This window comes from Podarcis muralis, unplaced genomic scaffold (genome assembly GCF_964188315.1).
Source record: "Podarcis muralis unplaced genomic scaffold, rPodMur119.hap1.1 HAP1_SCAFFOLD_88, whole genome shotgun sequence".
NCBI lineage: Eukaryota > Metazoa > Chordata > Lepidosauria > Squamata > Lacertidae > Podarcis > Podarcis muralis.
Window position 1 is genome coordinate 1 of NW_027554716.1, and position 59,245 is coordinate 59,245.

Sequence of the window (59,245 nt, forward strand, 5' to 3'; positions counted from 1 at the left end):
TGCACAACATAAATCCCTACATATTTTACATAAACTATACCATTCAGTATTCCATTACAGTGCTTTGTTGTTGTTTAGTCGTTTAGTCGTGTCCGACTCTTCGTGACCCCATGGACCAGAGCACGCCAGGCACTCCTGTCCTCCACTGCCTCCTGCAGTTTGGTCAAACTCATGCTGGTAGCTTTGAGAACACTGTCCAACCGTCTCGTCCTCTGTCATCCCCTTCTCCTTGTGCCCTCCATCTTTGCCAACATCAGGGTCTTTTCCAGGAAGTCTTCTCTTCTCATGAGGTGGCCAAAGTCTTGGAGTCTCAGCTTCACGATCTGTCCTTCCAGTGAGCACTCAGGGCTGATTTCCTGAAGAATGGATCGGTTTGATCTTCTTGCAGTCCATGGGACTCTCAAGAGTCTCCTCCAGCACCAGAATTCAAAAGCATCAATTCTTCAGCGATCAGCCTTCTTCTGATGAAAATAGGGACTCTCTAAAAGGGGGACATTCTGGAATCAAATCAGAAACCAGGGCGGCTTCTGTAGATCCATAAATGCCCCTGGAAAATAGGGACACTTGGATGGTCTTGTTTCAGGCATTGCTTTCTGCTCCTCGGCTGTAAATTGTAGGAACCAACTGCTTTATACCAAGTCTGAACTTTGGTCCCATCTAGCTCAGTATTGCCTGCACTGACTGGCAGCAATGGCTCTCCTAGTCCCAGCCCTACCTGGAGATGCCAGGAATTGAACCCAGGGCCCTTATGGATGCTGAGCAGGCCCTTCTCTACTGCTGAACTGCAGCCCCACAGTAAAAGGTGCTTGAAGGAACTTTGAAAATGTCAAGGAGATGAGTAACTAGACACCTGAAGGCAGCCCCGTATGGAGAAGCTTTTTAATGTTTTATTTTGTCCTCTTTTGTGTGCCTCCTCCTCGAGAGGTCCAGAGGGTGGCAACACGAGAACAGGGCCTTCTCTGCAGTGGCTCCCCGTCTATGGAATGCTCTCCCCAGGGAAGTTTGCCTGGCGCCTTCATTACACACCTTTAGGTGCCAGGCAAAAAAGTTCCTTTTAAACCAAGCCTTTGGTTGATTTGATTTACATCCTATGCCCTTTTAAAAGGTGTGGGGTTTTTGTTTTTTGGAGGGGAGGACTATTGGGTGGTTGTTTTTATTTTTAATTTTGTGGTTTTATATCTTGATTTTTTTCTGTGAATCGCCCTGAGACCCCTGGGTATAGGGCGGTATATAAATTCAATAAATAATAATAATGCTTTTAATATATGTTGGAAGCTGCTCAGAGTGGCTGGGGCAACACAGTCAGATGGGCAGAGTACAGTGGTACCTCGGGTTACAGACGCTTCAGGTTACGGACGCTTCAGGTTACAGACTCCGCTAACCCAGAAATAGTACCTCAGGTTAAGAACTTTGCTTCAGGAGGAGAACAGAAATCGCACGGAGGCAGCGGGAGTCCCCATTAGCTAAAGTGGTACCTCAGGTTAAGAACAGTTTCAGGTTAAGAACGGACCTCCAGAACAAATTAAGTACTTAACCTGAGGTATCACTGTACAAATAAATTATTGTTGTGGTTAACACATGTGTGTGTCTGCTTGAGGTATAACAGGGGGAAGGAATTTTAAAATTTAAGGGGATTTGGAAACATGGGACAAAGCTGTGCATTTGTGTGCACACCCAACCTGCCCTCTCCCCTTTCCAAAATATTGATAGTTTTTCTCTCTTCCCCCCCCCCCCCCATAGGTGACCTGCCTGCCTTGGAACGATGAACCTCTGGCGCCCGAGACCAACCTTATGAAAGAAGAGCTGGCCAAGGTGAACAGGAGAGGGATCCTGACCATCAATTCCCAGCCGAACATCAACGGCAAGCCCTCCACCGACCCGATTGTGGGCTGGGGTCCCGACGGAGGCTACGTCTTCCAAAAGGTAACATGGCTGGGGACATTATGCTCTTCTCTCCTTCCCTTCCATCTCTCAGTCCAAGCAGTTCTGTCCTCTTGCATAAGATCAATTTTTGTGTGAAAGGAAGAACCACACTGCCTTTCGTGGCAAAGCTTTAGGCACTTCCAGGGGTCAGGCTGGATGACCTCTGGGGTCCCTTCCACTCCACAGTTCTGCGATTCCAAGTCGTGTGCTATGGCAAATTAGGAAGGTAGATTTGTTTGACATGTTTATAGGCTGCTGTTCAGGGTCCGGTTTCAGAAAATGGTATACATCGCTCAGTAGGGATAGGAACACAGGAAGTTAGTTGTCTTTTAACATGAAGTCATATAGAGTGGTACCTTGGTTCTCAAACACCTTGGTTCTCAAACGCCGAAAACTTGGAAGTGTTCAGGCGGCTAGTCCTAGTCTTTATAACCCTGTACCTTCTTCCAGAAGGCAGAAGCTGAAAGAGATCATTTCCGGGTAGCGCACTATCCTGCACTCTCTCTGCCGCTTTCTTATGGCACCTGGAAGAATAGAATTGATCCAAGGTGGGAAGAGTGCACCCAATTATTCTCCCCGCAGTCTTTACAACCCTGGACAGCATTGTTTTTCGCCTGACCGTGCAGCTCCCAAACCACACACACAGACCATAATACACTCTCCACAGTGCAATGGTAAAATGTCATCAACAGGTCCTTTCAACCCTTCTCTTTAGACACAGGAACATAGGAAACTGTGTTCTGCTTAGTCAAGCCATTGCTCTGTCCAGCTCGGTCTCATCCATATGGACTGGTAGCAGCTCTCTGACGTTTCAGACCAGACTCTCTCCCAGGCAGACCTGGAAATGTGGAGGGTTCAACCTGGTCCCCGAGGCCTTCTGCATGCCAGGCAGGTGTTCTGCCACTGGGCTGTGGCTCGTCCCCTCGTCCTTTAGCTTGAAAAGTTGATCTGTAGCTGTAACTTGGCCCAAGCAATTCTCAAGTGGCAGGGCGTAGCCAAGGCCGGCTAAATCAAAGAAGGCTGGCCGCTCGGTGCCGGCAGGTGTCAGAAGCAGTAGAGGGAAAGAAAGATTCCCCGCCTCATGTTTTATAGATGGTACCTCTCTCCTACTAAATTGGCAAAGATGTATAAAGTGGATAACAAATGCTGGAAGTGTAAATCAAAAGAAGGGACTTTCTTCCACCAGTGGTGGGAATGTGGTAAGGTTAGAAGCTTTTGGGAGGAGGTATATAACGAGCTGAAAAAGATGCTGAAGTATACCTTTGTGAAAAAACCGGAAACATTCCTATTAGGTATTATAGGGAAGGATGTTAGGAGAAAAGACCAGAAACTCCTCCAGTATGCGGTGACAGCTGCTAGAATCGTGTTAGCTCAGAAATGGAAGTCGGAGGAGATCCCGACGGTAGAGGAGTGGAGAACAAAATTGATAGAATACGCTGAGCTGGATAGACTAACAGGGAAAATTAGACACACTAAAGATCAAAAATTTATTAAAGACTGGGAGAAATTCGTGTGTTATCTGGAAAGCAACTATGGGGTAAAAATAACGCTGGCGGGATTTAAAGAGGCTTTGTAATTAAATACTAAATATTGCCAAACAGAGATTGGGAGGTAGGGAAGAACAATCGGCAATAGGCAAAAAAAAAAAAGGAGTGCGTATCAAAAGGACAGCAACGAATGATGATCAGTAACGCTGAAGGAAGTCTAAAAGGGATATGAGTGGTGATACAACGATGTGTTTTAGAAGCTTGGTTTTGTCTGTATGTTGTATTCTGTATATTATTTCTTTTTTCTTTGTCTTTTCTTTTTTCTATTTTCTATTCTGTTATAAGAAATTTCAATAAAAAATTTATAAAAAAGAAAAAAGAAAAAAAAAGAAAGATTCCCCGCCTCAGAAATATTGACGTGTGGGGACAGGGCGGGGTGTGTGTGTGACAAGCCCCTTACAATGAGCGAGTATATCGTGGGGGGAGCTGTGATCCTCAGCGCCAGCTGGCTACAAAGCAAGCGGTGGGGTGATTAAGCAATGCTAGCAGGGGGCTAGCAGATCTGCCACTTGCGAGACAAAAGGATGCAGGGCTGCGGATTTCAAAAGCTCTCATTATGACCCCATGGGGCGCTGTGTCACCGGCCCCCATTAAACGGGGACCCCCGCTGCGAAATTGCTCCCCTCCCAGTGAGCCCCCAGAGCGCTTGTATTATTTGTCTTGCTTTCGAAAGCAGCCTCTTGATCTTCGCCACACACCCCTTTCCCCCCCTTTTTTAAAACTCTGACCACAATGAGAAACCCAGTCTATCTAGTTCAGTGTTTCCCATCCTTGGGCCTCCAGCTGTTTTTGGACTACAACTCCCATCATCCCTAGCTAGCAAGACCAGTGGTCAGGGATGATGGGAATTGTAGTTCAAAACAGCTCGAGGCCCAAGGTTGGGAAACACTGATCTAGTTTACCTTTCCGTTGAAACAAAAAAAGCATTCCTAATAATATCCAGGTTTTGGATCAACCTCTTCAATTATTATTTTTTTGGGTACCGTCTCCCTTCTCTCTTAATCCAAATAAGATTAAGGTCAAGTGAGACTTTTGCTCAGTGCCCCAAAGCTAATCCCAATGTGAACTGGGGGGTGGGGTGGGGAGGAGGGTCTTTTTCTTCAGAGAGGCAACTGGCGTTGCTGTTTCTAAGCTGCTCTGCTCCACATGGTAGCAGAAACACTGAAGTAGAGCAAAATTGATTTAACACAATCACAGACCAATAAAGGGTCAGCCAAGCAGTACTATTGCAATAGTAAAATTTAAGGTCTTATATATATAAGAAATGTTCATAAATGTACCAACCATTAAGGTCCTATATATATAAGAAATGTTCATAAATGTACCAACCAAGCACATACATAGATCAGCACAGGAAGACCGACCTGAAACCATTTTGACTCCCAAACTGACCAAATGTTTTCTCTGCAAGGAGGGAGGGGTTGAGGGAGCCTTCCCATTGTCTCATGAATTGAGAAATCACCATCTCAAAGGAATGGCCAGACTACCAGGAAAGGCAATCAGATAAGGCATTATCAGATAACCTGGCAGACAGGAAAAACAACAGCATTCAAATTTCTGTTGTAGACCGCCTTTTCTGTGATGTAGGTATGATGTATGGACGGGTAGTCTTGAGTGACAGGGCAGGGAATTTAAAATGTCTATATAAGGCCTTGCGCACCATTGTTCTGGGTTCCCTATTAGGGACTTTGTCTTCTTTCCATCTCTGGGCCAGTAACAACCGGGTGGCTGTCGTCGCATACATAAAAAGTATTTTCTGCTCCCTTGGAATATCGGCACCTACAATTCCTAATAGAAAAACCTCTGCTCCCCCCCCCCAAGTTAATTTAAACATTTAAATTGTGCCATTGCTGGGATTCTTTGGTGTCAACATCTCCTCTCTCGACTCCTTCCAGGCTTACCTGGAGTTCTTCACCTCCAGCGAGAATGTCAGAGCCCTCCAAACAGTGTTGAAGAACTACGGCCAGCGAGTGAATTACCACATTGTCAATGTCAAGGTGCGTCCTGCCTCAGTGCCAGATTACCAAACAGACAGACTGGGCACTGGCCTACGAGCCTAGGGGCCCCTCAACAACGGATCAAAATAATATTGATTTGATCTTGAAAGAAAATTGGGAGATAATTTGTGAGGGGGCCTGCGAGATTCTGACTGCCTAGGAGCCTCCACAGGGTTTAATCTGACACTGGTCCTTCCTCTGGTAGGCTGGCAGTGAAAACGTTTCCGTGGAAACTTGGGATGCTTGGACTGAGAGCGTATGTGGGGAGCAAACCCTCTGCTTGTGATCTCTGGAGAATATTTTGAGAACTGTTCAGCCTCTGCTAGGACAATTGGCATTGGGTTCATGGCTCCTCCTTGTGGCCCAGTTTCAATGCCTCCTGTTTAGCCAGAGAATCTGATCAGCTGAGCATATCGTTCCCTGGAGGAGTTTTCTGGATGCAGGGAGGAATAATAATAATAATAATAATAATAATTTATTATTTATACACCACCCATCTGGCTGGGTTTCCCCAGCCACTCCGGGCGGCTTCCAACAGAACACTAAAATACAATAACCTATTAAACATTAAAAGCTTCCCTAAACAGGGCTGCCTTCAGATGTCTTCTAAAAGTTTGGTAGTTTTTTTCCTCTTTGACATCTGGCGGGAGGGTGTTTCACAGGGAGGGTGCCACTACCGAGAAGGCCCTCTGCCTGGTTCCCTGTAACTTGGCTTCTCATTGCAAGGGAACCGCCAGAAGGCCCTTGGCGCTGGACCTCAGTGTCCAGGCAGAACAATGGAGGTGGAGATGCTCCTTCAGGTATACTGGACCGAGGCCTGTTCAGTTGGGCCTGAGATCTATAAAAAAGAAAAAGAAAAAAGGTAAAGGACCCGTGGATGGTTAAGTCCAGTCAAAGGCGACTATGGGGTTGCGGAGCTCATCTCGCTTTCAGGCCGAGGGAGCCGGTATTTGTCCGCAGACAGCTTTCCGGGTCATGTGGCCTGCAGGACTAAACCGCTACTGGCGCAACGGGACACCGTGACGGAAACCAGAGCGCACAGAAACGCCGTTTACCTTCCCGCCGCAGCAGTACCTATTTATCTACTTGCACTGGGGTGCTTTCGAACTGCTAGGTTGGCAGGAGCTGGGCCCGAGCAACGGGAGCTCACCCCGTGGCGGGGATTCGAACCGCTGACCTTCTGATCGGCAAGCCCAAGAGGCTCAATGGTTTAGACCACAGCGCCACCCGTGTCTTGAGATCTGTACAGGCCTGGCAGCAAGTTAACAGGTGTATACAAAACCGTGATGCAGCTGTTTCCCTCTCTTCCTTCTAAACAACCTCCTGTTTCCCGTCGGTAGGGTGAGAACATCACCAACGCGCATGAAATGCAACCCAATGCTGTAACGTGGGGCATCTTCCCCGGCAGAGAGATCATTCAGCCGACGGTTGTAGACCCGGTTAGCTTCATGTACTGGAAGGTAAGAGGGTTATTGTTCCCTGCCTTCCCCAAACACCCAGGAAACTCTTAGCCTGTTGGTACAGATCTGGGGCTTTGGTACATTTCCGTGGAAAATGTATGTGAACAGAAGTACAAGGTGCCAATTACTATTCCCTAGAACTTGTGGTACCGGGGTACCTCTGCTCCTCTAATAACAACTTGGGGGTAGAACCTCCACTTTTGCCTGCACAGGTTCAGTGAACTCATAGGTCTGTATCAAGTCATAAGAACATAAGAACCCGCTGGATCAGAGCAGTGGCCCATCGATGATGATAGTGGTGGAGGATAGGCAAACTAAGGCCCGGGGGCCGGATCCGGCCCAATTGCCTTCTAAATCTGGCCCATGGATGGTCCAGGAATCAGTGTGTTTTTACATGAGTAGAATGTGTCCTTTTCTTTAAAATGCATCTAGGTTATTTGTGGGGCATAGGAATTCATTCATTCCCCCCCCCCAAAAAAATATAGTCCAGCCCCCCAAAAAGTTTCAGGGACAGTAGACCGGCCCCCTGCTGAAAAAGTTTGCTGACCCCTGATAATGATGATTGATTGATTGATTGAGTTTATATACCGCCCTATACCTGGAGGTCTCAGGGTGGTTCACAGACAAATATAATCAGAATAAAAACAACAACCCAATAATACCCTACTCAGAAAAGAGCCACATTTTAAAAGGGTATAGGATAAGGTTACCAGACGTCCCCGTTTTCCTGTGGACAGTCCCCAGATTTACAAATCAGTCCCCTGACAAAATCGTATCATTCCTATTGAAATTGAAAAGTGTCCCCAGATTCATTGAAAAAAATCTGGTAACCTTAGTATAGGATATTAAACAGATCAGCCAAAGGCCTGGTTAAAAAGGAACATTTTTGCCTGGCACTGGAAGGTGTGTAATGAAGGCGCCAGGCGAACTTCCCTGGGGAGAGCATTCCACAGACAGGGAGCCACTGCAGAGAAGGCCCCGTTCTCGTGTTGCCACCCTCTGGACCTCTCAAGGAGGAGGCGCACAAAGGAGAGCCTCAGAAGATGATCTCAGGGTCAGGGTAGGTTCATATGGTCACATCTAGTCACATTGGCTAAGCAGGGGCCTTTTCTGAATGCTAAGGGCCATAGCTCAGGGGTAGAGCATATGCTTTGGGTGCAGGAGGGGCTCAGGTTCATTTCTCAGCACCTCCAGGTAGAGCTGGCAAATGTCCCTGTTTATGCAACACTGGAGAGCTGCTGCCAGTTAGTAGAGGCAGTGCTGAGCGTGACAGACCAAATAGTCTGGCTCTGTCTAAGGCAGCTTCTTCTGCCTGTAGCTCAGCGCAAGGGGATCTGCTTTGCACGCAGAATGCCCCGAGTTCAGTCTCTGGCATCTCCGGGTAGAACTGGGGGAGAACCCAGCCTGAAGCCCTGGAGAGCCACTGCTGGCCAGAGCAGGCAACACTGAGCGAGTTGCGCCGATAAGTCTGAGTCTGCATAATGCAGCCTCTTCCAGACGCTCATTCCCTGAGATCATCCTCCGAGACCCTCCTTCGTGTGCCTCCTCCTTGAGAGGTCTGGAGGGTCGCAACACGAGAACGGGGCCTTTACTGCAGTGGCTCCCCATCCATGGAATGCTCTCCCCAGGCAAGTTCGCCTGGGGCCTTCATTTTTTTTAAAAAATAAAAATATTAATTTTTCATTTTTGTTCATTACATACATCTCAAATTCTCAAAGACTTCCCCCAACTTTTTTGGTTTGTTTCTATTTTTACCCACTTTGCTATAATTATCCACCTTTAGGTGCCAAGCAGAAACGTTCCTTTTTAGTGCAGGCCTTTGGTTGATCCGATTTGCATCCTAGGCCCTTTTAAAATGTTTCGTTTTTTTATTATGTATTTTGTGATTTTATATCTTGATTTTATTCTGTGGACCAACCTGAGATCCCCGGGTATAGGGCGGTATATAAATTATAAATTCAATAAATAATAATCATAATAATTCGTTTCCCATAGTTCCTCCTGCACTCCCACCCCCACCTCAAATTGTTTTTAAGTGTGACCTGCTTCTCTCTCTCTGCCCCCCTCGGACAGGATGAGGCCTTTGCCCTGTGGATTGAGCAGTGGGCCAAGCTGTACGAAGAGGAGTCCCCCTCTCGCATGATCCTCCAGTACATGCACGACAACTATTACCTGGTCAACTTGGTGGACAACGACTTCCCCCTGGACAGCTGCCTCTGGCAGGTCTTGGAAGACGTGCACACGCTCTTGAACTGTCCGGCGGAACCTTGAAAGTTGAGAAAAGGCACGCAGCCTCCCAGATTTGGCTGGCAGCACAGTCAAAAACCTTAGGGATGCGAGGTTGGAACCACAGTGGCCCAGACACTCCTCTAGGGGGCGCCGTTGGCTGAATTTCCCCCCATTGCCTTCAAAGCGGGAGGCCGGTTAAGACAGGCACATCTCCCTTCTGATCCAAAAGACTCTGAGGATGTTTTTGAGCCCTTCTTGGGTTATTACAATCCCTTTTCCCCTTATACTAATGGCAGCTAGAAATCCTTATCCCCACCCCAACCCCAAATCTCTGTCTGGCCCACCCCCATGTTTCTGGGTTGCACTCTAAAAAAGAAAGCTTTCAGCTGCTGCTTCAGTGCGCACCCTCTGATCAATGGGACTGATGGCTTCACAAGCCTCTAGTTCAGAACGGGTGTTGCAGAAAATCAGGATGAGCACAGCCGCCTGCGACGCAACTGCCCTCCTCTGGGGAGCCGGCTATTTATTTTGTTTTTATTTTATTATAAAGTCGCAGGATCGTGGTCTTCTTCCTGCGTCTTCTCGTTTTCTCTTGCAGGGGAGGGGGAAGTATTTAAAATGCTTGTAAAGGGAAGGAGAGAAGTGAAATCGAAATGAAATAAAATGTAGTTGATGCCTACGTTGACTTGCCTTTTAAAAAAGAACGGGAGGGAGAGCTTGGGACTTACTAGGGACTCACGTTGTAGCAGTGTGGCTGGGGGCACAGCATGGTGAATGCAGGGAGTTATGGTAACATGGTCCCCCCCCAAAAAAAAATCACCCGTGGCTGGTGTCCATTGGGACTTGTGGGGCAGAAACATATGGGCGCCGGGCGCCATTTTGAATCAAGATGGCGGAACAAAGCATGACACCGGCATGACTCTACCCATTTGGGGGCATAGTTTCTTGTGATATTGTTGCCAAACTCTACATTAGGGGTTCCTGGAGGGAGTGGGGGCACACTTTTTTAAGCTGTTGGAAAGCTGGGCAGCATTTTGCAACAAGATGGTGGACAGAAGAATCACTTTTGCATGGCTTAGGCCTGTTCGGGGGCACAGGTTCAGCGGCATCTTGAGATAATACAAGAGTTCCTGAGGATTGACGTCAATGTTTGGGTGCCTTTTTGAACCAACATGCCAGATGGAAACGTGACTTCAGCACGACTTTGCCTGATTTTTGGGTCCATCACGGTGTCCTGTTGCACCAGAAGCAGTTTATCTAGTGCTGTATTCACCACCCTCTGTAGGCACCTCCTATCAGTTGATGTCAAACCAGTGTACCACACTATGTTGCAGTATGAAAGGACAATCAAATGTTGATTGACATTGTTCTTTCGCAATGCACTGAGGAGATGAAGTTGGGCCTTCTTAACCAGCTGGGTTGTATTGATTTTCCAAGTAAGGTCTTCACTGAGATAAACTCCCAGGAATTTAAAGGAAGAGACTCTCTCCATACAGCCCTCCCCTCCCCAATGTACAGCGGGGCTAGTTCTCTCTTCCTCCGAAAGTCCAACACTATCTCCTTTGTCTTGCTTAAGCGCACAAATAAGACCAGGGCACAAGTCCACTTCCTTCCTCTAGTTCCCAGTGACCGGCTTTGAGAAGCATGACTGACTGCCTTTGACCGTGGAAGCAAAGCATTGCCAGAATGGTGGTTAAGTCATCAATAGCTTTCTCCTCCATGTATCTGTCTGGTCCTCTCTTAAAGCCATCCAAGTTGGTGGCCGTCACTGCCTCCTGTGGCAGTGAGTTCCATAGTTTAACGGTTCCACAGCTGTGTGAAAAAGCATTTCTTTATCTCTGCCCTGACTCTTCCCACATTCAGCTTCGCTAGATGACCATGATGTTGTGAGAGGAGGAGAAAAACTTCTCTTTCCACCTCCTCCGAACTGTGCATTGTTTTATAAGCTTCTATCAATGTGGCCTCTCTTCCTCACTTTTCCTCTGAACAAAAAAGTCCCAAAAGCTACCCCAAAAGAATCCCAAAAACAGAAGTTTACCCCACATGCATCTATGATTCCTAGCACCCTTAAACTACTGTTCCCAGAATTTTTGGGGTGAAGCCCATGCTTTAAATGTAGGCTGCCATCACAGCCATGGGTTAAGTATTTAGGTGTATGGGCAACAGCAAACAATATAAATTTGTTTAAAGATAATTATTTGAAAACCTGGGAAGATATTGTTGTTGTTTAGTCATGTCTGACTCTTTGTGACCCCCTGGACCAGAGCACGCCAGGCACTCCTGTCTTCCACTGCCTCCCGCAGCTTGGTCAAACTCATGCTGGTAGCTTTGAGAACACTGTCCAACCATCTCGTCCTCTGTCGTCCCCTTCTCCTTGTGCCCTCCATCTTTCCCAACATCAGGGTCTTTTCGAGAAGATATCAAATTTGCAAATTTGGAGCAGAATGGATCTTTCACTACTAGGTAGTGTCGACTATAAAGATAACTGTATTGCCAAGAATGTTATTCTGTTTCAATTGATTCCGGTGATTGGCTAGACAGATTGTTTCAACACATGGCTAAAATGTATTTCTAAATATATTTGGCAAGGGAAAAAACCGAAAATAAAATATAAACACTCTCTGTAACTATCCAATCACTGAATGTCACTCTCAATCCCATATGTGGACCTGAGTGAAAACTATCTACAGTATCCCCCTGCTGGCCCAGGGTGAGAACTTCAGTACATACATAACCCTTACCATCTGCAATCCCCAGCACCCCTTAGGAAACTACAGTTCCCAGCATTCTTTGGGAGAAGCAATTACCTGTTGCTGGAAACCACAGGAGTCAAGCTGCCTGGGGGCTTCCCACTGTGAAAACAGGGTGCTGGACTAGATGGGCCTCATCCAGGCCACTTTATGTCCTTAAGCTGTCTTCTTCAGCTGCCGCTGGGGATGAATTTATGACACAAAGTTTGGACTAGAATCTTGGGTTATTGACTAGAATCAGTACTCTGGAATCTTGGGGTATCAAAGAAGGACTAGAACATGGGTAGGCAAACTAAGATCCGGGGGCCGGATCCAGCCCAATCGCCTTCTCAATCCGGCCCACGGACGGTCCGGGAACCAGCGTGTTTTTACATGAGTTGAATGTGTCCTTTTATTTAAAATGCATCTCTGGGTTATTTGTGGGGCATAGGAATTCGTTCGTATTTTTTCCCAAAATATAGTCAGGCCCCCCACAAGGTCTGAGGGACAGTGGACTGGCCCCCTTCTGAAAAAGTTTGCTGATCCCTGGACTAGAATTGTGCATACTCCTAATCACGTTCCTTTTTAACCAAGGCTTTGGTTGATCTGATTTGCGTCCTATCCCCTTTTTAAGTGGTTTTTTTCTTTTTGAGGGGGGCTATTGGGTTTTTGTTTTTATTATGTCTTTTATGGTTTTATATCTTGATTTTATTCTGTGAACTCCCCTGAGACCCTGGGGTATAGGGGGGGTATATAAATTCCATTACAGTGGTACCTTGGGTTAAGTACTTAATTCATTCTGGAGGTCCGTTCTTAACCTGAAGCAACCTGGAAAGGTTGGCCGCATGTCCAGCACCACCAACATAAAGGTTGGCTGGGAAATTACACACAGTGCACTGCTAAGTTTTGGTTGTGGAGTTGCTTCAACGCCTCTTACCAAAGCAACACCACATCCTCCGATCTGTATCCATACTTTCCCCAATATACAGTCAACTTCACCGGACAGGGATCCATCTGTTCTGGCTGGCTGATCAAGGACCCCAATCTTTGGTTCTTGTATAATGGACTAACCACTGATTACCACCCTGGTAATTATCAGTGTGTGGGAATGGGTGCCTTTACTTTCCCTGTGACTGTGGAGGCTTTTCTTCCTCTACCCTCTCTTAGAAACAGAAAGAGGAGAGAAGTCCAAGGGGAACAGTGCAGTGATGAGATTTTCCTGGCCCGCTCTGTGGGTGCTGTTGGTGGAGGCTTCGTTAGCATCCTCACCATCGGCATACATCCGGGAGTTGTGGCTGAACAAAATCGTGAAGCACTATTTGCCCTAACATGCAGGTTGGAGAAAGCCATCAATGCCACTACACATATCCTCCCACAGTTGCAGTCCGAGATTGAGGATTTGAACCAGATAGCAGCAGCTAATAGACTTGCTCTTGACTATCTCCTTGCCAAATCAGGAGGTTTTTGTAAAATAGTCCCGGAAGGCAACTGCAGAGTGAAGTTTCATGACCTCAACAACACTATTGAGGACGAGTTGCCAAAATTACAGGCCCTTATAAATGATAACCAACCCAGTCAGAATCCTTGGGAATGGATGTGGTCTTGGGTCCCAGGAGTAGGATGGTTACAGAGCCTTTTGACCGCCATTGCGGTAGGAGGCTTAGTCTTCCTAATACTTCTTTGCATCACCCCTTGCTGCATATCTCTAGTCAGAGGAATGGTGGCCCGAAGCATTAAGAATCTCACTGAAACCCACATCATGGCCATATACCGAGCCCTGCCCCACCCCCCACCCCCCCGGCAGAAGAAGAGCATGAGTATGCTTGACTAATTCATGAAATGCCCCCTGAAGAGATCCCCTTGAGAGACACAGTTGTCTATACCGGGGTTCAACATGAGAGTCAAGCTGGAGAAACAACGGTGACTTGTTTCTAAGCTTGAAAGGGGGGAATGTGGCAAGGCCACCTGGAAGAGTTTTACCTTTACCTTTTATGTATAACCATAAATACTGATAATAATGCTTAAATTGTTAAGGCTAGAAGTGCCTAAAATCTTAAGAATCAAGATTATATGCTTTATGTATAACCATGTATCCTAATAATGCTTAAATTGTTAAGGCTAGAAGAGCCTAAAATCTTAAGAATCAAAATTTTATGCTTGCAACATACGCTTCTGGTTTCTTGTTGAATGATTTTTTTAAAAACCTTAATGATTTCTTCATGAACTTTGTTCCAAAAGCTTTTTATCTCCTTACACCCCACCATATATGGTACATTGTTCCTATCTCGGTGTTACATCTCCAGCACACATTGGTTTTTTGCTTATAGATTTTTGGCGATTCCATGGGGCAGGGGTTAGGTACCACCGGTAGATCATTTTCATTAGATTCTCCCTTGTTGTATAACATGCTGTGAACTTGATGTCAAATTTCCACAGCTAACATTATGTTGTGGCCAAAATCCTGCGCCCACTTTATCATAACGTCCTTTAGCATCTCATCCTTGAGTTCCCATTCCAAAAGTAGATCATACATCCTAGATAGGGTCTTTTTATTCATTTGTACTAATTCCTTTTGTAAGAATGACTTCTTTTCTCCAAAACCAATTTTCTTATCCTGATTAAATATATGCACTATTTGGTGATATTGAATCCAGCCGTTACAATACTGTTTAATTTCTTCATACAATTTGATTTTTAATTAGCCCTGTTCTACCTTTATTAATTGTTGGTAAGTTGCCCAATTTGTGCCCATGTTTGTCTTTTTTACCGTTATCATCTCCACTGGGGATGCCCACCAGGGTATTTTGGGCTCTAATAGTCTGTAGTACTTATCCCAGACCTTGTATAATGAAATTCTTACTACAGTGGTGCCCCGCAAGACGAAATTAATTCGTTCCGCAAGTTTTGTCGTCTAGCGAATTTTTCGTCTTGCGAATCACGAAATCCCATAGGAATGCATTGAAAATCAATTAATGCGTTCCTATGGTCAAAAAAAGTCCAAACAAAGCCAAATTTGGTACAACAACAGTTTATTAACTGCTCTTTAAAGTCACACATACTGTAAAGAGCAGTTCAAAAATTGAAGGGAAAATAAATTAACTTTATAAACATGACAGAAAAACATTTAAAAATCAACAAAGTGTACAGTACATTTTCTAAGACTCTGGGGGACCACTCGAAGAAGGCTCCTCTTCCACTCTTTGCTTCTTGCTCAAGAACCTGTCCATAGTCTGCTGCTTCATCCGCCTTTTCAGCACCTCCCTGAAAGGCGAAATGACCCTCGTATCAAAAAAGTTCCCAACGTCATGTGCCACGTGCACTCCTCCAGAACAGCTGGGCGGTTCTTCACGATCCTGGTGACTCCCTTGGCTGCATCAGTCGCCAGGATCTTCTCCCTCATCTTCAGGATGGTCCCGATGGTTGATGGATTCCTCCCGTACTCCCTGGCGATGTCCGTCACACGCATTCCGCCGTCGTGCTTCCGGATGATCTCCTTCTTCATTTCCAGCGTCACCTTCTCCTTCTTCCTCTCGCCGGCCACCGCAGCAGCAGTCTTCTTGGGTCCCATGGCAGCACAGCTCTTACCTTCGTAAACTCAGAAAAAGAGAAAAAAATCAGTGATGTGCTTCAAATCCAAAAAATTCAAAAGCACCCAGCCACCCACCACACAGAAATTAAAACCCAGAACCAAGGCCTTGAATCCCAAACACCCCAACCCAAAATCCAAAATCCAACCCCCCCAAAAAAAGTTTTAAAAGTTTAACTTGCCAAATGGATGCAAGAGAAGTTCTGGAAAAGCTTCAACAATCAATCACCGAAGTCTTCAGAAACCTCAAATGGCTGCAAAATAAGTTTTGGAAAAGCTTCAAAAATCACCAATGTCTTCAAAAACCTCAACTGCTCCCACAGACACCCACCCACCCACCACACAGAAATTGCAAACCCCTCCCCAACTGCTCCCCCAGCCCCTCCCCTACTGCTGCAAACCCCTCCCCAACTGTTTCCCCACCGAGACAAAAAAAAATTTCAAAAAATAACAACATGGCCCAATGGTCCTAGATTCCTGCAGAAACCTCCCCAACTGTTCTCCCAGCCAGCCAGCACTCAGAAATTCAAACTCAGGAAAAAAAATTTGAAAAAAAAACAACATGGCCCAATGGTCACAGAAAATCATAAAAATTCCAAAAAAAGCCCCACAAGCTCCCAGATTATCGCAAACCCCCCCACAACACCAAGTCCTTGAATCCCAAACACCCCAACCCAAAATCCAAAACCCCCCAAAAAAGTTTTAAAAGTTTAACTTACCAAATGGTAAGTTTTGGAAAAGCTTCAAAAGTGAGCAAAGTCTGAGAAAAGGCTACCAAACCACGTGCTAACAGTTGCTCCTCAAAGTCAAGTCGCAACTGCAGCTGTTCAAGCTAAGCACCCTTTGTTTTAACGGTTTTTAGACAAAGGAAACAAAGTCGCGAGACGTTTTCGTCTTGCGAAGCAAGCCCATAGGAAAAATCGTCTTGCGAGGCAACTCGAAAACGGAAAAACCTTTCGTCTAGCGAGTTTTTTGTCTTGCGAGGCATTCCTCTTGCGAGGTACCACTGTATATGATTTTAAAAGTCCTTATGCACTGCCACTTTGTTGTATGTTAGGTAGGCGTGCCATCCAAACCTCGTATTCCAACCTTCTAAATCTAATATATCAGCCTTCTTCAAGAAGGTGGGGTTGTTTTAAATGGTTGTTAAATGTGTTACGTTGATTTAGATTTTGTATTTGTGGGCTGGAGTGTTGTTTCAGGGCTCTTGTATTGTTTATTAGTGTGCATACATTGGTCTTGTGGCTATTTTTAGTATGTTTTTATTTAATTTATATTATGTTCTGATATTTTTATTATGAATTTTATGCAGTGATTATTCTTATTATTTATTTTGTGCTTCGTATACTTGGTGTTGTGAACCACCCTGAGATTCAAAATCAATAAAATCAACAATCAAAAACAACATCAACAAGAAACACAACAACAAAAAGGTTTCCTACCGCTGTGTACGGAGGGTCGTGAGGGCAGCACCACTCCTCTTGGTCGATCCTGGTGGTGTTGATGTTCCTGGCGCTGGTCCAGACTGGATCCTGCGGAGAGCAGAAGATGGTATCTCTGCAGCACAACTCTGGTGTCCACGTTGCCTTGGCGCTACTCCGGATGTTCTGTCAGGAGGAGAAAGGGGCTCGTTGAGAAACGTCCCATCCAAACAGCCCACCAGATGTCCCAATAGCCCACCAGATGCCTCACTCACCTGGCATGCAGCTCAGGAAGTCCTTCGGGTAAGGTTCCCTGTGAACGCAGTGGAGCAGCCTCCTCAAAAAGCGCTGGACCCTGCCTTTCTTCCGATGTCTATAGGCCCGCTGCATGATGTTCAGGCAGCTCCTCCCTGTCTGCCTAAGCTCTTCTTCCTCGTGCTGCTGCATCTCTTCCAGCCCTGAGTGGCAAGGGAGAAAGGTTGAGCAAGGCAGAGATGCACAGGAAAAGAGCCACCCATCAACAATATGAAAACAGCCGTCAGCTGTGTTTGTGTGTAAGAGAGAGCAGTGAAGTCACATTCCAATTCTCTTTGCATGTTCATCTTGTGGCACCTCTGCCTGAACATACATCTGAGAATTTGCCTTCCCCTGAAGACCTTTCTCAGCAGAAGCATCCCTCCCTGCCCTCCGTACGTCTCACTCACATGTTCCATAGGATGCCATGTCTTGATTGCGGATGAAACTGGCATCCCGGAAAGCCAGATGACCTAGAGAGAGAGAGAGGGCAAGAAAAGGGACGTCATCTGGGTGCAAAGCAAGCGGAGACAGAGGCAGCTCGGCAGGAGGACAAGTATGCTCTAGAGGCCTCCACCCTCACGGAGCACTCAGAGCAAGATCTGGGCACAGATGGAGGCCTACCTAGCAGGTGGCCTGGGGACATGTCCATCCTCCCTGCCATTGTTACCAAGACGTTTCTGTCCCTCCCTACCAGGGAAGAACGTTGCTTGACTTACCCAGAAGCAGAGCTGCCACCCTGGAGACAGCTGGCAGCCTGTTGGCAGACGGCTGCGTACATGATAAGGCAGCACTCCGAAGGATGCCCTTGCTGAAGGTCTTGCTCTGTGGGCAAAGACAAAGGAGAAGTGGCATCAGAGAGGCTTGAGAGCGCAGCAGAAGAGTCTTGCACTCCCAAAGACATGCCTGGGCAAAGCTGCCAACAAAGGCAGAGGGACCTTACCAGATGCTTGGCAGCCTGGTGGAGAGCAAAGTGGAGGCTAAATTTGTTGGAATGAGCCCACCACTTGACTTCTGGGGCTAGATGGGAAAGAGCCTTCCTTGCGGCCTGCAACACAAGAAGAGAAGAGGGTTACAAATTGCGGGACATAGTCTCGGAAGCTCCTGAGAACAATCCCTCCCTCCTACTGCATAAGTCCACCTCTTTGGCCCTCACCTTGGCCACTTCAAGGTCCTCGTCTTCGAGGTGAATGAGGACCACAACCAGTTCGTGAATGGCTTCCTTTTCTGTTGTTGTAATGGGAAGTCTTTGGTCTCTCGCCCAGCCCCGAAGCAGCCCCAGATGTTCGATGGCTGATGCCCGGACGGAGGCTTCCTCCTGTAGGCAGAAAATATCAGAGGTTTTGTTTCTCATCAGATCACTTTCCAGAGGAACACCCTCCTGAAGCCAGAACATCTCCGCTGCATGCCAGTCTAAACCCCACCCTTCCTCTTCCAAAGCATTCCTCCTCCATTGGGTGTGGTGTCATGTTTCCCCTCATACTCACATGGGCAGCCAGGCCGCAGTAGGTTGCCGCCAGCTTCTCCAGGTCTTCCTCTCCCAGCTCCCTGGAATGGTAGGCTTGGTCTACCAGCTCTATCAACTCTGGGAGGACATCAGCTTCTACATAAAAGAGGGAATCCCTCAGGAAGAGCCGCAGAAGCGCAGGGTCCTACACAAAAGAGAGAATCTTTTCAAAGGTCTGAAAGGCCTCATGCCTTTTAGCACAGGCCCTTCAGTATTGTGCCAGGGAAAGAGTGCTGGGCCATGATTAGAATCGAGATCTGTACCCCCCCTTCCTCTGAGCATCACTTGCCATGCCAGAGTCCAGAAGCAGGGATATCCCTCTGACGCTGAGCTTCCGGACTTCCAGGCAGTCGTATTCCAGCCAGGTGAGGAGCTGCTCCAGTGTATCTTCACAGGGATAGACCTCCAGACGGCAGCTGAGCAGCTAAAGAGGCCCAAAGAGAAAGAAACCCTTCAGGGATAAGAGGCTGAGGCAGGTTCTCCTTTTGCCCACCATTTGCAATTCTGCACAGAGCAAGCCCACTGAAGTGAATGGACCAAAGTTTGCCATGTACATCAAATCCAATGGGTCTACTCTGAGGAGCACTAAAACAGGCAACAGTCCTTAGGCTCAAAGTAGCCCAGCACTCGGCAGAAACCAAGCCAGGGCCTCCTTGCTGCACCCATTTCTTCCCGCGTCAGTCCCCCTCACCTCGATGTAGATAGCTGCCGCGACTTGTGGCATCCCGGCAAAATCCTGGTCCTCGAGAGCAGCGATGATGCTTTCCACCATGGGAGGGATCCACCAGCTTCGCTTTCCGACGGCTCTGAAATGGAGAAGGAGAGCTTGGTAAGGAAGGGAAAGACACCGCAGGAAGCAAACGGGCACAGTCCGATCCTGTGCCTTCAGCTCCGTTTGCCAGGCCACTGGGGAAGGTCACCGCGTTCTTCCTCTTACCTCACCATGGCAGACAACCCCTGGCTGAAAGTCTCCCGGCAGAAAAGTTGGTTGACGATGGCCGCCTCTACTTCTTCTCCAGTGGTGCCAAGAAGGAGGTGCAGAACTTCCTTAGCCCCTCTGGAACCAAAGCAAGGCCAGTTTTACCAGGAGGGTCATTGGCACACACTCACATTCCTTCCCCAGCAGCCGCCTGAAGGAGAGCCTCCCTTGGAAAAGCAAGCTGGACTGGAAACCCCCCGAGGCTGAAGGGGAAAGGACTCCATTGGTCCCTTTGCAACACACTACTCACCCGAGGAATTCCTGATAGTAGTGGAAGTTTACAACCATCCCCAGGAGAGCGATCAGCAGCTGTGGGAAGTTCTGGCGCACAGCTGCCTTGTAGTCCTCCATCCTGAGGATGGCGTGCAACAGGCTGCTGAGATGTTGCTGGAAGAGAGAGGGGTGCAAGTCACTTTCTCTGCTTTTCTGCAGAATACAGGAACCCCTCGATATTACCCTGGGAAGAAGGAAGCCAGGAAGCAGGTGGTTGGTCCTTACCACTTGGGTGGCAGATTCCGCCAAGGGGCTTTGGTAAATCTGCTTGGCCATGAGATGGATCAGCTTTTCTGGATCGGCCGATGGTAAAACCTCCTTCCACACTCTCTCGCAGTCTCTGTGAATGCAAAAACAAGAGCAATGGTCAGATTCAAGTCTTCTGCTTGCTGCCATGCTCCAGAGAGAGGAAACGGCAGCAAGGGCTTTCTGAGCAAGCCCTGCAGCTTGCCAACCTCCCCCTTAGCCCAGTAGAACCTGGAGGGCTCCTTACCCGAAGGGAAACTGGAGGAGATATTGCACCACTTGGTCCAGGTGGTGGTGCGCCAAGATGGAGAAAGCGAAGACGGCCATGTTCCTGCCTTGCACTGTCGGCCCCTGGCTGATCCTATAGAAGGCCTCCAGCAGCACCTCCACCTGTCAGAGAAAAGGAGAGGGTTGCTTGGAGAGTACAAGGAAGCGGGGCTGTCTCCATCCCTCATTGAAAGAGGGACCCTTGACCTGTGCCACCACAGCCTCTTCCTTCCAAGGTACCACTCAGGGTCCTGGGGAGTATTGGACCCAGGCAGCTCCAGGGCGCCAGTTCCCCTCTCCATTGTGGGCCAAGAGAAGAAGCTTGCCAGTCTGCTCCCAGAAGGAGGAGGGTTCCCCATCCCTGAACCCATGTTTCTCAGGACCCTTGGCTGAGCTTCTTGTCCTGACGTTGCCAGGCCCCTCTCAACTAACATGTGTCCTGGCCACCCAATGGCATGAGCTTGCCTCCCCTACACCAAAGCGGAGAATCTTCTTCTCTCCTACCTTTCCAGATGCCTTACCTTCACTTTTGTGCCGCCAAACTGCTTGATGAAATTTTGCAGCAGGTGGGAGATGTCCAAGGGGTCGAAGCTGCTCTCAAGAACCAGGTCTCTGGCCAGGAAGCACATGGCCTCCAAGAGCTGCTCCGCAGGGAGAAAGGCGCCAAAGACCTGAAGCGAGAGAGGAAGGTCAGAGATGCCCACAGGGCAGGGCTGGGGAGCAGAAAGCCCAGGTGCTGCCTCTGCAGAACCCAGAACATGTGGCTTGAGAGACAGCGACTTACCATGGCAAGAGAGTAACAGTTATTCACGAACAGCCCAGGAACCGGTCCTCCGGTGGATTCGAGGACCTCCTCAGCTCCGATGATGAGCATTTGGTTCCTTAACGTTCCTGCCAGTGTCTCTGCAAAGGAAAGCCAAAGGGTTAGTTTGGGTCTTGCTCACCCCACCCCATGCTGGGATGCATTCTTCCAGTCTTACCTTCGTTGCACCGCAGGATGGGCAGAAGATGGCAGAGGGCCTCTGCTGCCCGCTGCCTGCTCTCCGGGTCCGGATCCAATGCACAAAGGCAGGAAATCGCCACCAGTTGGCCATAGGAGCATGCATGAATCACTGCCGATGGCTGAGAAGAAACCCAGAGAAGGGACTGATCACCATTTTTCCTATAACATTTTTATTCCAAACATTCCAAAACATTTAGCATCCTAAACCTAAACCCTCTTTTCCTAATCTTTGCTTTTCTTCTTCTTTTCTCAGCCACTTTACTCACTATGGCCCAGCTCTGTTCTCCAAATTGAGTATGTGCTGGGATGCCTGATCGTCCCTTGGGCACCTTGCAGGGTGGGCCTAGAAGCAGCAGCCTGAAGGCCTTGACAGCCCTGCATGGTTGCAATGCTTCCCTTCAGTAAAGCCACTTCTGAGCTGGAGAGGAGGTGGGGTTGCGGGCTTCATGCCCTCCCCCCACGTACTCGGGGCTGGCTTGCAGCCCCCATGAGAGCAGGGAATCCTCGGGCGCGTCATCTCCCTTGCCAGCCAATCGGCTGGCCCGGGAGGTATGGCCAGCGCTATTTAGGGCCGGCGCGGCTGAGGATTTCCCTTTTTCTCCCAGTGCCCCAGCTGCTCCGGTTTTCCCACCCTTTAGGTTTGGCTCTTTGACATTGCTATGGACTTCGGTTGGTCGCCGTCAAGGGGCCCGGCAGGAATTTTTTCCACTTGGCAAATTGGCACCGGCCATTTGGCTTTTTGCCTACCTCATAGCAAATTGTCACAACTTCCTCGGCATTGGCAGTGAGGCATTGGTAAGGGTATTGTTATGCAGATGAGTGGGGGGGGTGGAGGAAGCACCATCGCCTTCCCCCATATCGAAGGGTAGTCCGGTAAAGGATTCCGTGGGGCGTTGCCCTGTCCGAAGCCTATGGAGGTGTGGGCCTAAGGCGTGCCCCCCCGAGCGGTGACCCTGGGGGAGCTCCTAGTTGATGTACATCAGCAGGACTCCCCCTACTGGTGGTTAACCCTTGCCGGTCTTCTAGCAATCAGGCTGAAGCCGGTTAGTCGATAGGACCAATGCCTAAGCCAATACCACTCAATTCCTGTAATCAATAAAGTTGTGGCCTAATTTTGCCCATTAACCTAAAATACTGGTGTCCTGTGTCTTTATTTCCGTGGGGGAGGCGGGAACTCGCCACGCAACTCACATGTTCCTGGATCTTCTGCAGGAAGGCGCAAAGATCTCGGAGCGCCTTCCTTCGGCTCATCCCACTCTTTATTCTTGCGACGAAATCCATAAGTCTGTTGTTCAGCTGGTCCCTGCTGCCGCTTTCAGGAGGAAGATCAGCCGCATCCAGAGAAGCTGTGGTTGGGATGCTGAGGGGAGACAGGAGTAGCACTTTTGTCAAAAGGGTTTATTGCCTCCCATCCTTCAAAGACCCCAAGCACCACCACCATAGAAATGGACCGGGTTGTTTTTTTAAAGCAATTGATTATGGGGGAGGGGATTAGCACAGGATTACCTTGGAGGAAGATCCTCCCCATCTTCCAGGCCGATTTCCGATATTTGATCTTCATCAAAATCAATTCCCTGTCCATGAGAAAAGAGAAACAGGAACATCAGAATGTGAAGAATGGATCAGACCCATTCATGTTTTTGTGCTCATCAGGAAATCACAGATGAGGTAGGTTGGGAAACAAACTGAAAATCTCTGGCCTCCATTTCCTTAGAGACCTTATTCATCCTTCTCTTCATTGAAGCCTTCGGTTAAGAGTTTGGGTGTAATCCTTGACACCTCCCTTTCCATGGAGACGCAGGTTACAACAGCCAAAGTGACATTTTTCCACCTTCGCCTCATCAAGCAGTTGGTCCCTTACCTTTCCCGCCCCGACCTGGCCACAGTGATCCATGCGATAGTCACCTCCAGGCTTGACTACTGTAATTCGCTCTACGTGGGGCTGCCCTTGAATCTGTCCCAGAAACTCCAGCGGGTGCAGAATGCTGCAGCGAGGCTCCTCACGGGGTCTCTGCCATGGGAGCATATTCACCCAGTGCTTTTCCAGCTGCACTGGCTCCCGGTGGAGTACAGGGTCAGATTTAAGGTGCTAATCTTGACCTTTCAAGCCCTTCACAGCCTAGGACCCTCGTACCTATGGGACCGCCTCTCCTGGTATGCCCCACAGAGAGCCTCAAGGTCCATATATAGCAACACTCTAGAGGTCCCAGGCCCTAAGGAAGTTAGATTAGCCTCAACCAGAGCCAGGGCCTTCTCAACACTGGCCTGGTGGAACGCTCTGTCTCATGAGACCAGGGCCCTGCAGGATCTGATTTCTTTCCGCAGGGTCTGTAAGACAGAGTTGTTCCACCTGACCTTTGGCTTAGAATCAGTTTGATTCCCTCCCCCTCTTTCTATTTCCTTTTCCCTCCCGTGAAGAGGCTGCATCCTAATGTTTTAATGTTGTATCTTAATCTTTTAAATTGTATTTTAATCAACGTTTTTTTATTATTGGTTGTTAGCCACCCTGAGCCCAGTCTTGGCTGGGGAGGGCGGGGTATGAATAAATTTTATTATTAGTAGTAGTAAAGGAGCCCCTTTACTACATGGTGGCAGCGGTGGGATGGAACTTCCCTGCAGAAAGGCACTTTGATTTTAAATTGGCACGAATCTTTTGTGTACTAAGGCGTTTTATTTTTGGGGGGGATAGAGATAGTCAGGAATTATGGAAGCCGGGGCTCCCCAGGAATACACTTTGCGAACTGTGGACGAATGGGGTCCGGGTGGAGAAGGCAGTTCCCTTCCTTCGGAGACAACCCCCCCCCCAACCTCCAAGTCCCAGAGTGGAATCCGCCTCCTGGTTTTCGGGAGATCCCGAGTCGGAGAGAGAGCTGGTGGATGCCAGCGAATTAAGAACTGTTTGGAAGGGTGGGCAAGAGTCCTGCAACTTGGAGAGAGAGAGGGGCGCGCCAGTTAACCACCCCTTGTCACCTTGTGAGGAAGTGGAAGCTGGGATGGCCTCCACACGTCCTAGAGGGAACTATCTTGTTTATGCAGAGCCTAAAGAGATGGAGTTTTCAGAGGGCAATGCGGTTGAGTGGGTGCAAAACCATTCTTATGGGGCAGAGAGTCAGCCGGATGGCTTATGAGTATCAAGATCTGCCGCAGCAGCTGCAAGAAGTGTCTGTGGGAGACTACCGTCGAGAGTGTCCATCGTGCGACATTCGCAGAACGGTGAGACGGCGTTCCCCCACCCCAGGACGGGTCTACTCGCCAGTAAGAGCTTGGGAAACTTGTGGAGCGGTGCGATGGTACGCGGCGGAGAAGGAGGAGGAATTTCTCCCTGGACCCTCGCGTGTATACGCAGCGGCGGAACACCTGCGTCCGGAGGGATGAGCGTCTCGACATCCTGTTCCAAGGTATGACTACAATCACGAGGAGCCACGAGGAGAAAATGGCAGACAGTCTCCTCCGGGGCTAACTTTGAGCAACCTTAACTGGGGGGCATTTCCGAAATATCAGCCCCCCACTGATGTTCTGAGTTATCTGACTCTTTGAAGTAACCTGCCGAGATATGGGGGTGTCCCTGAAAATGTACATGCCAATTTTGCGCTCCCTAATTTGTGGAGACCTAGCCGAATTGATGGGCCATCTCCCCTCATCCCAAATCCATGACTATGAGCGCTTTAAAAAATTAGTCATGCAAAGGCATGGACTTCATCCTGAGAACTATCGGAGGGCTTTCTGAAAAGGGGATAAGTCTTGTCCCTCAGACAGCATTGCTGTGTATTCTGCGAAAATGGCCCAGAACTTTGAACTTTGGCTTTCAGCCGAAGGTGTGTGTGGCTTTGAAGAACTTAATAATAATAATAATAATAATAATAATAACAAATTTTTATTTATATCCCGCCCTCCCCAGCCAAAGCTGGGCTCAGGGCGGCTAACAACAAACAGAATAATCCAACATTCTAAAAACATTCATTATAAAATTAATTAAAATCAAATTGATGGCAACCATTAAGCAAAATTCTGTGCAGATTGCCAGAGGAGGGGGTCAGGCTGCGCCCTGACCAAAGGCCTGGTGGAACAGCTCTGTCTTGCAGGCCCTGCGGAAAGATGTCAGGTCCTGCAGGGCCCTAGTCTCTTGTGACAGAGCGGTCCACCAGATCGGGGCCACAGCCGAGAAAGCCCTGGCTCTAATTGAGGCCAGCCTAACCTCTCTGTGGCCTGGGATCTTCAGGATGTTTTTATTTGCAGACCGTAAATTTCTCGGTGGGACATACCAGGAGAGGCGGTCCCGTAGGCACGAGGGTCCTAGGCCATATAGGGCTTTAAAGGTTAAAATCAGCACCTTAAACCTGATCCTGTACTCCACCGGGAGCCAGTGCAGCTGGTATAGTACCGGATCCGTGCTTCAAAAGCACGTTTTTTGGCCATGGTATGACCAGGAACCCATGGATCCGAGTTTTTTGCGGTGCAAGCTATGCCCCTGGGCATGATGTGTGATTTGACGGTGAGTTTGGGCTGATCTAGTGCAAAAAGCATGAGGATCCATGAGGATCCGTGCTTCGAAACCATGTTTTTGAGCTACGGTGTCGCCAGGAAGCCGTGGATCCGTGATTTTTGTGGTGCAGGCTGTGCCCCTCGACATGATATGTGATTTGACAGTGAGTTTGGGTTGGCCCAATGCAAAATGTGTGAGGATCCATGAGGATCCGTGCTTCAAAACCACATTTTTGGGCCGTGTTATGACCAGAAAGCTGTGGATCCTAGTTTTTTGTGGTGCAAGTTGTATCCCTGGACACGATGTGTGATTTGACAGTGAGTTTGGGCTGGCCCAATGCAAAAAGTGTGAGGATCCATGAGGATCCATGCTTCAAAACCACGTTTTTGGTCCACGGTATGGCCAGGAAGCCGTGGATCCGTGATTTTTGTGGTGGATGCTGTGCCCATGGCCATGATGTTTGATCTGATGGTGACTTTGGGCTGATCTAGTGCAAAAAAAAAAAAAAAATAGGGACACGGGTGGCGCTGTGGGTAAAAGCATCAGCGCCTAGGGCTTGCCGATCGAAAGGTCGGCGGTTCGAATCCCCGTGGCGGGGTGCGCTCCCACTGCTCGGTCCCAGCGCCTGCCAACCTAGCAGTTCGAAAGCACCCCCGGGTGCAAGTAGATAAATAGGGACCGCTTTCTAGCGGGAAGGTAAACGGCGTTCCGTGTGCTGCGCTGGCTCGCCAGATGCAGCTTGTCACGCTGGCCACGTGACCCGGAAGTGTCTCCGGACAGCACTGGCCCCCGGCCTCTTGAGTGAGATGGGCGCACAACCCCAGAGTCTGTCAAGACTGGCCCTACGGGCAGGGGTACCTTTACCTTTACCTTAGTGCAAAAATAATGAGGATCCATGAGGATCCGTGCTTCGAAACCATGTTCTTGGGCCATGGCGTTGCCAGATAACCGTGGATCCAAGTTTTTTGTTGTGTAGTCTGTGCCCCTGGGTATGATATGTGATTTGCCGTTGAGTTTTGGTTGGCCCAATGAAAAAAGCGTTAGGATCCGTGAGGATCCGACCTTCAAAACCACGTTTTTGGTCCATGGTGTTGCCAGGGAGCCGTGGATCTGAGTTTTTTGTGGTGCAGGCTGTGCCCCTGGATATGATGTGTGATTTGACAGTGAGTTTGGGTTGGCCCAATGCAAAAAGCGTGAGGATCCGTGCTTCGAAACCACGTTTTTGGGCCACGGTATGGCCAGGAAGCCGTGGATCTCAATTTTTTGTGTTGCAGGCTGTGCCCCTGGCCATGATGTGTGATTTGACAGTGAGTTTGGGTTGGCCCAATGCAAAAAGCGTGAGGATCCGTGCTTCGAAACCACGTTTTTGGGCCACGGTATGGCCAGGAAGCCGTGGATCTCAATTTTTTGTGTTGCAGGCTGTGCCCCTGGCCATGATGTGTGATTTGACAGTGAGTTTGGGGTGGCCCAATGTAAAAAGCGTGAAGATCCATGAGGATCCGTGGTTCAGAACCACGTTTTTGGGCCATGGAGTGGCCAGGAAGCCATGGATCCGTAATTTTTGTGGTGGATGCTGTGCCCATGCCCAAGATGTTTGATCTGATGGTGACTTTGGGCTGATCCAGTGCAAAAATCATGAGGATCCATGAGGATCCATGCTTCGGTACCACGTTTTTGGGCCACAGTATGGCCAGGCAGGTGTGGATCCGAGTTTTTTGTGGTGCAGGCTGTGAACCTGGCTATGATATGTGATTTGACAGTGAGTTTTGGTTGGCCCTATGCAAAAAGAGTGAGGATCCATGAGGATCTGTGATTCAAAACCACGTTTTTGGGCCATGGAGTGGCCAGGAAGCCGTAGATCTCAGTTTTTTGTGGTGGATGCTGTGCCCCTGGCCATGATGTGTGATTTGACAGTGATTTAGGTGTGGCCTAATGCAAAAAGCGTGAGGATCCATGAGGATCCGTGCTTCGAAACCACGTTTTTGGGCCACGATATGGCCAGGAAGCCGTGGATCAGTGATTTTTGTGGTAGATGCTGTGCCCCTGGTCATGATGTTTGATCTGATAGTGACTTTGGGCTGGTCTTTTGCAAAAATCATGAGGATCCATGGTTCGGAACCACGTTTTTGGGCCACGGTATGGCCAGGCAGGCGTGGATCCGAGTTTTTTGTGGTGTTGGCTGTGCCCCTGGCTATGATATGTGATTTGACAGTGAGTTTGGGTTGGCCCAATGCAAAAAGTGTGAGGATCCATGAAGATCCATGCTTCAAAACCACGTTTTTAGTCCACGGTATGGCCAGGAAGCCGTGGATCCGTGATTTTTGTGGTGCAGGCTATGCCCCTGGACATGATATGTAATTTGACGGTGAGTTTGGGCTGATCTAGTGCAAAAATCATATGAATTCATGAGGATCCGTGCCTCAGATCCATGTTTTTGTGGTGTTGGATCCATGTTTTTTATAGTCCAGTTTGTAGGCGTGCCTTCTAGGTGTGATTTGACACTGCGTTTGTTGGAGTTATTTTTTAAAAAAGTGGAGGATCCATGAGGATCCATGTAGATCCGCCTTTTACCCAGACCCCTAATAGAGCAACTTATGCGCCACCTGTCTCCAGAAATTGCGAGTTTGGTTGCTGACCAAAGTCCATGATCTTTAGAGGAGGCCACAGAATTCGCAGAATCTTTTAGACTAAATCATTCTCATCTGGTAAACAGGGGACCGGCCGGTGGGTACAGACTGGCAGCCTCAGCTTCTGGCGGGAGGTCCGGCCCTCCCGTTAAAGATCAAAGCAGGGGTCCCCCTACTCCTGCAAAAGACTCCTCTACAGCAGGTGGGGAACGTGCTAAATTGTCTCCGAGTTCCAGACTGTGCTTTTATTGTAAGAAACCGGGGCATATAAAAGCAGTTTGCCCCCAATTAAGTGAAAAGAAGCCTCCAGTTTTGACTTCGACTCCTGCGGTGCGCATGCTCCAGCAACCGGAGGAAGATTGGGAAGCGGAACAGCAAAAATCAGGAACTAGGGAAAGCCCGGTCCCAGAGGGGAAGGGTGGGGCAGCTCCTGACGCTATAGCTGTATCCACTTCAAGTGCAGTTATTGTGGGACCTGTGAGTCCTGGTGCTGCTCCAAGTGTGCCTGATGTGAAGTGGGCTAATTCAAAGTTTACAGCCCCCATTGAGATCAACGGAATTGCTGTGAACTCTTTCCGAGACACTGGGTCTGACATTACCAGTGTGCCCAGAGATTTGGTTTTGCCCATACAGATGCAGGCTAACCCCTTAAAGATTAGCCCCTATGGTGTGAATGAGATTTTTCAACCTACTGCCATTGTTCCAGTATCGTATAAGGGGTACTATGGAAACCACCTAACTATAGTACATGATCCTGAAGTGTGCAAAAGTCCTGTCCTGGTGGGGAACGATTGGGGATTTAAGGTTTACCAACAACAACTTGCGGTGAACTTTTTTCCATCAAGGTCTTACCCACCCAGGTACAGGGGATGGGAAACTGGGGAACAACACCTCAAGGTTTGAGGGCTGAGGGAAGCCTTATCCCGGATGGGAGGGGTGAAGGTTGGGCGCCTGATGCTATAACTCCCAAAACCACTGGAACTGCTGTGACTGCTGTTCCTGAGAAATCGGTTGGGAAGAGGGTTGGCTTAATACGTACTGCCACCCCTGGTGTTAACTGGCCCACCTCAGCATCTAGCACACCTCCCAGCGTTCACCTTCATCGAATTGTTGTGCCTTCCTTTCGAAGCATAGACTCTGATATTGTGACTGCCAAAAGACTTAGTTTTGTCCCAGCTGAACCAGTCCGATTTTCGGAAGAGTAATCCTAGTGGTGGAAATTTAATTCCCCAATCTGCAACTATTGATTCAGTTCCCTCCCAGGATTTTATGGGGGATCCCTTTGTTCCAGTCCCTGAACCCCAAGTTTGTGCAAACCTTACTTTGGGGGAAGGGGTTTTGAAATCTACAGTTCCTTTCCAGCATCTTGCAGCGACCCCCCTAGCGACGCAGACTGTGAAAGATGCAAGCGTGTCCTGTCAGCCAAAAGCTGAGAGGCAAGAAGAGAAAGGGGGGCCAGCTCAGCCCAGCCAAGCTGCTGTGGAGAGTTTTGAGTCCTCTGCCATGGTGGGAGATTTGGCCGCGTTTGAAGTAAAGCAGAGATTTGGTCACTCTCTCCTAGGTCATTTAGAAACTGCGGAAAAGTCTCTTTGCACAATAGAGTTTACCCCTTTTGTGCCTGAAAAAGAGTTTTTCTATCCACAGCTCAAGGACTTTAAAGACCCAGTCGATATGTTTATTGTTTTTCAAAAAAGGTTTTGTAATGCAAATGTTTCTGTGGAGAAGAAATGGGATTTGGTGGGTCTTTTACAGAACTTTAGTCCTAGGAAACAGTGTGGTTATGTTATGAGTAAAAGTGTTTTTAGGTTTGATTGGGATTCCATCCTACCCCACCTCTGTGTTCAAAATCTGTTAGGAATTTTGGTTGAGATTTACTCAAGGAGCCCAGAGTTTGTGTCAGACCAGCCAGCTGTTGGCAAGCTCCTAGAAAATCCTTTGTCCATGCTCAGAGGGAGATGGGAGGGATTGGAAGAAGTTGAGTTAATTTTTTCTAAGTCATGGCCAGAACACCTTAAGCATGTGCAGAGAGCTTTGGCCCAATTGCAAGATGCAAACCTGACCATTAAAATGTATAAATGTCAGTTTGCTCAAGGAGAAGTGAGTGATTTCGGATTTAGATTGGGCTTGGGAAACATCAAATCCCTGGGAGCAGAAATCCAGTGTGTACTGGAATGGCTCTTACACCAATTCAAGCAAGCCGCTGAGTTGTTAACACAAGCCCTTGTAAGTTTGTGGGTGATTCTAGCCCCTGACCAGCAACCTCCTTTTGAAATGCAAACCAATGCCAGTCAAATAGGATTAGGAGAAGCTTTGTTCCAAGGGGACAATGAGAGAAGTTGGCAACCTGTGGTGCACCTGAGCAAAGACATGACCCCAGAATTGGCCCTACTAAACATCTTCCAAGACAACAATGCCCATTTACACCACAAAGAACTCATAACCCACCTACTTTCAGCAGCCAGAAACACCATGACCAGACACTGGAGAGACCTGTCAGGAGTAAGCATGGACCAATGGTACCAAATAGTATGGGAAACAGCCCTAGTAGAAAAATTAACTAAGAAACAAACTGACACGGGGACAAACAGAAGAAGACACCTTCACCCCGGTATGGCTCCCCTTTATCACATACACAGCCCAACAGAGCAATGACAATAATCCACCAACAGCATACAAATCAATATGGCTAATCTGATCCAAAACACCCACCCACCTCACTCACACACGAAAACAAAGATCACCACAGCCAATCACAAGCAAACAATCACACCCTAGGCCAACCTCAACCTCTCTCACCACCAAAGGAACACAAGTGAACAACACAAGCACGCTGACACCAGACAAATCTAGAAATATCTCTCTGCCACTTCTTGAAACAATCCAGTATTTTAATATTCTTTTGGAAGCCGCCCAGAGTGGCTAGGGAAGCCCAGCCAGATGGGCGGGGTATAAATTATTATTATTATATATTATCATTATTATTTGCTGTGCAAATATGGTTAAAACAGACAATTAAAACAATGCAAAACAATAAATTTAGAAACAAGGTTGTAGTAAAGGGGCTCCGGCCACTCTCCCCTCCCTCACCTGCCCTTACCCTCCATGTGGGTCAGGTTTCTGGAACGGAGGCCAGCAGCCATTTACTTTTTGACAAAACAAAACGCCACAGAAATGGTAATGCTGCCACCACTCCGTCTCAGGGCACCCGGAGGCACAGTCCAAGGGAAAAGACTATGCTCCTTTGTTACCGGTTGCCCCACTCTGCAAGCTGCTTCCACAAACTTGCAGGCAGAAATTCATCAGGTATAGCGTAACCAAGTAGTCAGGCGTTGGACTTCGAATTTCCCTCAGATTGGCACATAAGACAAAAGATTCTATTTTAAAAATTTATTAAAAAAAACACAAAGTTAACATGCTTAAAAAGCAGGCACATCTTTTGTATCTTGCAGGCAGATAAAATAAAGAGATTGTTTAATATAGCTAACTAAGATACTCACTTCTAAGAACAAAGACAGAGATAGGATAGTTTCAACGTCTTTCAGTAGTCAGCAGGAATCTCCCTTACAAAGAGACACAGGACGGCTGCCAGCAAGGTGGTCCGCTAACAGCCGGGCGAATGGCAGGTTGCAGAGGGCGCTTTCTCAGCCATTCTTAGGATCTTTATTCACAAATCTCACGTGGAACCAGAACCCAGACCTAATCACAATTCTTGATTACATTCAAATTCACCAGTGACCAACTTATGGGCTAATAATTTTAACTTGTGACAGCTGAGCTCATTAAGTTCCCAGAACCTGGATCAAAGGGCTCACCCCTTTCCTGGGATGTTTCACAGATGCACATTCCCAGGTAATTAAAAGACTGATAACAACACTAGGTGGGTGTGAATAGCTGGAGCCCCAGGTGTCAAGACCCCCAATCAAACTAGAGAACAATTTACACATTGGGAGACTGTCGCGTAGTGTTGTTATCAGTCTTTTAATAAAAATTACAAAAAGATAAAATCAAACAAATTCCCAGGCCCAATAAACATCCATCCCACCCCACCCCACATACAAAAAATTCAAAAGAAAATTTTTAAAACATTTTAAAAGCACTCTGCACCCCTCCAGCAGTAACAGCAACTGTCCTAGTGAGGCCCGTCAGGCCCTGCCCTGGGCAAGGTGGTAAGTGGCAGGAAGGAGCAGGGCCCCCAGACACTCACACAGGAGAGTCCTCCTGGGCAGCAGAGCGCAGCAGTCCTTATGAGGCTTCAGGCCCCGCCCCGGGCCAGGTAGATGGTAAGCGGCAAGAGCAGGGCCCTCACTCACACAGGAGAGTCCTCCTGGGCAGCAGAGCGCAGCAGTCCCTGTGATGCTTCAGGCCTGAGCCAGGTAGGTGGTAAGCGGCAAGAGCAGGGCCCTCACTCACACAGGAGAGTCCTCCTGGGCAGCAGAGTGCAGCTGTCCTTATGAGGCTTCAGGCCCCGCCCCGGGCCAGGTAGATGGTAAGCGGCAAGAGCAGGGCCCTCACTCACACAGGAGAGTCCTCCTGGGCAGCAGAGCGCAGCAGTCCTTATGAGGCTTCAGGCCCCGCCCCGGGCCAGGTACATGGTAAGCGGCAAGAGCAGAGTCCTCCTGGGCAGCAGAGCGCAGCAGTCCCTGTGATGCTTCAGGCCTGGGCCAGGTAGATGGTAAGCGGCAAGAGCAGGGCCCTCAGACACTCACACAGGAGAGTCCTCCTGGGCAGCAGAGCACAGCAGTCCTTATGAGGCTTCAGGCCCCGCCCCGGGCCAGGTAGATGGTAAGCGGCAAGAGCAGAGTCCTCCTGGGCAGCAGAGTGCAGCAGTCCCTGTGATGCTTCAGGCCTGAGCCAGGTAGGTGGTAAGCGGCAAGAGCAGGGCCCTCAGACACTCACACAGGAGAGTCCTCCTGGGCAGCAGAGCGCAGCAGTCCCTGTGAGGCTTCAGGCCTGTGCCAGGTAGGTGGTAAGCGGCAAGAGCAGGGCCCTCACTCACACAGGAGAGTCCTCCTGGGCAGCAGAGCGCAGCAGTCCTTATGAGGCTTCAGGCCCCGCCCCGGGCCAGGTAGATGGTAAGCGGCAAGAGCAGAGTCCTCCTGGGCAGCAGAGCGCAGCAGTCCCTGTGAGGCTTCAGGCCTGGGCCAGGTAGGTGGTAAGCGGCAAGAGCAGGGCCCTCACTCACACAGGAGAGTCCTCCTGGGCAGCAGAGCGCAGCAGTCCTTATGAGGCTTCAGGCCCCGCCCCGGGCCAGGTAGATGGTAAGCGGCAAGAGCAGAGTCCTCCTGGGCAGCAGAGCGCAGCAGTCCTTATGAGGCTTCAGGCCCCGCCCCGGGCCAGGTAGATGGTAAGCGGCAAGAGCAGGGCCCTCAGACACTCACACAGGAAAGTCCTCCTGGGCAGCAGAGCGCAGCAGTCCCTGTGAGGCTTCAGGCCTGGGCCAAGTAGGTGGTAAGCGGCAAGAGCAGGGCCCTCACTCAAACAGGAGAGTCCTCCTGGGCAGCAGAGCGCAGCAGTCCCTGTGATGCTTCAGGCCTGGGCCAGGTAGGTGGTAAGCGGCAAGAGCAGGGCCCTCACTCACACAGGAGAGTCCTCCTGGGCAGCAGAGCGCAGCAGTCCTTATGAGGCTTCAGGCCCCGCCCCGGGCCAGGTAGATGGTAAGCGGCAAGAGCAGGGCCCTCAGACACTCACACAGGAGAGTCCTCCTGGGCAGCAGAGCGCAGCAGTCCCTGTGATGCTTCAGGCCTGGGCCAGGTAGGTGGTAAGTGGCAAGAGCAGGGCCCTCACTCACACAGGAGAGTCCTCCTGGGCAGCAGAGCGCAGCAGTCCTTATGAGGCTTCAGGCCCCGCCCCGGGCCAGGTAGATGGTAAGCGGCAAGAGCAGAGTCCTCCTGGGCAGCAGAGTGCAGCAGTCCCTGTGATGCTTCAGGCCTGGGCCAGGTAGGTGGTAAGCGGCAAGAGCAGGGCCCTCACTCACACAGGAGAGTCCTCCTGGGCAGCAGAGCGCAGCAGTCCTTATGAGGCTTCAGGCCCCGCCCCGGGCCAGGTAGATGGTAAGCGGCAAGAGCAGAGTCCTCCTGGGCAGCAGAGCGCAGCAGTCCCTGTGAGGCTTCAGGCCTGGGCCAGGTAGGTGGTAAGCGGCAAGAGCAGGGCCCTCACTCACACAGGAGAGTCCTCCTGGGCAGCAGAGCGCAGCAGTCCTTATGAGGCTTCAGGCCCCGCCCCGGGCCAGGTAGATGGTAAGCGGCAAGAGCAGAGTCCTCCTGGGCAGCAGAGCGCAGCAGTCCCTGTGAGGCTTCAGGCCTGGGCCAGGTAGGTGGTAAGCGGCAAGAGCAGGGCCCTCACTCACACAGGAGAGTCCTCCTGGGCAGCAGAGCACAGCAGTCCTTATGAGGCTTCAGGCCCCCCCCCGGGCCAGGTAGATGGTAAGCGGCAAGAGCAGGGCCCTCACTCACACAGGAGAGTCCTCCTGGGCAGCAGAGCGCAGCAGTCCTTATGAGGCTTCAGGCCCCGCCCCGGGCCAGGTAGATGGTAAGCGGCAAGAGCAGAGTCCTCCTGGGCAGCAGAGTGCAGCAGTCCCTGTGATGCTTCAGACCTGGGCCAGGTAGATGGTAAGCGGCAAGAGCAGGGCCCTCAGACAGAGAGTTTTTAGAGGAGGAAAACATGAAAAAAAAATATTCTGAATAAAATGTTGTACTAAACTATTCAGACACTCACACAGGAGAGTCCTCCTGGGCAGAGGAGACAGAAGACAGAGAGTTTTCAGAGGAGGAAAACATGAAAAAAAATATTCTGAATAAAATGTTGTACTAAACTATTCAGACACTCACACAGGAGAGTCCTCCTGGGCAGAGGAGACAGAAGACAGAGAGTTTTCAGAGGAGGAAAACATGAAAAAAAATATTCTGAAATAAATGTTGTACTAAACTATTTAAAGCAGAAAAGCGGGTGGCTCCTGTCCGCTTTGCTGCTTTAAAGCGAGCCTCAGAGGAGGGAAGGAAGGGGAACCATGGCTTATCTAAGTCCAGTTAATAATGCTGAGCCTGATTTTATATGCATCTCAAAGCCCTTGACATATATACATTATTAAGCCCGGGAGGAGGGAATCCGCTGCAGCCTCGAGCAGCAAAGAGGATCCATGGGTCCCCTCCTTCCCTCCTCCGTGGTTGCTTTGAAGCAGGAAAGTGGGAGAGGAGCTGCTTACACGGGTGTAAGCGGCTTCCCTCCCACTTTGCTGCTTCAAAGCGAGCCACGGAGGAGGGAGGGACCAACGGAATCCCCTTCCCTCCCTCCTCCCCGCCTCAGCTCAGCAGCCGCGGCTCTTGCTGGCTTTACAATGAGCCGGAAGGAGGGACAGACCCGCCTCCCTGTAAAGCCAGCCAGAGCCGCAGGCACACTCTACACAGCTCTTGCTTTAAAGGGAGAGCTGCACAGAGCTTGTCGGCAGCAGCGGCTCTTGCTGGCTTCGCTCCATAAGACGCCCAGACATTTCCCCTTACTTTTTAAGGGGGGGAAAGTGCGTCCAATGGAGCGAAAAATACGGTACTATACCCAATTGCTGACACAGCTTGATTAACACAACTCAGCAGAGCCTGCTATGTTTCACAGCTGTAAGAGTGGGTTTCGTTACTTGCCCTGGCCCTTAAAGACATACACAACTTGTGAAGCAACAATGAACCTTCACATTTTAAAGTGACCATTAAACAGTTTTATCCTATGCCTGTTTCTTTGTCCTCATTTGCTCTAACAGTTATCGGTTAAAAATAAATAAATCCTAACTGCTACTTTATTTATATGCTCTTTCTTTCTTTTTATCCTGGTCTGTGACCATAATAAAGTTCATACAAGTAGGTTCCAGGGTTAGGTCCCCTGGCCATGGCAACCTAGACTTACCTCCAGGAGTCTTTGGTACGCCATTTGTTGTTGTTGTTGTCCGACTCTTCGTGACGCTATACTCAAGTCTTTAAACTTGTCCTGGCTCCTCACCTCCGTGCAACGTGAGAAACTCTGTCGCAACAGGTTGGCACACCTCTGCCCACCTCAGGATGCTGAGGAACTGAGGAACCTCAAACGGTCCCAAGCTCCGTTGCTAGGCAACGGCAGTTGGGAACATGGAATTCCCGGCCTCAGTGCCAAGGTTCTAGGAGAGTCCATGTGGCCTAGTGGTTAGAAAATGTTAATGCCATGCAACACTAGGGTGATATATATATATATTCTTTGAAATGTACAGTTTAATACTTTTTCTATTATTTGTATCCTGCTTTGCAGACTCTTGTTGTCTCCTAAAGAAGCTGACAGGATTGAACCCCTGTACTTACTTATGTGTTTGCCGTGTACATTTATGAACGTTTATTTTATATTTGGGACCTTTGAATTCTGAACTCTGAACTCTGGATTAATAACATTTTAGGAATCTTCCAGAACAGCTAATTCTATTGCTGGGAAGGACTCAGTGACAGACTGGGGTTTTACGAGAGAGGGTGGTATGGGGTTGGGGGCAGGTGAGATGGAGGTGCTTGGCAGTGGGTGTGTCGTATGCAGAAAGCATACTCTTCAATTCCCATGAACCACCTCCTCTCAGTTACTGGTTTCTTGGGCTTGGGGCTAAATCCATGATCGGTCAGAGAAAAATGAGCGGCGGCAGGAACCAGTCAAAGCAAGGCAGATCTTAATTTTACTGTTGCGACAGAGTTTCTCACCTTACATGTTGCATGGAGGTGAGGAGCCAAGACAAGTGTGTGTAACAACTTTTAAAGACTTGAGAAAATGCCAATAATTATAATAATAACTTACTTTTTATCCCCCCCCCCCAATCTGGCTGGGTTTCCCTTAGCCCAGAGGTTTTGGACTTTCTTGAGTCCACGGCTCCCTTGACCAACTACATTCTTTCTGTGAGGCTCAGGAGCCCAGCTACGTCACCCCTTGCCAGCAGAGCTGGCAGCCTCTCGTCCTTTTTCTGACTCCTTTCCTTGTGGAGGGTTCCCTCTTCTCCTCTCCCCTCTCCTTCGGAGTCCTCTGGACAGCCGCAGGTGTTGCCCCTTCCCTAAAGAGAGCTGCCTCCTCACGCTGCCCCACAGGGGCCTGGGAAGCACCCCCTGGCCAGCTCCAGAGGCACCGTTCGCCTGGGGAGCTTATAGCCAGGGGTGCTGCAACAAACAGCTGCACAAGCCTTTGGGAGGCAGAGATGCAAGAAGGGATGGGGGGGAGAAAGAGGGACAGAGGCCAGTGTTACTCACGGCACCCTTGACCATCATTCAAGGCACCAAAGGGTGCCACAGAAACCGGGGCATATAAAAGCAGTTTGCCCCCAATTGAGTGAAAAGAAGCCTCCAGTTTTGACTTTGATTCCTGCGGTGCGCATGATCTAGCAACCGGAGGAAGATTGGGAAGCGGAACAGCAAAAATCAGGAACTAGGGAAAGCCCGGTCCCGGAGGGGAAGGGTGGGGCAGCTCCTGACGCTATAGCTTCCAAACCAGCTGTAGCCACTTCAAGTGCAGTTATTGTGGGACCTGTGAGTCCTGGTGCTGCTCCAAGTGTGCCTGATGTGAAGTGGGCTAATTCAAAGTTTACAGCCCCCATTGAGATCAACGGAATTGCTGTGAACTCTTTCCGAGACACTGGGTCTGACATTACCAGTGTGCCCAGAGATTTGGTTTTGCCCATACAGATGCAGGCTAACCCCTTAAAGATTAGCCCCTATGGTGTGAATGAGATTTTTCAACCTACTGCCATTGTTCCAGTATCGTATAAGGGGTACTATGGAAACCACCTAACTATAGTACATGATCCTGAAGTGTGCAAAAGTCCTGTCCTGGTGGGGAACGATTGGGGATTTAAGGTTTACCAACAACAACTTGCGGTGAACTCTTTTTCCATCAAGGTCTTACCCACCCAGGTACAGGGGATGGGAAACTGGGGAACAACACCTCAAGGTTTGAGGGCTGAGGGAATGTTGGGCACCTGATGCTATAACTCCCAAAACCACTGGAACTGCTGTTCCTGAGAAATCGGTTGGGAAGAGGATGCCTTAATACGCACTCCCACCCCTGGTGTTAACTGGCCCACCTCAGCATCTAGCACACCTCCCAGTGTTCACCTTCATCGAATTGTTGTGCCTTCCTTTCGAAGCATATACTCTGATATTGTGACCATCAAATGACTTAGTTTTGTCCCAGCTGAACCAGTCCGATTTTCGGAAGAGTAATCCTAGTGGTGGAAATTTAATTCCCCAATCTGCAACTATTGATTCAGTTCCCTCCCAGGATTTTATGGGGGATCCCTTTGTTCCAGTCCCTGAACCCCAAGTTTGTGCAAACCTGACTTTGGGGGAAGGGGTTTTGAAATCTACAGTTCCTTTCCAGCAGCTTGCAGCGACCCCCCTAGCGATGCAGACTGTGAAAGATGCAAGCGTGTCCTGTCAGCCAAAAGCTGAGAGGCAAGAAGAGAAAGGGGGGCCAGCTCAGCCCAGCCAAGCTGCTGTGGAGAGTTTTGAGTCCTCTGCCATGGTGGGAGATTTGGCCGCGTTTGAAGCAAAGCGGAGATTTGGTCACTCTCTCCTAGGTCATTTAGAAACTGCGGAAAAGTCTCTTTGCACAATAGAGTTTACCCCTTTTGTGCCTGAAAAAGAGTTTTTCTATCCACAGCTCAAGGACTTTAAAGACCCAGTCGATATGTTTATTATTTTTCAAAAAAGGTTTTGTAATGCAAATGTTTGTGTGGAGAAGAAATGGGATTTGGTGGGTCTTTTACAGAACTTTAGTCCTAGGAAACAGTGTGGTTATGTTATGAGTAAAAGTGTTTTTAGGTTTGATTGGGATTCCATCCTACCCCACCTCTGTGTTCGAAATCTGTTAGGAATTTTGGTTGAGATTTACTCAAGGAGCCCAGAGTTTGTGTCAGACCCGCCAGCTTTTGGCAAGCTCCTATAAAATCCTTTGTCCATGCTCAGAGGGAGATGGGAGGGATTGGAAGAAGTTGAGTTAATTTTTTCTAAGTCATGGCCAGAACACCTTAAGCATGTGCAGAGAGCTTTGGCCCAATTGCAAGATGCAAACCTGACCGTTAAAATGTATAAATGTCGGTTTGCTCAAGGAGAAGTGAGTGATTTCGGATTTGGATTGGGCTTGGGAGCAGAAATCCAGTGTGTACTGGAATGGCTCTTACACCAATTCAAGCAAGCCGCTGAGTTGTTAACACAAGCCCTTGTAAGTTTGTGGGTGATTCTAGCCCCTGACCAGCAACGTCCTTTTGAAATGCAAACCAATGCCAGTCAAATGGGATTAGGAGAAGCTTTGTTCCAACGGGACAATGAGAGAAGTTGGCAACCTGTGGTGCACCTGAGCAAAGACATGACCCCAGAATTGGCCCTACTAAACATCTTCCAAGACAACAATGCCCATTTACACCACAAAGAACTCATAACCCACCTGCTCTCAGCAGCCAGAAACACCATAACCAGACACTGGAGAGACCTGTCAGGAGTAAGCATGGACCAATGGTACCAAATAGTATGGGAAACAGCCCTACTAGAAAAATTAACTAATAAACTGAAACTGACACGGGAACAGAAGAAGCCACCTTCACCCCGGTATGGCTCCCCTTTATCACATACACAGCCCAACAGGACAGTGACAATAATCCACCAACAGCATACAAATCAATATGGCTAACCTGATCCAAAACACCCACCCACCTCACTCACACACGAAAACAAAGATCACCACAGCCAATCACAAACAAACAATCACAACCTAGGCCAACCCCAACCTCTCTCACCACCAAAGGAACACAAGTGAACAACACAAGCACGCTGACACCAGACAAATCTAGAAATATCTCTCTGCCACTTCTTGAAACAATCCAGTATTTTAATATTCTTTTGGAAGCCGCCCAGAGTGGCTAGGGTAGCCCAGCCAGATGGGCGGGGTATAAATTATTATTATTATATATTATTATTATCATTATTATTATTATAAACTGCTGTGCAAATATTGTTAAAACAGACAATTAAAATAATGCAAAACAATAAATTTAGAAACAATGTTGTAGTAAAGGGGCTCCGTCCACTCTCCCCTCCCTCACCTGCCCTTACCCTCCATGTGGGTCAGGTTTCTGGAACGGAGGCCAGCAGCCATTTACTTTTTGACAAAACAAAACGCCACAGAAATGGTAATGCTGCCACCACTCCGTCTCAGGGCACCCGGAGGCACAGTCCAAGGGAGAAGACTATGCTCCTTTGTGCCCCACTCTGCAAGCTGCTTCCACAGACTTGCAGGCAGAAATTCATCAGGTATAGCGTAACCAAGTAGTCAGGCGTTGGACCAATAAACATCCATCCCACCCCACCCCACCTACAAAAAATTCAAAAGAAAATTTTCAAGACATTTTAAAAGCACTCTGCACCCCTCCAGCAGTAACAGCAACTGTCCTAGTGAGGCCCGTCAGGCCCTGCCCTGGGCCAGGTGGTAAGTGGCAGGAAGGAGCACGGCCCCCAGACCCTCACACAGGAGAGTCCTCCTGGGCAGAGGAGACAGAAGACAGAGAGTTTTTAGAGGAGGAAAACATGAAAAAAAATATTCTGAATCAAATGTTGGACTCAACTATTTAAAGCAGCAAAGCGGGTGGCTCCTGTCCACTTTGCTGCTTTAAAGCGAGCCTCAGAGGAGGGAAGGAAGGGGAACCATGGCTTATCCAAGTCCAGTTAATAATGCTGAGCCTGATTTTATATGCATCTCAAAGCCCTTGACATATATACATTATTAAGCCCGGGAGGAGGGAATCCGCTGCAGCCTCGAGCAGCGAAGAGGATCCATGGGTCCCCTTCTTCCCTCCTCCGTGGCTGCTTTGAAGCAGGAAAGTGGGAGAGGAGCTGCTTACACGGGTGTAAGCGGCTTCCCTCCCACTTTGCTGCTTCAAAGGGAGCCACGGAGGAGGGAGGGACCAACGGAATCCCCTTCCCTCCCTCCTCCCCGCCTCAGCTCAGCAGCCGCGGCTCTTGCTGGCTTTACAATGAGCCGGAAGGAGGGACAGACGGCAGTCCCTGTAAAGCCAGCCAGAGCCGCAGGCACACTCTACACAGCTCTTGCTTTAAAGGGAGAGCTGCGCAGAGCTTGTCGGCAGCAGCGGCTCTTGCTGGCTTCGCTCCATAAGACGCCCAGACATTTCCCCTTACTTTTTAAGGGGGGGAAAGTGCGTCCAATGGAGCGAAAAATACGGTACTATACCCAATTGCTGACACAGCTTGATTAACACAACTCAGCAGAACCTGCTATGTTTCACAGCTGTAAGAGTGGGTTTCGTTACTTGCCCTGGCCCTTAAAGACATACACAACTTGTGAAGCAACAATGAACCTTCACATTTTAAAGTGACCATTAAACAGTTTTATCCTATGCCTGTTTCTTTGTCCTCATTTGCTCTAACAGTTATCGGTTAAAAATAAATAAATCCTAACTGCTACTTTATTTATATGCTCTTTCTTTTTTTTTTATCCTGGTCTGTGACCATAATAAAGTTCATACAAGTAGGTTCCAGGGTTAGGTCCCCTGGCCATGGCAACCTAGACTTACCTCCATTTGTTGTTGCTGTCTAGTCGTCTCCGACTCTTCGTGACGCTATACTCAAGTCTTTAAACTTGTCCTGGCTCCTCACCTCCGTGCAACGTGAGAAACTCTGTCGCAACAGGTTGGCACACCTCTGCCCACCTCAGGATGCTGAGGAACTGAGGAACCTCAAACGGTCCCAAGCTCCGTTGCTAGGCAACGGCAGTTGGGAACATGGAATTCCCGGCCTCAGTGCCAAGGTTCTAGGAGAGTCCGTGTGGCCTAGTGGTTAGAAAATGTTAATGCCATGCAACACTAGGGTGATATATATATATATTCTTTGAAATGTACAGTTTAATACTTTTTCTATTATTTGTATCCTGCTTTGCAGACTCTTGTTGTCTCCTAAAGAAGCTGACAGGATTGAAGCCCTGTACTTACTTATGTGTTTGCCGTGTACATTTATGAACGTTTATTTTATATTTGGGACCTTTGAATTCTGAACTCTGAACTCTGGATTAATAACATTTTAGGAATCTTCCAGAACAGCTAATTCTATTGCTGGGAAGGACTCAGTGACAGACTGGGGTTTTAGGAGAGAGGGTGGTATGGGGTTGGGGGCAGGTGAGATGGAGGTTCTTGGCAGTGGGTGTGTCGTATGCAGAAAGCATACTCTTCAATTCCCATGAACCACCTCCTTTCAGTTACTGGTTTCTTGGGCTTGGGGCTAAATCCATGATCGGTCAGAGAAAAATGAGCGGTGGCAGGAACCAGTCAAAGCAAGGCAGATCTTAATTTTACTGTTGCAACAGAGTTTCTCACCTTACATGTTGCATAGAGGTGAGGAGCCAAGACAAGTGTGTGTAACAACTTTTAAAGACTTGAGAAAATGCCAATAATTATAATAATAACTTACTTTTTATACCCCCCCCCCCAATCTGGCTGGGTTTCCCTTAGCCCAGAGGTTTTGGACTTTTTTGAGTCCACGGCTCCCTTGACCAACTACATTCTTTCTGTGAGGCTCAGGAGCCCAGCTACGTCACCCCTTGCCAGCAGAGCTGGCAGCCTCTCGTCCTTTTTCTGACTCCTTTCCTTGTGGAGTGTTCCCTCTTCTCCTCTCCCCTCTCCTTCGGAGTCCTCTGGACAGCCGCAGGTGTCGCCCCTTCCCTAAAGAGAGCTGCCTCCTCACGCTGCCCCACAGGGGCCTGGGAAGCACCCCCAGGCCAGCTCCAGAGGCACCGTTCGCCTGGGGAGCTTATAGCCAGGGGTGCTGCAACAAACAGCTGCACAAGCCTTTGGGAGGCAGAGATGCCAGAAGGGATGGGGGGGGAGAGAAAGAGGGACAGAGGCCAGTGTTACTCACGGCACCCTTGACCATCATTCAAGGCACCAAAGGGTGCCACAGAAACCGGGGCATATAAAAGCAGTTTGCCCCCAATTAAATGAAAAGAAGCCTCCAGTTTTGACTTCGATTCCTGCGGTGCGCATGATCCAGCAACCGGAGGAAGATTGGGAAGCGGAACAGCAAAAATCAGGAACTAGGGAAAGCCCGGTCCCAGAGGGGAAGGGTGGGGCAGCTCCTGACGCTATAGCTTCCAAACCAGCTGTAGCCACTTCAAGTGCAGTTATTGTGGGACCTGTGAGTCCTGGTGCTGCTCCAAGTATGCCTGATGTGAAGTGGGCTAATTCAAAGTTTACAGCCCCCATTGAGATCAACGGAATTGCTGTGAACTCTTTCCGAGACACTGGGTCTGACATTACCAGTGTGCCCAGAGATTTGGTTTTGCCCATACAGATGCAGGCTAACCCCTTAAAGATTAGCCCCTATGGTGTGAATGAGATTTTTCAACCTACTGCCCTTGTTCCAGTATCGTATAAGGGGTACTATGGAAACCACCTAACTATAGTACATGATCCTGAAGTGTGCAAAAGTCCTGTCCTGGTGGGGAACGATTGGGGATTTAAGGTTTACCAACAACAACTTGCAGTGAACTTTTTTCCATCAAGGTCTTACCCACCCAGGTACAGGGGATGGGAAACTGGGGAACAACACCTCAAGGATTGAGGGCTGAGGGAAGCCTTATCCCGGATGGGAGGGGTGAAGGTTGGGCGCCTGATGCTATAACTCCCAAAACCACTGGAACTGCTGTGACTGCTGTTCCTGAGAAATCGGTTGGGAAGAGGGTTGGCTTAATATGTACTGCCACCCCTGGTGTTAACTGGCCCACCTCAGCGTCTAGCACACCTCCCAGCGTTCACCTTCATCGAATTGTTGTGCCTTCCTTTCGAAGCATATACTCTGATATTGTGACCATCAAATGACTTAGTTTTGTCCCAGCTGAACCAGTCCGATTTTCGGAAGAGTAATCCTAGTGGTGGAAATTTAATTCCCCAATCTGCAACTATTGATTCAGTTCCCTCCCAGGATTTTATGGGGGATCCCTTTGTTCCAGTCCCTGAACCCCAAGTTTGTGCAAACCTTACTTTGGGGGAAGGGGTTTTGAAATCTACAGTTCCTTTCCAGCAGCTTGCAGCGACCCCCCTAGCGACGCAGACTGTGAAAGATGCAAGCGTGTCCTGTCAGCCAAAAGCTGAGAGGCAAGAAGAGAAAGGGGGGCCAGCTCAGCCCAGCCAAGCCGCTGTGGAGAGTTTAGAGTCCTCTGCCATGGTGGGAGATTTGGCTGCGTTTGAAGCAAAGCGGAGATTTGGTCACTCTCTCCTAGGTCATTTAGAAACTGCGGAAAAGTCTCTTTGCACAATAGAGTTTACCCCTTTTGTGCCTGAAAGAGTTTTTCTATCCACAGCTCAAGGACTTTAAAGACCCAGTCGATATGTTTATTATTTTTCAAAAAAGGTTTTGTAATGCAAATGTTTGTGTGGAGAAGAAATGGGATTTGGTGGGTCTTTTACAGAACTTTAGTCCTAGGAAACAGTGTGGTTATGTTATGAGTAAAAGTGTTTTTAGGTTTGATTGGGATTCCATCCTACCCCACCTCTGTGTTCGAAATATGTTAGGAATTTTGGTTGAGATTTACTCAAGGAACCCAGAGTTTGTGTCAGACCAGCCAGCTTTTGGCAAGCTCCTAGAAAATCCTTTGTCCATGCTCAGAGGGAGATGGGAGGGATTGGAAGAAGTTGAGTTAATTTTTTCTAAGTCATGGCCAGAACACCTTAAGCATGTGCAGAGAGCTTTGGCCCAATTGCAAGATGCAAACCTGACCCTTAAAATGTATAAATGTCGGTTTGCTCAAGGAGAAGTGAGTGATTTCGGATTTAGATTGGGCTTGGGAAACATCAAATCCCTGGGAGCAGAAATCCAGTGTGTACTGGAATGGCTCTTACACCAATTCAAGCAAGCCGCTGAGTTGTTAACACAAGCCCTTGTAAGTTTGTGGGTGATTCTAGCCCCTGACCAGCAACCTCCTTTTGAAATGCAAACCAATGCCAGTCAAATAGGATTAGGAGAAGCTTTGTTCCAAGGGGACAATGAGAGAAGTTGGCAACCTGTGGTGCACCTGAGCAAAGACATGACCCCAGAATTGGCCCTACTAAACATCTTCCAAGACAACAATGCCCATTTACACCACAAAGAACTCATAACCCACCTGCTCTCAGCAGCCAGAAACACCATAACCAGACACTGGAGAGACCTGTCAGGAGTAAGCATGGACCAATGGTACCAAATAGTATGGGAAACAGCCCTACTAGAAAAATTAACTAATAAACTGAAACTGACACGGGGGAAAACAGAAGAAGCCACCTTCACCCCGGTATGGCTCCCCTTTATCACATACACAGCCCAACAGGACAATGACAATAATCCACCAACAGCATACAAATCAATATGGCTAACCTGATCCAAAACACCCACCCACCTCACTCACACACGAAAACAAAGGCCACCACAGCCAGCCACAAATGAATAACCACACCCTAGGCCAACCTCAACCTCTCTCACCACCAAAGGAACACAAGTGAACAACACAAGCACGCTGACACCAGACAAATCTAGAAAGATCTCTCTGCCACTTCTTGAAACAATCCAGTATTTTAATATTCTTTTGGAAGCCGCCCAGAGTGGCTAGGGAAGCCCAGCCAGATGGGCGGGGTATAAATTATTATTATTATATATTATTATCATCATTATTATTATTATTATAAACTGCTGTGCAAATATTGTTAAAACAGACAATTAAAACAATGCAAAACAATAAATTTAGAAACTATGTTGTAGTAAAGGGGCTCCGGCCACTCTCCCCTCCCTCACCTGCCCTTACCCTCCATGTGGGTCAGGTTTCTGGAACGGAGGCCAGCAGCCATTTACTTTTTGACAAAACAAAACGCCACAGAAATGGTAATGCTGCCACCACTCCGTCTCAGGGCACCCGGAGGCACAGTCCAAGGGAGAAGACTATGCTCCTTTGTGCCCCACTCTGCAAGCTGCTTCCACAGACTTGCAGGCAGAAATTCATCAGGTATAGCGTAACCAAGTAGTCAGGCGTTGGACCAATAAGCATCCATCCCACCCCACCCCACCTACAAAAAATTCAAAAGAAAATTTTTAAGATATTTTAAAAGCACTCTGCACCCCTCCAGCAGTAACAGCAACTGTCCTAGTGAGGCCCGTCTGGCCCTGCCCTGGGCCAGGTGGTAAGTGGCAGGAAGGAGCAGGGCCCCCAGGCACTCACACGGGAGAGTCCTCCTGGGCAGAGGAGACAGAAGACAGAGAGTTTTTAGAGGAGGAAAACATGAAAAAAAATATTCTGAATCAAATGTTGGACTCAACTATTTAAAGCAGCAAAGCGGGTGGCTCCTGTCCACTTTGCTGCTTTAAAGCGAGCCTCAGAGGAGGGAAGGAAGGGGAACCATGGCTTATCTAAGTCCAGTTAATAATGCTGAGCCTGATTTTATATGCATCTCAAAGCCCTTGACATATATACATTATTAAGCCCGGGAGGAGGGAATCCGCTGCAGCCTCGAGCAGCGAAGAGGATCCATGGGTCCTCTCCTTCCCTCCTCCGTGGTTGCTTTGAAGCAGGAAAGTGGGAGAGGAGCTGCTTACACGGGTGTAAGCGGCTTCCCTCCCACTTTGCTGCTTCAAAGCGAGCCACGGAGGAGGGAGGGACCAACGGAATCCCCTTCCCTCCCTCCTCCCCGCCTCAGCTCAGCAGCCGCGGCTCTTGCTGGCTTTACAATGAGCCGGAAGGAGGGACAGACGGCAGTCCCTGTAAAGCCAGCCAGAGCCGCAGGCACACTCTACACAGCTCTTGCTTTAAAGGGAGAGCTGCGCAGAGCTTGTCGGCAGCAGCGGCTCTTGCTGGCTTCGCTCCATAAGACGCACAGACATTTCCCCTTACTTTTTAAGGGGGGGGGGAAGTGCGTCCAATGGAGCGAAAAATACGGTACTATACCCAATTGCTGACACAGCTTGATTAACACAACTCAGCAGAACCTGCTATGTTTCACAGCTGTAAGAGTGGGTTTCGTTACTTGCCCTGGCCCTTAAAGACATACACAACTTGTGAAGCAACAATGAACCTTCACATTTTAAAGTGACCATTAAACAGTTTTATCCTATGCCTGTTTCTTTGTCCTCATTTGCTCTAACAGTTATCGGTTAAAAATAAATAAATCCTAACTGCTACTTTATTTATATGCTCTTTCTTTCTTTTTATCCTGGTCTGTGACCATAATAAAGTTCATACAAGTAGGTTCCAGGGTTAGGTCCCCTGGCCATGGCAACCTAGACTTACCTCCAGGAGTCTTTGGGACGCCATTTGTTGTTGTTGTTGTCCGACTCTTCGTGACGCTATACTCAAGTCTTTAAACTTGTCCTGGCTCCTCACCTCCGTGCAACGTGAGAAACTCTGTCGCAACAGGTTGGCACACCTCTGCCCACCTCAGGATGCTGAGGAACTGAGGAACCTCAAACGGTCCCAAGCTCCGTTGCTAGGCAACGGCAGTTGGGAACATGGAATTCCCGGCCTCAGTGCCAAGGTTCTAGGAGAGTCCATGTGGCCTAGTGGTTAGAAAATGTTAATGCCATGCAACACTAGGGTGATATATATATATATTCTTTGAAATGTACAGTTTAATACTTTTTCTATTATTTGTATCCTGCTTTGCAGACTCTTGTTGTCTCCTAAAGAAGCTGACAGGATTGAACCCCTGTACTTACTTATGTGTTTGCCGTGTACATTTATGAACGTTTATTTTATATTTGGGACCTTTGAATTCTGAATTCTGAACTCTGGATTAATAACAACTTAGGAATCTTCCAGAACGGCTAATTCTATTGCTGGGAAGGACTCAGTGACAGACTGGGGTTTTAGGAGAGGGGTGGTATGGGGTTGGGGGCAGGTGAGATGGAGGTGCTTGGCAGTGGGTGTGTCGTATGCAGAAAGCATACTCTTCAATTCCCATGAACCACCTCCTTTCAGTTACTGGTTTCTTGGGGTTGGGGCTAAATCCATGATCGGTCAGAGAAAAATGAGCGGTGGCAGGAACCAGTCAAAGCAAGGCAGATCTTAATTTTACTGTTGCGACAGAGTTTCTCACCTTACGTGTTGCATGGAGGTGAGCAGCCAAGACAAGTGTGTGTAACAACTTTTAAAGACTTGAGAAAATGCCAATAATTATAATAATAACTTACTTTTTATACCCCCCCCAATCTGGCTGGGTTTCCCTTAGCCCAGAGGTTTTGGACTTTCTTGAGTCCACGGCTCCCTTGACCAACTACATTCTTTCTGTGAGGCTCAGGAGCCCAGCTACGTCACCCCTTGCCAGCAGAGCTGGCAGCCTCTCATCCTTTTTCTGACTCCTTTCCTTGTGGAGTGTTCCCTCTTCTGGGAACTTGTGTGCCCATCTCACTCAAGAGGCCGGGGGCCAGCGCTGTCCGGAGGCACTTCCGGGTCACGTGGCCAGCGTGACAAAGCTGCATCTGGCGAGCCAGCGCAGCTCTTTCCTCCTCTGGTTCCGCCTGTCCGCTGGGGTCTTGCCCTTCCTAGACTCTTCTGACGCTGAGTCCCCTGAGTCTTCCCCCTGCCTCCGGCGGGCTTTAGGACCTGGTTCCCAATCCGGGTTTTCTGCTGTCCCGCGCGCCTGTACATTCGAACTTGGCGCGTGCGCCCAGCCGGCAACCTTCCTCCTGACCGTTACACTGCTCCTGTCACTGCTTCCCCCTTCGGGGAGGCTAGCTGGACCTGACCTCCCCTCCGTTCCCCCACTCTCCGATAGAGGCGTGGTCAGCCCTGACTCATCTTCTCTCCCTGCTGGAGGAGACGCTGGCCCTGACACATGGGACTCTTCCCCCCCACTACGCTCTGGTGGGGAAGCTGGTCCTGATCTCCCGCTGCTGCTTTGGGAGTCCCCGCTGGCCCCTTGTTTCTGGTGCGTACCCCCTGGGACCCCCCTTGCCCTGACCATTGGCACCCCCTTCTGGGAATCTTCTGATTCGCTGGAGAAGCTCATGGAATCTCTCGGGTCACTGTCATACTCCCCTACGCTGCCCTCAGATTCTTCCCCTTCGCTCTCCATTTCCTCTCTCCCCTGTGCCTCTGCTCCTGAGCCCCTGACAAATATGATAGTAGTTTAAACAGGCATGACTTCCCCCAAAGAATTCTGGGAGCTGTAGTTTAAGGGTCTGGAGAGTTGTTATGACCTAGCACTGAGATGATGCAAACTCTTAAAGCACCATTAAAAAACCTTAAGAAGAGAGTGTTTTTAAGGCCCATTTCAAAGACTACAGTCGTACCTTGGATCTTGACCGCCTTGTGAGTCGAATGTTTTGGCTCCCAAATGCCACAAACCCGGAAGTGAATGTTCCAGTTTGCAAACATTATTTGAAATCTGAACATCCTCCACGGCTTCTGATTGGCTGCAGGAGCTTCCTGCAGCCAATCAAAAGCCACGCCTTGGTTTCCAGACATTTTGGGAGTTGAATGGACTTCCGGAACGGATTCCATCTGACTTCTGAGGTACCACTGTAGTAACTTTGGTGTTCAATTTGCAGCTTTGCTTGGGAGGGAAGTGTGGCAAGTCTTGCATACCCTCTAAGTCTGAGTGTTGGGAACAAGGGCAGCGGCAATTGGCTCCTCTTTCCACCTCCTTCTCTCATTTTTATTATACATTTTTATTGGGGGGTTTTAAACATATCATTTCCAACAATCATTTAACATAACTTCTTATCTTATACAATATTTTTGACTTACGTCAACATCTGAAGATTTTCCGTTTCTATCACTTGTTCTGCATTTCTTAATTTCTCTATTACTTTTAATTATCCTTAACTAATAATTCTCATCATAGTCTTTCTTGCAATATTTCAAATAGTCCTCCTTACAGAACTTCTTACAGTCCTACTAGCGTAATCTGATTATTACAATTGCTTTTCAAATAGTTCAAATATTTACTCCAGTCTTCTAAGAATCTCTGATCCCACAGATTTCAAATCCTTCCAGTTAATTTATCTAATTCTGCATTGTCCACTTCCCACATCCTTCTCGCCAGCTTTCCAGCAGCATTTTTTGAAGCCCTGCTAAATGGACAGTTTGGTCTATCCAGCTCAGCAATGCTAATGAATTAAAGCTAACCCCTTACCCTGTTCGCCACTTCTGTTACAATTGCAGTCCATGCATTTAGAAGCAGTTTGGGTCATGATGCCACCACCTGAAATTAGATCCGCATTTTGGGAATGAGAAACAGGATCTGGGTGTCTCCTCAGCAGAGCTGCTGCTCACATAACCCTTTCAGAGCTGGTTTCTGCTCCAGTTGTAATTGCTCTTGGCACCAGTGCTATTTTCTTCTCCAGAGTGGCTGCCAGCTGGAGAGAGTCCCAGTCAAGGAGCCAGGATCAGGCTCCCTCCTTAGCAAACTTTGATCCGTATCAAAAAAACCAACAACCCTAACTTTGATCCATACCCACAGTCATAACTCCAGCAGGAATGCACTAGGGGTTAGTTGAGGTGACGGGAGCAAGTGAGTTTCTCTCTCTCTCTCTCTCTCTCTCTCTCACGTCCAAACAGCAGAGGTGAAGCTCAGGTGATAAAGATGACTAAAGCAGTGAATGTGTGTCTGTGACAAAGATGTTTGTGCAGTTTGGACTCAGAACCTACTTGCTATCCTTCCCGCTGCTAAGCAAATCAGTCCCTTAAGCCAAGAAATTGTATTCTCTATGAAATTGAATATCAATATACGTATCAAGGCTTTGAGATTAGACCACTGAAGAAGCCCGGAAAACCACCTTGGGAGTGTGCTACCTGCAAGCCCCAGTAAAAGGGCCCCATCGGGGGCGAACAGCGGCCTCTTGATTACTTAGACTGCCAGGGCGAAACAGGTGCAAAATGCCGGCACCCTGTCTACAACTTCATTAACATCCATCTACAACTTGTCAGCGGTTCGAATCCCCGTGACGGGGTGAGCTCCCGTTGCTCAGTCCCTACTCCTGCCAACCTAGCAGTTCGAAAGCACGTCAAAGTGCAAGAAGATAAATAGGTACCGCTCTGGCGGGAAGGTAAACGGTGTTTCCGTGCGCTGCTCTGGTTCGCCAGAAGCGGCTTAGTCATGCTGGCCACATGACCCGGAAGCTGTACGCCGGCTCCCTCGGCCAATAAAGCGAGATGAGTGCCGCAACCCCAGAGTCAGTCACGACTGGACCTAATGGTCAGGGGTCCCTTTACCTTTACCTTTACAACTTCACTAGCATCTCTCGGTATTGTGAACAACACCGGACTTACCTTTTGTTGGTATCACTTTGAGAAGCCAAGTTACAGGGAACCAGGCAGAGGGCCTTCTCGGTAGTGGTGCCTGCCCTGTGAAACGCCCTCCCACCAGATGTCAAAGAGAAGAACAACGACCAGACTTTTAGAAGACATCTGAAGGCAGCCCTATTTAGGGAAGCTTTTAATGTTTAACAGACCACTGTATTTTAATACTTTGTTGGAAGCCACCCAGGGTGGCTGGGGAGACCCAGTCAGATGGGCAGGGTATAAATAATAAATTATTATTATTATTATTATTATTATTATTATTATTATTATTATTATTATTATTTCTTCATGAACTTACCTAAAAAGATAAATAAAACAAAAGACGTGAGTTAAGCATTAAAAAAATCTATTGAAATCAGACATTGTAAGTTCATCTTAGACTGGGCAGTTTGCAAGTTTCTGTGGCTTTGCACAAGGTTTTGTATTTTTCTCAGAAGATTGATAAAGAATGTGTAATTATTTTGGTAATTATTGTGTGTATATTAGTTGCCAATGTGTTGCAAGAGTCGTACTACATCCTTCCCACTGTAGTATTTTGGTTAGCCACTGTGAGAACAGGATACTGCCCTTAGAGGGCAATCGTTCTCCTGATCCTGCAGGCTCTCCTTAGGACTCCAGCCCTGGCACTGACTATTGGGTATTGATTTAGAAGGGGGCGTGGGTGGCGCTGTGAGTTAAACCACAGAGCCTAGGGCTTGCCGATCAGAAGGTTGGCAGTTCGAATCCCCGCGACGGGGTGAGCTCCCGTTGTTCGGTCCCTGCTCCTGCCAACCTAGCAGTTCAAAAGCACGTCAAAGTGCAAGTAGATAGATAGGTACCACTCCGGCGGGAAGGTAAACAGCGTTTCCGTGTGCTGCTCTGGTTCGCCAGAAGCGGCTTAGCCATGCTGGCCACATGACCCGGAAGCTGCACACCGGCTCCCTCGGCCAGTAAAGTGAGATGAGCGCCACAACCCCAGAGTCGGCCACGACAGGGTTCCCTTTACCTTTGTTGATTTGGAAATGTTCCTGGCCTTCCAAGATCCACCTGCTTCTAAAATGAATGCCAGCATTCTGACTTGGAGGTTGCTGGGGGCAGCAGCTGGCTGTGTTCCTAAGATGTGGGGCGAGTGGAAAAAAGAAGCCCTAGCAACCAGCAACACGGAAATTTTCATCCTGTGCTAAATCCTCTGCAGAACCAATTGGTTAGAATTTGCAAACATTCCCCCCCCCCCCGCCCCAGCTCACCTTAGATGGCTTTTGTTGCTTGGAAGAAGGTGTGAGGGTTGAGGAGGTACTTGGCAGTAAGTACCAGTTAGCTCAGCCAGCCAGGGCATTCCTGGAAAGACCTTGAATCTTTGCTTCTCTTGTTTTCTTCGAGATTGGAGAAGGCTAATCTGCTGCCTTGGGCTACACCTCCCATCAGCCACAGCCGGTCCAGAGGCACCCTCTGTAAACTCCTTTGGAAGGCTTATGCCCAGGCCCAGGCAGCGGGGGGTCACATGGGCCACTTGGCCTGAGCCTCCGATTCCAAATGGGGCCTCGGTCAGCATATTCACAATCGCAGGGGATGCACTGGGGCAGAGGCGCAAAGGCGATGGGCAGAGGAGTGGGATGAGTTTCAATATATTAAAACGAATTAAGTCTTTCTTTCAAGCAACAATAGCTCAAGAACGCCTACATGGTTTAGCAATGATAAACATAAACCACAATAAGGCGAAGTTGCTTGATTTTTCCTGCGTAATTCAAGAATTCGCAGAAAAGAAAGCTAGGAAGGCATTTTTAAATGTAAATACTTAAAATAATCCTTTTCCCTGTGTATTTTTAAAAAGCACTATGGTATATCTATATTTTCCATTTTGCCTTTATATGCAGATACGGTTCAAGCCTTGAAATAAAATTATTTGTCAGCATATCTTTTGTGAAAATTATTTATATACTTATTTATAAGACTTCAGTTATCCAAAGGGGGGGGCACATTATTTACCTGGCCCCGGCCTCTGCCTGGCTCTGTGAGGCCCTGCTTATGCCATAACAAATAAGCCAGCCCAGGGATGTCTTAGCCCAAGGGGGCCCTTATTCCCATCAGGGCCACATGCCTGTGGTGGGTTGGGGCCAGAGGTAAAAGTGGGGGGGGGGGGAGGCAATATAAATTTTATCTTTGCTGCTAGCAACAATCGCTTTGCTCTGCCTCCACAGCTGGAGGCAGTAAGTCGTCTGCATCCCAGTTGCTGGAAACTTCAGGAGGGGAGAGGGCTCTCGAACTCAAGTCCTGCTTGTGGGCTTCCTATTGGGGCTTCTGGGTGGCCGCTGTGAGAACAGGATGCTGGAGTAGGCCGATTTTTGCATGCTTACACGCCACCCCCCCTCATCCAGACGAGCAAAATGCATTACAGTTGTACCTCAAGTTACAAACGCCTCAGGTTACAAACGCTTCAGGTTACAAACTCCGCCAACCTGGAAGAGTTACCTCAAGTTGAGAACGTTGCCTCAGGATGAGAACGGAAATCATGTGCCGGTGGCGCAGCGCCTCTAGTTAAGAACAGTTTCAGGTTAAGAACAGACTTCCGGAACAAATTAAGTTCATAACTAGAGGTACCACTGTATTGGGGTTCAAAGACAACATTCCAGTCAGGTCAAGGAAAAAACGGTGTGTGGAGAAGCAAGGAAGGCCAGTGATGGGTGTGGTCTGCAGAGAGTTTGAGGGCCAGGCAGAGAGGTGCAGGGGCCACATTTGTTCTCTGGGAGCCTGAGGTTCCCCACCCCAAGTTAGCCTTTTGGGTGCCACAAAGTTCCTTGCCGGTTTTGTGGCTGTGTGATGGTTTCCTTCCTTCCTTCCTTCCTTCCTCCCTCCCTCCCTCCCTTCCTTCCTTCCTTCCTTCCTTCCTTCCCTCCCTCCCTTTTTTTATTAAAAATGCCGTAAAATGGCTACATACAAATTCAATAAAACCAAGAATACAGCACAAAGTGATACATAGTTTAGCAATTTCAGTTCCAGAGCCACAATGTGTTGATTAAAACCTGAGAAAATAAAATTGTTTTCTGACCACCTGCCTATATTATACGAAGCAGGTGCCAGGCAAATGTCATTTTACATGGTCTTCAAACAGTCCGTATAGGTTCTCCACGGATGGGTTTGTCAGGCTGGCAGGAGAACTTTCCTTTCCTCTTCTCTTAAGTATGAAGAGAAGGGAGATCCTGTGCGGTTCTTACGCATAACAAAAGTACCTTTTCGGTGGCAGTGTCTTTACTGTAAAAAGGAGGAGGGTCCCTCATTTTGATTCCTTTTGAGGGGGTCAGCAGGGAATATATGGCTCTGCTCTCGGAACGTAAAACATTTTGCACAACGGCCCTTGTACAAACAACAGGGCATTCAGACCAGACAATCAAAGGGAGCGTTTATGCTTGACAAACAGAAGGGTGTCTCTAGAGCAGTGTTTCCCAACCTTTTTTGGGAAAGGCACACTTGTTTCGTGAAAAAAATCTCAAGGCACACCACCATTAGAAAATGTTTAAAAAATTAACTCTGTGCCTATATTGACTATATATAAAGTAACTCTCTTTAATAGGAATCAAATAAACACAAAGATAGTATTTTATAATTACTTTATTATGAAATAGTAAGTAAACACAAATATGAAAAATTATAAAATACTTTATTCAGTGCGCAACCTGGGCCTGTTTGGCTGAAAGTAATGCAAAATGGATTAATCCATTCCAGACATTTAAAAACAACCCCTAAAACAGCAATTTAACATGAATTTTACTATCGATAAAGACCATTGATCCATAAAATGAAAGCAATAAACAATGTACTGCAGTCACACAATCAGTCAATCAATCAGTCACAAAAACAAAACAAAAAAGTCAGAAAGACAAAAATGCAAAATAAACAGCAAAAGCAGACAGACCGCAAAACAGAAGCATGGCACGCAAAATGGAGCACGTTTGGCTTCTGAAAAATGTTCGCAAACCAGAACACCTGTGGCTTAGCCCACCGCCTTCCATAACCAGTCTTCAGCTTCCTTGCCTATAGCGGGGGGGGGGGGGGAGAATTAGTTTCGGTCACTAAAGACTGGAATCGAGCTGCGTGGCTGCTTTGCTTGCAATTCCCAACCGCACTCCTTGCAAAGAGGTGGGCCAGCCATGCAATTTAAAGGAGATGGAATCCCAGCCCGCGCCCCTGCCCCGCGCAGTCCAGTCTCGAGGCGCACCCACCTGCCCGCCGGCAGCGAAGCAGCGAGCGGGCCTCCTGCGCCATCCGCCTGCGGCTCAGGCGCTCCTCCAACAGCGGGTGCCAGTAACGTTTCGAGAAGTGGTGCTTCGCCACAGTTGGCCGGCCTAGGAAGAGGCCCCGGTAGACCCGGGCTTCGGCTCCCTGCTGGACCATCTCCAGCCCCGCCATGGGCGGAACAGCCGCTGCCTCGGACTCGGCGCCGCCCGCGCTCCCCTCAGCCAGCACAGCCGCCATCTTGGACGCCAACGGCCGCTCTCTCCGAGGAGGAATGCGCCTGCGCCTTTGCTCGAGAATTCTTACGTACGGCGCGGGATCAGTGAGTTGGGCCGGCGGAAACAGCCGAGTCTGGAATCTGCACTTGCCGAAAACAGCCGAGACCCGAATCTGCACTTGCCGGAAACAGCCGAGACCTGAATCTGAACCTAGCAGACTTCGCAATCCATTTGCTTCCTAGCCTCTTGCCGCCCGACTCGCCCACCTCCCTCCCACGGCACAGCAGGCAACGTCTCGCGGCACAACACCGGTTGGGAAACACTGCTCTAGAGGGCTGGATCTCCACTGCCCATTGGAGCAGCGGGCAGAGATTGGAGGGAGTGCCAGGGCCGGCCTCTGATTGGCAAGCCAGGTCTGGCATCCGCAGGTCTGGGCTGGGCTCTGGTTGGAGCAGGAGGGCACCTTTGAATGCACACCTTAGTTGGCTTTGTATGTGCAGTTACTGAGAGCCCAAGCGGCGTCTCTGTTTGCATAGCTGTAGAGCGGAGGCTCAGAGGCTGCTGTTGTTCTTGGCGGGAGTCCATTTTGGAGAGTGGCTGTGCACTTGATCCAAGCAAGGTCAGCGAGCCTGAGAGTCTCACTGGGTGTGCACGTGGACAGCCGCAGGAAATAACCTGGAGCGCAGCAAAAAGCCTGTCCAGCTGCAGTGGACAATTGCATGGAAGGATCACTCCACCAGGCAAGTGTTGCGATGGGTCTTGCAGGTTTGGGCTCTTGTCCCTTCTCCCCGCCTCGCTGCTTGCCCAGCCCTGATCTCCGCCTTGGAAATATCCTTTATTGTAAATGACCTCCTGCTCCAACTCCCTTTGCTCAGAGTGGGAGCCTGAAAAAGTCTCACCTGGAAAAGGCAAGTGATGTCTTAACCCTTGTTCCCTTGCAGAACCCCTAAATGTTTAGTGTGTGATTTGTGGCAGCCATGGAAAGAGAAGAGTCTTAGTTCGGTGGTGGAGGAAATCTTGCTTCAGATCCCCAGTGGCATCTCCTGGTAGGGCTGGAAATCTTCCGTGCCTGAAGCCCTGGAAAGCTGCTGCCAGCCAGTGTTGACAGTCCTGGGACTGATGGGCTGAGTCAGCCTAGGGCATCTTGCTATGGGGGTCCTGGTCTTGGGGACTCCTTGGCTGTTGCGTGGGGGGAAAACGAGGCAAAGTGGCTCTGCAATGTATGTTTTTATTAGAAGTAAGGTGGTCTGCAACTGTGTCTGACTCAGAGTAGACCCACTGAAACTGGCCATGTCCGTCAACTACAGCTCATAACGTTTGTCTAGCGAACAGCTGAACAACTTCCCCTGAGGAAAGGGTCACATATGGAATTACTCGTTTAATAACAATTACACCTTATCAGCCTTGCATCTTATCTGCTGAAAATATGTGCCCTATTTTTCTTTCTTTCCTGGATGTGTGCAAGATAGTTAATTGCAATTAAACCTGTTAATTAGGCATGTGTTTGTGTAGCTCTTGGATGTGGATTCTCCTCTCAGCTGAGCAATTACTAGGCATTTTCATGCCACTCGTCAGTCAAAAAAGGCTTACAAATGTCCCACCCTTGCAATCTAAGGTCACATCCAAACCAGACATGATTTAAATCCCATTTCCCTCCCCCAAAGGATCCTGGGAACTGCACTTTGTTTAAGGGTGCTGAGAACTGTGAGGGGTGAACTACAGTTCCCAGAATCCTTTGAAGGAAGCAACATGCTTTTAAATATATGGGTGTGGGTGTGGCCTATGAGACATGACACAAAAGGAAAGGGGAGTGGGAGGGAAGAGGAGGTGAAAGCAGGTCCAGGCTCTAATTCTTAGTTACAGTCAGTGCTTTTTCGGGGGGGGGGGGGGGTATTCAAGGGTACGCAGTACTAGCACCTTTTTCCCTAGCCTTGAAGAAAAGCACTGGTTACTTGCCAGAGCCAGAATGTCAATGGTTGCAAGGAATAAAAAATCAGAGTAAAATTGCTGGTCTTTTTAGCCATATTAATAGAGCAACCCTCTAGTTCCAACTCTCTTCCTTTGCCTGATGCAATGGCTGCTGAGCTGACTGCTCCTGTTGCTCCTGACCATTGGCCGTGCTGGCTGGAGTGGATGGGAGTTGTTGACAAAAACGGGTAAAAAGGTAAAGGACCCCTGGACAGTTAAGTCCAGCCAAAAGTGACTATGGGGTTGCGGCATGCATCTTGCTTTTCAGGCCAAGGGTGCCGGCGTTTGCGTGGCGAGTTCCTGCCTCCCACCAGTAGAAATAAAGACACATGACACCATTATTTAGGTTAATGGGCTAAAATTGCCCGCAACTTTATCGGTTACAGGTGATGAGCGGTATTGGCTTAGGCATTGGTCCTATCCAACTATCCGGATATACCACTTGACTGTATAAAATCAAAAAATCAAATGAGCCTCGAAGCGGTTTGCGAAAAAGACAAAACGATAAAATTTATTGGTAAGAACAGCGATAATGTAATACTTTCAAGAGCTCAAGTTCACAACTAGCTAAAAACAGATGGAAATATGCATCAGTTTTCTAAACATCTGGGTGGGCTTCACGAATGTTTCTAGCACAGAGTACAGTGAAGGCAGCTGCCTGATGTCCATAGGCAGGAAGTTCCAGAGTTTGGGTATTGCCACACGAAAAGATGGACTTCTTATAAATTTAGAACAGGGATTCTGTGGTCCCTGCAACAGTTCTGCTGATGGGAGCAGTCAAGTGGGTGAATGTGGGGGAGGCCATCTTGCCTGTAAGGGGGCTTGTTCCTGCCCTGCCCTAACATGCCTTCTCTCCCGCAACCCTCAGGGGTAACTCATCCTCCCCAGCCTTTGGGGAGCTGAAGGATTATTACCTCTTCTACCTGAAGAGCAAATCTCCCAGGGACGAGCTGCTGAAGATGTGGGGCGAGGAGC

The 59,245-nt window shown here is 48.7% G+C and overlaps 2 protein-coding genes and 1 long non-coding RNA gene across 5 annotated transcripts; 1 reads left to right on the forward strand and 2 right to left on the reverse strand.

The window, feature by feature from the left end:
* The first annotated feature begins 1,722 nt into the window (after nucleotides 1–1,722).
* Nucleotides 1,723–9,639, forward strand: LOC114602804 (methylenetetrahydrofolate reductase (NADPH)-like). Of its 2 annotated transcripts, XM_077923026.1 has the most exons (4): nucleotides 1,723–1,923; nucleotides 5,366–5,467; nucleotides 6,808–6,927; nucleotides 9,001–9,639. In XM_077923026.1, the coding sequence occupies exons 1-4, from the start codon at nucleotides 1,792–1,794 to the stop codon at nucleotides 9,196–9,198; spliced, it is 552 nt and encodes a 183-aa protein (XP_077779152.1). In that variant the 5' UTR covers nucleotides 1,723–1,791; the 3' UTR covers nucleotides 9,199–9,639. The 2 variants fall into 2 exon arrangements, with proteins under 2 accessions (XP_077779152.1, XP_077779153.1); XM_077923027.1 differs by lacking the exon at nucleotides 5,366–5,467 and having other exon boundaries at nucleotides 1,724–1,923.
* Nucleotides 9,640–14,897: 5,258 nt separating this feature from the next.
* On the reverse strand, nucleotides 14,898–18,985 carry LOC144326515 (uncharacterized). The gene is made up of 9 exons (XM_077923028.1): nucleotides 18,974–18,985; nucleotides 18,674–18,838; nucleotides 18,343–18,504; nucleotides 18,130–18,234; nucleotides 17,906–18,011; nucleotides 17,597–17,659; nucleotides 17,168–17,350; nucleotides 16,914–17,078; nucleotides 14,898–15,725 (listed from the first exon to the last, which is right to left on the reverse strand). The coding sequence occupies exons 1-8, from the start codon at nucleotides 18,983–18,985 to the stop codon at nucleotides 17,065–17,067; spliced, it is 810 nt and encodes a 269-aa protein (XP_077779154.1). The 3' UTR covers nucleotides 14,898–15,725; nucleotides 16,914–17,064.
* A 2,461-nt stretch (nucleotides 18,986–21,446) lies between these two features.
* Nucleotides 21,447–36,201, reverse strand: LOC144326514 (uncharacterized). Of its 2 annotated transcripts, none has more exons than XR_013391545.1 (4): nucleotides 32,069–36,201; nucleotides 22,968–23,035; nucleotides 22,653–22,821; nucleotides 21,447–21,580 (listed from the first exon to the last, which is right to left on the reverse strand). It is a non-coding gene; the product is annotated as an uncharacterized LOC144326514 (long non-coding RNA). The 2 variants fall into 2 exon arrangements; XR_013391544.1 differs by lacking the exon at nucleotides 32,069–36,201 and adding an exon at nucleotides 31,669–31,911.
* Between the last annotated feature and the right edge of the window lie 23,044 nt (nucleotides 36,202–59,245).

What these genes read in the sequence shown, in the direction of transcription:
- LOC144326515 (XM_077923028.1), bottom strand. An exon ending in ACTGCGGCCTGGCTGCCCAT is followed by an intron (nt 18,505 to 18,673) that starts GTGAGTATGAGG and finishes TTCTGCCTACAG; the next exon opens with GAGGAAGCCTCCGTCCGGGC. An exon ending in CATGGCATCCTATGGAACAT is followed by an intron (nt 17,351 to 17,596) that starts GTGAGTGAGACG and finishes CTTGCCACTCAG; the next exon opens with GGCTGGAAGAGATGCAGCAG.
- LOC114602804 (XM_077923026.1), top strand. Translation starts at nt 1,792, where the DNA reads ATGAAAGAAGAGCTGGCCAAGGTGAACAGGAGAGGGATCCTGACCATC. An exon ending in GAGGCTACGTCTTCCAAAAG is followed by an intron (nt 1,924 to 5,365) that starts GTAACATGGCTG and finishes GACTCCTTCCAG; the next exon opens with GCTTACCTGGAGTTCTTCAC. An exon ending in TTAGCTTCATGTACTGGAAG is followed by an intron (nt 6,928 to 9,000) that starts GTAAGAGGGTTA and finishes CCCCTCGGACAG; the next exon opens with GATGAGGCCTTTGCCCTGTG.